At 49.9% G+C, this 64,815-nt stretch overlaps 4 protein-coding genes and 1 long non-coding RNA gene across 7 annotated transcripts in view; 1 reads left to right on the top strand and 4 right to left on the bottom strand.

Moving 5' to 3' along the window:
• Window positions 1-4,907: 4,907 nt before the first annotated feature.
• dbpa (D site albumin promoter binding protein a) lies at window positions 4,908-21,536 on the bottom strand. Its single transcript, XM_078081346.1, has 5 exons — window positions 20,562-21,536; window positions 16,154-16,440; window positions 15,734-15,959; window positions 5,944-6,197; window positions 4,908-5,154 (listed from the first exon to the last, which is right to left on the bottom strand). Exons 1-5 carry the CDS (start codon window positions 20,755-20,757, stop codon window positions 4,939-4,941), a joined length of 1,179 nt encoding a protein of 392 aa, XP_077937472.1. The 5' UTR covers window positions 20,758-21,536; the 3' UTR covers window positions 4,908-4,938.
• LOC144383540 (uncharacterized) lies at window positions 21,524-24,037 on the top strand. The gene is made up of 2 exons (XR_013450979.1): window positions 21,524-21,728; window positions 23,175-24,037. It is a non-coding gene; the product is annotated as an uncharacterized LOC144383540 (long non-coding RNA).
• A 417-nt stretch (window positions 24,038-24,454) lies between these two features.
• LOC144383538 (uncharacterized) lies at window positions 24,455-34,485 on the bottom strand. Of its 2 annotated transcripts, none has more exons than XM_078081342.1 (2): window positions 33,782-34,485; window positions 24,455-30,122 (listed from the first exon to the last, which is right to left on the bottom strand). In XM_078081342.1, the coding sequence occupies exon 2, from the start codon at window positions 29,679-29,681 to the stop codon at window positions 25,524-25,526; it is 4,158 nt and encodes a 1,385-aa protein (XP_077937468.1). In that variant the 5' UTR covers window positions 29,682-30,122; window positions 33,782-34,485; the 3' UTR covers window positions 24,455-25,523. The 2 variants fall into 2 exon arrangements, with proteins under 2 accessions (XP_077937468.1, XP_077937469.1); XM_078081343.1 differs by having other exon boundaries at window positions 33,277-33,786.
• A 3,305-nt stretch (window positions 34,486-37,790) lies between these two features.
• Window positions 37,791-49,725, bottom strand: shisa7b (shisa family member 7). 2 transcript variants are annotated; one of them, XM_078081344.1, is made up of 8 exons: window positions 48,162-48,951; window positions 46,945-47,187; window positions 46,610-46,726; window positions 46,279-46,409; window positions 44,778-44,846; window positions 42,382-42,603; window positions 39,507-39,879; window positions 37,791-39,219 (listed from the first exon to the last, which is right to left on the bottom strand). In XM_078081344.1, exons 1-8 carry the CDS (start codon window positions 48,545-48,547, stop codon window positions 38,769-38,771), a joined length of 1,992 nt encoding a protein of 663 aa, XP_077937470.1. In that variant the 5' UTR covers window positions 48,548-48,951; the 3' UTR covers window positions 37,791-38,768. The 2 variants fall into 2 exon arrangements, with proteins under 2 accessions (XP_077937470.1, XP_077937471.1); XM_078081345.1 differs by lacking the exon at window positions 44,778-44,846 and having other exon boundaries at window positions 48,162-49,725.
• Window positions 49,726-63,630: 13,905 nt separating this feature from the next.
• The window catches only part of LOC120826800 (CCR4-NOT transcription complex subunit 3-like), a 14,895-nt gene continuing 13,710 nt past the window's right edge, over window positions 63,631-64,815 (bottom strand). The window contains 1 exon segment of the mRNA XM_078081340.1: window positions 63,631-64,815. This exon segment is cut by the window's right edge and continues 1,114 nt beyond it. The gene's annotated coding sequence lies outside the window, so the exon portion shown is untranslated.

The raw sequence follows: 64,815 nt of genomic DNA, 5'->3' as shown, positions 1-64,815 counted from the left end.
ATCATATTGTCTTAGTGTTGCATCTATGAAATGCCCCAAAACGACCAGCCTTACCAGTGTGTCCAGCCGTGATGATGGTTTTATTATAGGAAACACAACCAACTTATAACCATTGTCAGTGTGGACGTTATATTTGTAATAATCAGGATCGTCGGGGTGCAGAGACGCCCACTGAACCCCATGCAGACACATGGAGGGTCTACAGGCCCAGTGTGTGTGTGTGTGTGTGTGTGTGTGTGTGTGTGTGCGTGCGTGTGTGTGTGTGTGTGTGTGTGTGTGTGGCTGAACGGTCTCTTGATCAGAAAGTTAAACGTTCACTCATCCGTGTAAAACTCTTTTCGTGCTGCCTGATCAATATTTAAAGCTCGACGCTTCAGTGCCGCACGAGAAATGTGACTCTCGGCCAATTATGTCGCTTGTTGAAAGTTGGCTGACTTTTGACCCAGTTTAAATCACCATGGTAACCTGTGCTGTGCGGCGGCTCGGGGGGGGATCACGCGTGCGCTGGTGTTGGAATCAAAGGATCACACAACGCGCACGGCGGGATTCTTAGACCTGATTTTCGGTGTTGAAGTGGAAATCTCACGGGCAAAAGGTTCGTCTGTGACTGAGTCAATGGTGCAAAAGAGCGGGAGTCACCATCCCAGTCCTTGACGCTCAAGGACTCATTTAACACTGAGCAGATTCATTTGTGACACTCTGAAATGTAACTACACCGCTGACACACTGGTTTATTAAAACACTTATTCTGGGTTAAATTATTAACACTTGGTTGAGTGTGGATTTAAAACACGACGGGGACGATAAAAACAGCAGCCAGGTTCACTTTGAATCTGACAGAGTCAATTTAACTCGCTGTGTGCAGACGCAGAAACGACTGCAGACGAGTTCGGACTTTAATCAGACAACTTATTTATATCCCTCAACCTTCAGTTTAAAGCATAAAATGTGTTTTCTTCTTTCTTTAGGCAGTTCTGACCAAGCAAATGAAGAAATATTATAGTGTAGAATGTTGAATCGTCACAGTACAGAAGGTAGAAGTATAGTACACAGTATGGTGTAAATACCAGTGTGTCTGAATAGTTTGTCGGGTCAATAACATTAATAGTAGGAAGGTCAAAAAAACTCATAAAAGTTATTTGTCAGAATATTTCAGGAAAGATCATATAATCTAAAAAAAATAGTATGTTGCAATGTGGTCTACACGTGTGAAACACAAGGACAACACAGGAGTTGCATTCCTGCTTTATTTTGTATTTTCCTGCCTCTTGTGTTCACTTCACTCTGCCGTCGTGTGTTTTTATGACACACGCTATTAAAACCACCCTACAAAAAGTAATGATACCGTGAAGTCATCTAATAAAATGTCAAAATAATAAGTCATTTGTCTTCCATGCTAAATCCTCCCCCGAATTAAAGTGACAGCCGTGGACATAAGAAGGTACATTTGGCTCGTTGTGCGATGTGAGGATGAACGTTAGCAGCTGTCGTCCAACCGAGTTCACAGAAAGTTCTCGGATTTCAGAAGCGGAATAAATAAAGACTTGTTGGTTTTTGTTTCTTTATCTCTCTAGTCATTCATGTTGGAACACCCCCCCCGTCCCCCCCAAACCGCCCCGCCTCTGTGATTGACAGCTGTTCGGGATCAGGTGGAGCCCTGCTGAAGGTTTTTTGAGGGCAAACGGAGGGAAGAGGGACGTCCTCCGTCCTCCAACAGTGACCTGCTGTCTGCCGCACACACACACACACACACACAGACACACACAGACACACACACACACACACACACACACACGTACTATGGATACATGATGGAGTTTGTGCTCAAAAGCCATTAATGATTCAGGAGTCCTGAGGGACGACGTTCCCCTCAGAGAGGAACCTTCTCTAAAGTGTAAAAAGGGAAAAAGGGAAAAACAGAACGTGAGCAGGAACATTTAATCCACTTTAGGGGTTTCGGGTGGAGCCTTTAGTTTACTGACGTATTACTTACTAGCAGTTGAGCTCTTAAGCATCCAATTTGTCCTACAATGTCCTACGTAGTTAATATTCATTCCTCTGTTTCCTCTGGGTCCGTCCTGCAGGGCGGCGTCTCCGGCCACCAGGGGGCGCTGCAGCTCTCAGACGGGGACGCGGAAGTGGTAATCGGTGGAAATCGGAGGGGCATTTCTTAGAACTGTAGGGAGCCACAGACACACACACACTCACACACACACACGCACACGCACACGCACAGTGTGGTTGTCATGGCGACGGGTGCAGGACGTGTTTTCCTTCAGCTTTGATTGTCCAACCTGTGAATTGAGGTCGGGTCAAAGTGTCCTCGCATTGAACGAAGCAGGGAAATTGTTACCAGTGCACACAGAGGTGAACCCCCCCCCCCCCCCCCCCCCCTCCGCGGGGTCGGCCATCTGGTCCCCATCGGAGCCGGAGGTCACCGCGGCGACGCGTTAACCTGTTTGACTCCATGTCCCACGCTGGTCGCAGCTCCTCTCACGCGTTGAATCGAACCCTTCACATACGTGTGCTCCGTCATGCAATGTGTGAAGTGAAGGCGTTACAGGATGCAGCTTCGCTTCAACGTGAATCATTCACACTCTCACAAGGATGAAAATGTGTTGATCAATGAACCAAGCAGCTTCATCGTGTGTGTGTGTGTGTACATGTATGTGTACGTCAGGAGTGTGTGTCTTTGTGTCCGGGGAATTATGTCTGTTGGGTGAAAGAGAAGAGGAGCCCGATGGGAACGTCGATGCAGCTGTTTGTGTTGTGAACCGCTGGAACCGGAGAGAGAACCGGATCACATGACGTCACATCAGCGCGCGTGAGCGCTAAACGCCGCCTGGTGAAACATCCCCCAAAGCTTTTGTGTTTCCTGCACAGTTTGAAATGACTTTTTGTCCTGTTTGGTCTGGGGCAGATGGGTCCTGGGGGGGGGGGGGCTGAAACAACCCACCAGATACAGGTGGTGAGAGCGTCCACTCCCACGCGCGCAGACCGCCGCCGCATTACATCACCAGGTTGGGGGGGGGGGGGGGGGGGCACATCGCGGTAGTAATGGAAACACACACGAAAGAAGAAGAACACAAATACGGCCACAAAATCTGTGATCCAATCAAATACTTCTTTTAATGTGTATTTAATAACTCAGACAAAAACACCTGAGAAAAAACTGACAAAATGATTCCAAGGGGATTTTCCGTAAAATATTCAGTTATGTATATTACAGCTATTATCACAATAATTCAAGCATATATCATATACATATATATATATATATTTATTTATTCATCTAGTGAGAGAATAGTTTAATATTCAATAGTACAGTTGTATGGTACAGTAGCAGTAGGGTGCATTTCTCGTTTTCTCGGGTAACGTTTGAGGAGAGGTATAGATACGTGTGTGTGTGTCAATCTATATACGATTTATCGATACAATATGCAACAAAAGAAAGAAAAAACTGAGAGGAAGGAATAAAAGACAAAGAAAGCGTGTAGGCAGTTCAGTCCCGTGTTTGAGACGGTGGACGTGTTTGCATGTGTGGCTTCTGTCGGTGTGTGTGTGTGTGTGTGTGTGCGTGTGTGTGTGCGTGTGTGTGTGTGCGTCAGGTGAAGGATCAGATTTGATCAGCACCATAGCAACATAATAACAACATCAACGACAACAATAAGGGTTGAAACCGGGGTGAGGACTGTGTGCGTTGTGTGCGTTGTGTGTCTGCATGCTGTCACTGTTCGATCTGAGCAAATCAACTCTAAACCAGTTAGCATTTCATCTTTGCACCAACGACGGAGTAAACAGAGAGAAAGAAACCACGTTGTGTTACTGTCATCCAATTGTGTGCGTGTGTGTGTGTGAGCGAGACGCATTCCATATAAATGCAAACCACGTGTACATTTACCAACATCTGCTCACATCCAGCTGTTCTGATGGCTAACTCTCTCTCTCTCTCTCTCTCTCTCTCTCTCTCTCTCTCTTTTTCTCCTTCAACCTTACAATTAAAAATAAAAGCCCTGCGATTATTTCAAAATCAAACACAGAATCAAGGAGAAGAGAACGAGCCCACAAAGAAAACAAAACCAACACAAGTATTTCTTAAACTATACAGTTTTTGTTACACGCCCCCCCCCCCCCCCGCCGTCCCGCCTCGAGTGAAATACCTGATTCAGCCGTCATACATTCCCCGTGGCGCCCTGCGGCCTCCGGCCTGCTCGGTGGGGGGGGACAGCGTTTAGTGTGGCCCCCCGTTGACTGTCCGCCCCCCCCAATATATAAAATATACAAAAGGTCACCGGCAAAATCCTCCTCCTCACTACGTCTGCTAATAGAAAAATATACAAGAATCATCTGTCAAAATCTCTCTGCGTTATGGAGGAAAACCTCCCGCTGCTCCTCTTTGCTGGACTTACTCCCCCCCCCCACTTCAAAAATATACATGTTTTAGTTGTTAGAAAAGAACCACACGCGTGACCCCCCCTGGCTTGAATCCGTGCCCTTGAGCTTATAAAGTGAGACTTCACTGGCATAACGTGAACTCCACACCCTGTTCCGACCGGCCGGCCTGGTGGACGCACTACCCGCGGGGACGCCGTGCGACCACAGGGGGGAGAGAGGGGGGGGGGGGGGGGCGTGTGAGCTGGTGAGGTGAAGCGTAAGACAGCCAAACTGGGGGAGGGGCCAAAGGAGAAAAGATGGCGTCGTGTGCTTTCCTGTCGGGGGGGGAACCTAAAGCACGGCGCGTCGCACGGCGCTCACTGCAGGTCTACGCCCCCCCGCCCCTCCCGCCCCCCCTGCCCCCGCCCTCAACTAAAGTGCTGCTGTTGATGGGTTTGCCTTGTACCCTTTTCTTCTCATTTCCACCTCCTCCTCCTTCCTCCTCCTCCTCCTCCTCCTCCTCCTCCTCCTCCTCCTCCTCCTCCTCCTCCTCCTCCTCCGTCCTCACAAGTCTCCGTGCCGACTCTCGTACTTGTTGATGATGTTCCGGCAGCGGCCCAGCTCCTTCCTCATGTCGGCCACCTCCTGCCGCAGGGCGCCGTTCTCCCGCTCCAGGAAGGCGGCGCGCACCGAGATCTGGTTCTCCTTCAGGCGCCGGGCGTCCCGCGAGCGCTTCGCCGCCTCGTTGTTCTTCACGCGCCGGCACCAGTACTTGTCGTCCTGTCGCGGGGCGAGAGGGGGGGGGGAGAGCGGCGGGTCAGATGCGTGATGTTAGTAGCGATTCTTTATCTGAGAAGATTTATGCTTTAAACTCTATTATTCAGTATTTCATTTGTCATTTGTTTATGAAAATAACCAAACTCGTTGATGTTGTGATCTGGATCTCAGGCATGTTTCCCTGCTCCTCAGTGGGGGGTTGGTATCGAACAGACAGATTAATCTACAACCCCCCCCCATAAATAACAGAAGCTTCCGGAGCTGCAGCTGCTCCGCACTGAACCGTGAAAGCAGGAGCCATCGATCAGCGGTGCTCTTATTGTGAAATGAGGCGAGCGCGGAGACGCCAGCGGGCTGCGTGGCGTCCTCTTTCTCTCTAAGGCCACTTTAAATACGGCTTTATTTGTGATGATTAAAGAATCCGAGCCAATGTGACAACATTGGAATCTGTGTCTGAACGACGCTTTTCTGTTAATAATTGGGTATTTTGAGAAGTGAGGCAGGTCGCTGTCATTTAATAAAATCCTATATCATATAAAAATATTACAAATATCAAATATTTCCACTTATTTTAAGGAAATCCCAGAGAATAACGACATCCTCAGAGGGCTGTTTTTGCAGCATTTGTGCAAAAATCAACTTTACAATTTCAGTTTTTTTCAGAATCATTCATAAATAATATGGTAAAGAAACAAAAGTCTGAACATTCATCGATGCGTCATCAAACAAAGGACAATACATGTTTTAGCCTGTCAGGATCCTTATTACAAAGGATTGTGGGAGGTGTAGTACCTTCTGCTCATTGGGGACCAGCATCTTTCGGGCCTTCTTGATCATCGGCTGAGGCTTCAGCTCCTCGTCGGAGAAGCGGTGCCGCCGCGGGTCGAACGCCTCCTGGCCCGGCACGCTGGACAGCGCCAGGTCCGCCGGGTCAGGGTCAAAGTTCACCGTTACGTCGCTGGTGCCGTTGACGGCCGCCGGAGGCCCAGGGGGCCCCGGAGGACAGGTAGAAGTGGGAGCCTCGTCCTGAGGCGCCGCCCGTCCACCTGGGGGGGGAAGAGAGAGAGCGTTTAAAGAGGCTCTTTATTTAAAGTCAACGGCGTTCAAATCTGGCGGCTTTGTGAGCGATAGTCAGATGAATATAACCAGAAGGGAGCCGGAATGAGAGAGGACAGCGTGATCAGCGCTTATCGTCTTTAAATAATCTGCTCCATTCCTCATTTAGCTGTTCAATCAGCACCATCATCTGGTTCCATCTGCAGATTAGAACCCGTCTGCCCCTGCCAGGGCGGGTCACGTGTCAGAGGGCGGCGGACAAGCTAACGGCTAACATGCTAACAACGATGATCTCGTTTTAACTTTTCCTCTGAATGCGTCTCGAGCTGCAGGGTGTGATGTGACGACTGAGGGTCCATAAGACAAAAAAACACTCCAAATATAAATATATTCTCAGAATATTTGGAAATGCACTATTTTAAAACCGTTACACTTTTCCTTACACATTAGATTATTAGTACAATATACAACATTTTTATACATAATAATATATTTTTCTAATTATTGTTCACTACTTTTCCACGTGTTGTTGGTTAATGGTGACAGCAGCAATTATTAGCAATTTTTACCATTTTATGGCCTGAAAGGATTCTACCAAAACTACACAAACATCAAATAAACTGTGTGTGTCATCAACTCATCAAGTCAATTAAATGAACATTTCCTTTGAGAAATTTGTGAGACTACACCACCCGGACCACTCCACCCGAATCACTCCACCCGGACCACACCACCCGGACCACTCCACCCGAATCACTCCATCCGAATCACTCCACCCGAATCACTCCACCCGGACCACTCCATCCGGACCACTCCACCCGAATCACTCCACCCGAATCACTCCACCCGGACCACTCCACCCGAATCACTCCACCCGAATCACTCCACCCGAATCACTCCACCCGGACCACACCACCCGGACCACTCCACCCGAATCACTCCACCCGAATCACTCCACCCGGACCACTCCACCCGAATCACTCCACCCGAATCACTCCACCCGGACCACTCCACCCGAATCACTCCATCCGAATCACTCCACCCGGACCACACCACCTAGACCACTCCACCCGAATCACTCCACCCAAATCACTCCACCCGTACCACTCCACCCGAACCACTCCACCCGAACCACTCCACCCGAACCACTCCACCCGAATCACTCCACCCGGACCACTCCACCCGAATCACTCCACCCGGACCACTCCACCCGAATCACTCCACCCGAATCACTCCACCCGCACTACTCCCAACATCACGTTCCAAACCAATTCAAAATGGCTGAGGGGAGTCGTTTCCCTGCACGTTGAAACGCTCGACGCCGGAGTGACGCGGAGCCGCCAGCGGGGGGCGGCGGCGAGCCGGAGAGGAAGCGAGCGGGGCAGCGAGTTCACGTCATGCAGGATTTACAGTGCAGCCAGCCGGGGAGAGCAGGAGTGTGTTTAACCCTTCGGGCGCAGCGCAGGAGAAGCTCTTTAATATCAGCGGATGCAGAGACGCAGGGATGAAACCCGAGGGATCTTGTGTCTGTCGCGTGTTTCCATGAAGGTCTGTGGGGAGACCACACAGGACGTATGTTGGTGAAAATCAACGTTGTGGAATTAAATAATCTAATAAATCACATGTTACAGGACAGGGGATTGAAGAAGGATTCAGTGGAGTCGGGTCCGGATATTCTGGGATGCTTCTCCTAAATCTGCAGCAGATGAGAACTTCCTCCTCGCTGCTTCCGCCCTGCAGCTCCGCTGCATTACTTCATCTCTGTTCACACTCACGTCTCCACGCCGGGTGCTCATCGCACAATTTCTTTCCATTTTGTATATTTCCGATGATGTTATTATTCTTTCTGTTTTGAGCCGTCAGTCATTTTATTACATGGCGGGTGGAGGGCGAGAGCAATGCATTGTGGGAGTGTAGACGCTGTGAGTTCTAGTTCAGACTTGTGTCAAAATCAACCTTCTCGTTATAAAAAGCGGCTACACTCTCCGTATGTTCCGTCCACGATCTGTACATTTTGTGAGCATAAATCCATCTACGATAAAGAATCCGAGTGTTCGGAGCTTGGATTTACAAACCATGAATGCGTCATGCATTTATAATCCATGTAAAGTCTTTCTCTTTCGGTCGAGCCAAAGAGTGGAAAACCTTTTTCAGGTGTATACAGTTATTTTGGGCTTGATGGACAGATACAGCCTGTTGATTGACCTGTCGTCCTGCAGCGTTTGACATTTTGGCAGAGGAGTCCAAACCCCGATTGTTCTTCGGTTTTCCGGGCATCCCGTTGTCGTTAACGTTGAAGTTTGCTCCCGGATTAAACGACTCAACTTGGCAACGCGCAAACAAATGACTCCGCGGAGCCGACGCAAGAAGGCGAATATCCTCTCCAGTCAGAGCTCAAGCTGAACACCACCAGGAAAGCCCACCAGCGACCACAAAAGAGACCCCTAATAAAGGGTCAATGACACACTATACAGTGTGGTTCTGAGCAGATATAACGCAAAAAAGAGACAAAATACTGGATTTAAATCCGCTGAATGTGTTAATAAGCAACTTTCTGCTCAACTTCATGAGTTACGAATGTGGCCAAAACAAAAACTGCTACTGCATCTTACTTTCATATAATCATTCGTTACGTATCTTTGCGTTTTACGTTTCTGGACCGATGTTCGAATATTGCGCAATTGCGTCTAATTCATCAAATGATCCCCTCAAAAGTGCTGATGATCATGGATCATCCTTCCATAGATGAACCCCTTTAGATGCCGGTCCTTTTCACAGCCCACAATGCAGTGCAGCAGATGCGGTCCTCCTCATCCGCCTTCAGGCCCTCTGGTCCATCTGTTTGTCCGACTTTCATCAGATGAGCTGCTCCCGGGTGATCTGACTCTCTGGCAGCTGGACACAGCTCATCCTGCATAAGTCGGCCCAAAGCCGCGTCCTAATAACAACCGTTTGGGGTAAAAAGTTGAAACTGGTCCAGGAACACGGGTCTCTGGCCGGTACCGGGTGAGGTTCATGTCTCTGCCCCCCCCCTCCCTTCCATCAGGCCTTGCATATTTAAAAAACAACCACTGCTCGATGTTTTTTTTTAATTCAAAGTGGCCCCTGTTTCCAGCACAGAGAGCGCGACGCGAACGCTCCCCGGATGACCTTCAGAAGGTCGCGCCTCCGAGCTTTCATTTCTTATTCATATTCCTGTCAAGTCAAGCAATCCTGCTTGAAATCCTTCATTTTAAAAAAGAAACAGCTGCCGCATTATCCAGGATGTCAATCACAGGAAGCGCTGCAGGAGGTGGAGCGCTGATCCTCGGACGCATTCTGATGAATACGAGCGATGCGTTTGTAACTTCGGGACGAGGAGAGCTGCTCTCTTTTGGGGGAGAAAAACCCGACTTTTTTCGAAAGAGCTCCAACCGAGAGAAAAAAGATGAAAAGAAGTCAGCCGCCATTTTGCTGCAGTGTTCAGGGAGCGCAGGAATCATCGGCCGTGGGCGGAGACGCCCACATGAGCAGAGAATAGAGAGGTGGAGGTTTGAGAGGCAGGTGAGCAACGCTTCCTCCTGAATAATCGCCTCGCTTGATCTAAGTATACTTTGACTTGATGCACGTACGGTCCACCTGAAACCAACCAACTCAATGCAGGAACACCCAAAAACGTCCACCTGAAGACGTAACAAAAGCACAAAAACCTCATTAAAAACACCCTGAACTTCAGGGGCTCTTCCTCGTAGTCATTGACATCATCGTCATACAGCAGAGGATTTACCTTCAAATGAATGATTTCTTCAATTATACTCATGATGTATGAATATGAAAGTAACAATTCACTCCTCTCGTGAGGCGTGGTGACAGGAGACAGGTGACAGGAGACAGATAACGATAGGAGACAGGCTGACGCCTATCTCTACCATGGCAACAGACAATAACCGGCGGTTTATCTCGTACAGTCGAAACAATCACGCAAAGCAGTTCAAGGTCCGCTCGGCGACGCCTTTTGCAGCGCTAACATAACTACTACAAGTCCTTGAAGCAGTGGCCTCAGAAGTAGAAGTAGGAGTACTTTTTAGCAACAGAACCTTTGTGGAAGTATCAGCACAAGCAGTACCATTAAGTAGCAGTACCGGTATTAATTTTCAGAACCCTCAGTAGCCCGAGAAGTGCTCTCTCTGATATCAGCAAACGCAGCACCGGTGGTATTAGCAATGTTAACAGTGTTAGCAATATTAGCAGTGTTATTAGTATTAACAATGTTAGCAACATCAGCAGTGTTAGCAAAGTTAGCAGTATTAGCAGTCTATTGGCAGTGTTAGCAGTATTGGCAGTATTCGCAGTGTTAGCTGTGTTAGCAGTGTTAGCAGCATTGGCAGTGTTAGCAGTGTTAGCAGTATTGGCAGTATTCGCAGTGTTAGCTGTGTTAGCAGTGTTAGCAGTATTGGCAGTATTCACAGTGTTAGCAGTATTGGCAGTGTTAGCAGTATTGGTAGTGTTAGCAGTATTCGCAGTGTTAGCAGTATTGGCACTGTTAGCAGTGTTAGCAGTATTGGCAGTGTTAGCAGTATTGGCAGTGTTAGCAGTGTTAGCAGTATTCGCAGTATTCACAGTGTTAGCTGTGTTATGAGTGTTAGCAGTATTGGCAGTGTTAGCAGTATTGGCAGTGTTAGCAGTATTGGCAGTGTTAGCAGTGTTAGCAGTATTGGCAGTGTTAGCAGTATTCGCAGTATTCGCAGTGTTAGCAGTATTGGCAGTGTTAGCAGTATTCGCAGTATTCGCAGTGTTAGCAGTATTGGCAGTGTTAGCAGTATTCGCAGTGTTAGCTGTGTTAGCAGTGTTAGCAGTATTCACAGTGTTCGCAGTGTTAGCTGTGTTAGCAGGGTTAGCAGTATTCACAGTATTCACAGTGTTAGCAGTGTTAGCTGTGTTAGCAGTGTTAGCAGTATTCACAGTGTTAGCAGTGTTAGCTGTGTTAGCAGTGTTAGCAGTATTCACAGTGTTAGCTGTGTTAGCAGTGTAGAACAGCAGCATCAGGTAAAGACCGGCGCTGGATTTACCGGCTCAGAGTTGCGGACTGTGAGCCAGCAGCTGTTTGGTCCAAACACAGAGACTCAGGGTGGAATGTGATATAGGAAGTGAGTTACATAAGGAGGACTGTAACGTAAACACACACTGTGTTTGGCCTCTTCCACTACTCCTCGAACGCATCGGATCCCTCCGGGGAAGTTAACGATGGCCGCTCTCTCAGGGCCCAACAATCACTTCGGTCTGTTTTGTGATTCATTCATTGTTTGGTCCGTGTACTTAATTAACGTCCACATTGGGGCATCGCTTGTAAAAAACAAATCCCCAAATCTGCCCATTTACAATCGGAGAAAGGAAACATATATTCACAGATTGAAGTAGGTGAAAATAACTAATAACAGAAATGTGTTTTGGTTCACAAACACACACACACACACACACACACACACACACATGCAACTGGACACACAAGTTTAGTTTTACTACTTTAGTACTTTATTTGTTACTATTGTTTGTGTTTTAATGTAGTTTGTTAGAAATCTTAAAGAAAAATAATTTAGTTTTGGAATTAAATTAAATTATCTTTTAGTACAAAAAATAAAAAAAGAATGTAATCAGTGTTGGATAAAAATCTGCCTCCAAGTCATTTCTGTACAAACACGGTGACCGTTTTATTATAATTTCATTATCTCAGCTCACATCTGAAACATCTGGTCCTGGGCTCGGTCCACGGTTTCACTGACACAGACACAGGGGCACGCGCACACACACACACACACACAGACAAACACGTCCGTGTGCACACACCCGAGCAGCAGGCCGGGACTCGCCTCTGCACACGCAAACAAACACAAAGCCAGGCACGTGCACGTTGACACAAGTGTGCAAGGACGCCAGTGGACACACAAAGAAAAACACACACACACACACACACAGACACAAGAATCAGAAAAGACTCCAGGTGACACACCCCAGGAGTCTTGTTCCTCAACACAACGAGTGGGAGTTATGTCACCACGCGTTGTCAAATCAGGGCTCGGGCAATAGTGAGAGCCGATTGTGAGACACTAAAACACATTTTAGAGACGTGCAGAGACGCTGCGCGGTGCAGAGACGTGCAGAGACGCTCCGCGTGCCGCAGCCAAACGTTGTTTTATGAGCGTGACATTAAAGGGAGACCCACCGTGACTTCATGCATAACACAGCAGCTGGCACATGGCACAATCTGGGAGGCAAATATGATTTTAAATAAATTCCAAAAGCATGCACGTGGTCTCTGAGCGGAGAGGACGGTGGTGGTGCGTACGCGTTGGTGCACATTGGCATAGTTTCTTGCTTTGAATGATAAAGGTAGCATCAACGGGAAAAGGTCATGTTTTGAAAAGGTCGCATTAGGAAGCAAACTAGGAACTATTCGTTCGTTTGTTTCAATTTGTGGAAGTCAGGGGCAGAATGGAAGAGATTGCTGCCGCTGTGCGAATGTCTGCACTTATCAGGGAATAACTAGCAGTATATGATCCCGCTACGCAGACACCTGCTTAAAATTCAATTGAGAATATCCTCCCTCGCTCTGTTAACTCGGCCATCCTACAGTGTTTATGCTCTCCGTAATCTCCACTGTTTCCTCTCCCTCTCCTTTCCTCCCCCACCCCTCCCTTCCCCCTTTTCTCTTCCTCTCTCGCACGCGGGCTCTCTCGCCCTGATGATTTCTGCAGCGGCACGTGACGTGGCGGCTGCACATGGCCCGATCGTGTGAGAGACAGCGAGAGGGGAGGGAGGGAGGGAGGGAGGGAGAGACTCTTGACTCCCTCCCTCCCTCCCTCCCTCTGTGCAGAGTCGGTATCTTGTTTAACCCCTCCTCTGCCAGCACCAATCAGAGGCTTGGATGCACTGTGCACAATGCTCCGGTCCCTCTGCGGACGCACGGCGGGCCGAATGGACCTTTGAGTGCACGTGTCGTGTCACTGATGGATCGCTGAAGGGTTCGTCTAGACGCTGGTGTTGGAAATGTTTGTCTGCGGCGGCGTGGCCCCCTTTTCACGTACTAACGGCTAAAGGTGCGTTTTAAAACACTTCTGAATCCAGTGTTTCTATATCGTTGAGTATTCAGCTTAACGTCCGTGCATTAAAGCAGTGGTTCTCAACAGGTCCGGCTCCGGGACCCAACATCACCCCTTAATGACAAGCGACCCAAATACTACCTGAGACAGTACGGAGACAGAATACGTCTGCCAACACAAAAACAAGCTTAATGAAAAAAACAAAAGAGCCAGCTGGTAGCGATGCTAGAGAGGGAACTATTCCCTTTTACAGTCAATTAGCTAAAAACCCCAAAGTGTACCTTACACTTTGTATTACAACATACAAAACAATTAAGAATCTTTAGACATTTCAAACAAACTCGAAGAAAAAAGTCGAAAAAAGAGACAGATGACCTTTGAACTTTACAGATCTATGACAAACACTATGAGGAGCAGCTTTTGCACAAATTCAAAATAATTTAAATAAACCTGGCACACGCTGCTGAAAACATAACACAAAACAACGAGCCGGCAAAAAACAACAACACTCCGCTGCATTAAAAAAGTCCCTTCAAAATAAAATCACAGGATGAATTTTTTTTTTTTAATTCTAATTTTTATTTTCCCAGGCAAACGGGTCCCACTAGTGGGTCGCAACCCACCAGTTGAGAATCACTGCATTAAAGTGCACGTGAAGCCTGAAGCCAGATTTAGACCCCCGTATGGGACGCAGGTGCACGGATCAAATTCTCTCTCAAGGTGCCGTCAACGTGAGATGAAAAGTCGACGCTGCACACGTCAGATCGGACAAACGGCGCCGTGGCTATCGGTCCGAAGCCGGGAGGAACTTTCTTTCCGCGCCGCTGAGTCCTTCGCGCAGCGACACGGATTCATGCAGAAAGAGAAACTGTGGTTTTTAAATCAGCACCGAACGAACCAAATCCAAACCCACCAAGTGCATCAGACTATTACAACCAGTTTATTTTATTTTCCATCTGCCCCCCCCCCCCCCCCAACCCCCCCTCTGCAGCTCTGTAGTAACACTCGAGCTCCACGGGGACCTGAGGGATTTCTGGATGGATGCATCATGCTCAGCTCAGTCACGTGTTTAGAACTCAGGATGAAGAGAGCGCGCACACACACACACACACACACACACACGCACACACACGCACACACACGCACACACAGACACGCACACACAGACACGCACACACGCAGGAGCACGTTCACATTAAACAGTCGCATGCAAATGCCGAAACAAAGAGGACACTCGTGTGCAAGTGTGAAGCTCAGCGAACTGCACACAAACACACACAGATGGCGTGTTCATGGAGAAGCACTCAGTACACACACACATACACACACGTACACACACGTACACACACACACACGCACACACACGTACACACACACCAGAGGTATTCACTCCTCTGCCTCCTTTCATCTCATTTTGTAAATTTCTTTTCTCATTTTTTCTCGCTCGGAGCGACTCTGCAGCTCGTTGTCACGGAGGAAAACGTCTCCCGTCTTTTTCTTTATAAGTCGGAATGAAAAGACAACGTTCACGAATGTTCCATTCGGATTTCTGAAAATCGGATCCTACTGGGCAGACTCTCCCTTTCCCTCTCTCCCTTTCCCTCTCTCCCTTTCCCTCTCTCCCTTTCCCTCTCTCTCCCTTTCCCTCTCTCTCCCTTTCCCTCTCTCTCCCTTCCCATCCTCTCCGTCTGTTGCTGTGCACAAGCTCATCGTAGAACACATTGTGTATTAAATTCAATGCGAGCCCAGAATGACTGCACAGCGGAGGCACGTGACACCTGTCAGCGATCAATCATCATGACGTTGGCTGTGACGGGTCCTACAAGGCTCTGAGAGTTCAAAATGAAAACATCATCAGCATCATAACGAATGGCTTTGTGGTTTAAATTCGCCGTAACTGTAATTTCTCACACTAATGGAAAAATAAAAAATAAAAGGCAAACCAACAGATGTTCCTTTCGTTCTGGTTCACATGACAAAAGCATCAGAATGTATAACTGATGAAAACAGGCTGCTGGGGAGAGGAGAGCTGCCGTTTATCACACGGGGATATAATTAGATCAAATCCTGCTCTGGGTATTTCTGAAGGAGAGCGTGAGTTAATGCAATGCATCATCAGGGGTCATCGGGGGTCACATCACTTCACTGCAGCTTCTGCATCCGACTGCAGCAGCCGCGTGAAGCGTGACCCAGCAGGGTCTGGACTACGGTTTGAAGACCTGAGTTTGGCCAATAAACCATCCAACGCTTGAAATATAAGAACTGTGAAAAGGTCAAATGTGGACTAAAGCGTCCCCCGCTTTATGGTCTGTTTGACGCTAAATGGGCCAGAGGAGTCGCCCCCTGCTGGTCACTACAGAGAATGCAGCTGGGCAGTAAGAAAGTTCCTCTTATCACCTGTTTCTGTTTTAAAATATTCCATTCTCCTCCCTAATTCCTCCCTTACTCACCGTGATGACACTCCGGTCCTCCCATCATGCCTTGCTGCGGCTGCTGCTGCGGCTGTTGAGGTGGGGGCGGCGGCGGCGGCGGCGGCGGTTGTGGCTGGACAGTCTCCAGTCCCAGCAGCGAGGAAGAGGAGGATGAAGAGGACATGGAGGAGGAAGAGGAGGAGCAGGGTGGAGGAGAAGAGGGAGGGCACTGGGAGCTCTGGTTGGGCACCGCCGACTGGGAGCTCTGGGACCAGACAAAATGTATCATCAGCGCTAAAGTATCTGGGCGTAACAACCCACGTAAACACGGCTAACCCTGGGAAGATAGCAAGCTAACGAGCTAATAGGCCAACTAGCTAACAGGCTAACGAGCACTTGTCACTTGCTACGATGCGTCTGACTTCTGTTTGGGTGAATTAACGTCGCGTCAGCGGTTACCTGGGAGGGGATCTGGGCGCTGGTGGAGCTGGGCCCGTTGCCGTGCATCCCCATGCCGTTCTCCGTCAGGAACTCCTCCAGGTCCATGTACTGCAGCTGGAACAGGCCTCCGTCACACGGCAAGGTCCTCTCCCACAGCAGGGGGCCCAGGAACGCCGACTGGGAGTTGGGCCGCAACGCGGCGGACCCGGGGGCCCCTCCGGCCCCCGCCGCTGCCCCGGCCCCGGCTCCGCCCCCGCCGCTGTTGCTCTGCGATTCTTCCTCAGAGTCCGGGGGCTTGTCTTTGTCTGGAGAGAAGCAGAAGCGCGTTGGATTCGTTCATCCTGAAGGCGGCAGTGAAGCGTCCCTCGAGATGTGTCCTCAGAGTCCTTTTGATTTTACATGTACGACGTAAGTAAAGAAAGCAAGTTCGCCGTTTGATGTTACCAATCCCCCAAAGACAAAAACACATACAACAATCTGATACAATTCCAGACACCGAATGATTAGTTCACATCATTCCATCACACAATGTGCACCAGGACCAGGATCAGGACCCTGGTGGCCAGATGCAGGACTCTCAGGTGTCGCTCATTGAGCGCGACAGTCACTCATTTCGGTCTCTAGTCACGCACTCCCGCCACACGTCCATTCCCCCCTCCGTCGACCGTAGCGTCCAGCGTCCACCCCCGACAAGATGTCCCTCCAAGGTTTTTTGAAATGTTGAGAGCCCTGCAGGCCACAAGTTTGTGTGACAGGAGGTCACAGCTCAACAAAGGTCAACACACACACACACACACACTCACAAATCAGCCATGTAAACGCTGCTAATGCAGCCTCACTGCGTATGACCATTAGCTTATGCTGGCTAATGCTAACTTCAGCTGTCAATGAGTCGGTTTGCTGACTTTGAGTCTCCTGTTTCATCTTTAAATGACACATGTAACTATATAGTTGATCAAAAGGACTTAATTTAGTTTAAATGTCTCGTCACTTTTTAAAGGGACACATCTGTGGTCATTTCTGATGGACAGATAGCGTTGATGGTGATGGGGGGGGGGCTGAGGACCTGTCCATTGCTTTCTGCACAGCACTTAGTTGTGATCATTAAAAGGCAACTATAAATAAAGTTGACTGACTGAACTCTGACCTCCAGCACGAGGCGGGGGGGGGGGGGGGAGCAATGGAAAGATAGATGTCCACATCTATGAAGCATCACGAGAAATAAATAAATGCAGCAAGTAACGCGACGACCAAACTTCACCTGCACGCAGAGTGATAGAACCAAATAAAAATAAATAGTCATAAACAAGGGTATTGGACCCGGGCCGGGACGTAATGAGACAGAGAGCGGGAGGACACAGGGAGACAGGGAGAGCGTTGGGAAGTTTTAATTTAAAGGGATTAAAGGACATTGAGTGCTGGGAGATTACAACGTGGGACGAGCAGAGGGAGAGAGAGAGAGACTCTGACCGCTGGTCCATCTGCTATCGTCATCATCATCCTCTTCCTCTACCCGACAGATTCTTTTCAAATGGACCTGCTCAATCTCAGAGGACCTGAAGGATTCAAGGTGACGTTGTTCACAGTGGTCTCCATTTCTACACGAATAGATGTTTTAAACTTGGCCCTCACGGCCTCTTTGTGCAGAACCACCGTCATGTGACCGCTGCGTAGCCCGTTAGCACGTTAGCATTTTCCCTTTGAGGAGCATAGAAGTCGGCTCCCCTCTGACTGATCCTCAAACTACTCCAGCATTCTCATTAGATGAGGCAACGCGTCGGTGGACTTTTAAGTCACATAGTTTCTCTTTTCCACTAATAAAAAAAAAAAAAGCATTTTGCAAAAACGTTTGGGTTTTTGTTTCGCTTTAGATACTTTTACATATTTAGGCACAACCTTACAGGAGCGAATCAAGCATCGCTGCTTATTGTGCACTGCATGAAGCTGCCAACAGCCGCCACACCGTGCAGCTTCACAAACATGGCTGCAGCAGCAGGCCGATATGAGCGAAAAGCAGCAGCATAAAAAGGCCACTTCAGGGGAAAGAAGGAAATCCCTGTAGGAGCAGCAAAGAAAAGAACAGCAGGAGGGGACGTGAAACAAAGAAGAAATGAAAAGAGAGCGTGCGGGAAAAGATGAGGGCGAAGAAGAAAAAAATGTAAATCAGCAGAGGGACCAAAGGAGAAGAAGAAGAGGAGGAGGAGGAGGAGCTGAGCGAGACCATGTGAGCGAGGAGAGATGAGCTGGATGGAGTGGGTGTCTGTGAAGGCGTCAAACAAAGCAGAGCAGCGAAAACATTGTCTCTGGAAAGAGGAGAAAAAAACATCACAGAGCGCCCCCCCCTCACCCCTCCTCCCCCCCCCCCCCCCCCACCGAGCATCAGCCATCAGGAGAGCGAGGAGGGGAGCTTTGAGGAGGCTGCAGCCGAGGCCTCCGAGCTGCTCCCGGCTCCATGGAGAGCCCGTCAGCCGCGCTCACCATCACCTCCCCCCCTCCCCCTCCCCCCCTCCCCACCCTCCTTCCTCCCCCTGCTCCTGCAGCGGCACCGCGCGACCACCAGGTGGCGTCCGACCACCCGGGAGGAGAATTAGAACAGTTTGTTCTATCTGTACTTGAGAGGGTCGACTCTGCGTCCTCACGAGACAAAACAACAGAAGGTGGATCTTTGCATCGTCCGTTTCGTGCCCAACGAAGACCAGCGTGTGAGCGCAGCTCGCTGGGAGTTATGAAAGGGGGGGGGGGGGGGGGGGCTGGTTAATATGTGTCATGGCAGCTGGTGGATGGGAAACGATTCAATCCCACTCACTAACCTTTATTTATTTAAACAGAGCAGAGGAGCAGAAACAAACTGCTGCATTTTTGCAGAATTCACTCCAGATTGCAATTCTTTTTTTAAACCCTCCTCCTCCTCCTCCTCTTCATCATCATTTCATTCCTCCGCAGAATGCATAAAGGAAGCATTTCATGTGCAAATCCAACAGGAGAGAGTTGAAGTGAAAACTGTGTTTGTGTGTGTGTGTGTTTGTGTGTGTGTGTGTGTGTGTGTGTGTGTGTGTGTGTGTGTGTGTGTGTGTGTGTGTGTGTGTGTGTGCAACCAGGGCCTCTGCAGTTTACAATCACACCTACTACACACACACACACACACTTTTCTTGTGGTATTCCTGCACAGACGTGTGGCGATAGATAAAGGCTCTGAAATGAATACATATGATTTAATTATGTTTATTGTAAAAAGCAAATATGATCACAAGATTTAAACGCCATAGAAATAATAACATTTAAAGCCCACAACACAAATGAATTACACATAAAATTGCAATAACATTTCTGCAGGGCCTTCAAATGTTTCTAATAAGATGATTATGTACTTTATTTTGAAGCACTTACTATAATACAAAGTACAGCACTTGTACATTAACAGGTACTGTATTATATTGTAGTGCACTTGTAGTACATTAACAGGTACTGTATTATATTGTAGTGCACTTGTAGTATATTAACATGTACTCTAGTATATGTGAATGCCCTTGTAGTATATTAACATGTACTGTATTATATTGTAGTGCACTTGTAGTACATTAACATGTACTGTATTATATTGTAGTGCACTTGTAGTACATTAACATGTACTCTAGCATATGTGAATGCACTTGTAGTACATTAACATGTACTGTATTATATTGTAGTGCACTTGTAATACATTAACATGTACTCTAGTATATGTGAATGCCCTTGTAGTACATTAACATGTACTGTATTATATTGTAGTGCACTTGTAATACATTAACATGTACTCTAGTATATGTGAATGCACTTGTAGTACATTAACATGTACTGTATTATATTGTAGTGCACTTGTAATACATTAACATGTACTCTAGTATATGTGAATGCACTTGTAGTACATTAACATGTACTGTATTATATTGTAGTGCACTTGTAGTACATTAACATGTACTGTATTATATTGTAGTGCACTTGTAGTACATTCACATGTACTGTATTATATTGTAGTGCACTTGTAGTACATGAACATGTACTCTAGTATATGTGAATACACTTGTAGTACATTAACAGGTACTGTATTATATTGTAGTGCACTTGTAGTACATTAACATGTACTGTATTATATTGTAGTGCACTTGTAGTACATTAACATGTACTGTATTATATTGTAGTGCACTTGTAGTACATTAACATGTACTGTATTATATTGTAGTGCACTTGTAGTACATTAACATGTACTGTATTATATTGTAGTGCACTTGTTGAACATTAACGGGAGTTTTCTCTTTATGATCCTGCAATGACTTGTTGGTATTTTCCGTACTGTCCCTTTAAGACGTTTCTCCTGTATAGGAACCCTCGAACATAAGAGACACGCACGGACACGCGCGCACACGCACACAGACGTGCACGCACTCACCTTTCATCTCGCAGCAGTCCTTGGCGGCTCTCTGGTCGGCCTTGATTGGCAGCTGGAGCAGGGTCTTCAGGTTGGTCATGGAGGTCAGGTGTCCGCCTTGGGGGGCACTTCCGGTCGGGCTGCTGGCCTCAAACTGGGGGCTCGCGGCCCCAGCAGGGAGATCCGGCGGTAGGAGCTGAGTGAGAGGCCTGGACATAACTTCAAGCGAGGAAGAGGAGGAGGTGGAGGTGGGAGTTTAGGGGGGTGGGGGGGGGGGGGACTTGAACCTGATCAAAATAATCCAATTAGCGACACTAATTGACAGCCGCGACGTCAAAAAGTGCGCGCGTTCAAGATCTCCACCTGATATCCCGCTTTCCCTCTTGTCCCATGGAGAAAAAAAAAGAAGAAAGACGGGGGGCTTATCTCCAAAATGGCACCATGTCCGCGGAGTCTAACGCATCCCTGCGACGCGGCTTCTTTTCATTTATTGCAATAGCTCGATAATAAACGCGCACAGGAAGAAAGATTGAATCTTGGAACTCTGCAGCGACAGAAGTCTCCCCCCCCCCCTCCCTCCTCCTCCTCCCCCTCCTCCGGCCGTCCTCCTGATTCGAGTTTGTTACGATTAAATAAAAATAAAAACTCTCAGACTCACCCCCGGGTCCGGCTAATCGATCGATGGATCGATCGATCGAAGACTCTTAGTCCGGAGGTGGGAGAGCGAAAATAAAGAATGGAAGCGGAGAGACGCGGCGGTGGAGTCCCATGCAGAGCGCAGAGAGAGAGGAACCCAACTAAAAACAACTTGGGATTAAATATGAGCGAGAAAATATAAAATGAAGCAAATAAAGAGAATCCCCCCCAAAAATAATAATATCCAGTAGTAGGAGAGTCAGAGAGAAGAGACCGATGGCTCTTATTTTCCTCCCTCTCTCTCCCTCCCTTTCTCCCCCCCCCCCCCCCCCCCCTCCTCCGCCCCCTCTTCTCCCCCTCCTCCCCTGTCCTCTCTCTCCCTCCCAAGTCAGCTGGAACCAACACGGGCCGCTCGTGTGACGTCACCGCTCGCGGGGGGGGGGGGGGAGGGTCTTGGGGGCGTGGGTCGTTTGCATAGAGTGGCCACGCCCCCACCCGCCCACAAATGTCCTCCATAACGCGGTCTGCGTTCAAGAGCGCCTGGAAAAGCTGGTAAATCTCACCGTTTTGTTCTTTCAATGTGTTAAAGGTGCTGTTCTGACTTAAAACAGTGAACTGTGAAAAGGTTTCTCCGACATACACAATATGCACGTGTCCTCTCGCTTGCACTGCTATTCATCACTATAGTTGCTTTGATATGAGCTGCCTGGTTTTTTGGAGATGTTGGCAGTAAATCACTGATGTAATGTGGCACTGAATCATCGGGGAATAAAATGTAAATGCATTTTTAGAAACTACAAAAAAAGGCAGGTCATTTTTAGTTAACTAAACGGTTTGCTGCGCTCTGATTCAACGGGCAGCTCGTATTTGTTGTTCTTCTGGTCGCACCTGGACGCAACACGTATTTGCGTAAGAACACGACGCCTCCCCGGGATCTCAGCCAATGGCAGAGCGCAGCCGCGCACAAAGTCCCGCCCACCCGAGCTGTGCTCCTTCCTGGATGGACCGTGAATGCACCCCGCCCCACTCTTCTGCTCTCACGCTGTCATTTACCCCCCCCCCCCCTCCTCCCCCCTTCCCTCCCCACCGGCGATGACCACTGGCTGAGTAGTAAACCCCTAAAATACAGAGCCTCGAGACGTCATGATGTTTAAATGTCTGCATCTGACAGATGTGTTATTAAGGCGAACGCTTTGATGCCTGCGGGCGGATGTGAGCGCAACATCTGGAACGTTCTGTATCCGGAATGTATCTCAAATGAAACCGTTTGATTTGTGTCCATGATGTGTGTTTTTACTCGAGAAATGCTTCCATCTAAAGCTCCTTTGTCTTTAATCCCACTGAAACGACTCGCGGGTCACGTTCGCCTGTTTTTCTCCTTCCTAAACGTCACAATGTGCCTCTCGCGCAAGGAACACCGGAGAAGCACGTGGCCTCGGCACGCGCCGACTGTTGCCTAGCGGCGGACCCGCCGCGTCGCGATTGGCTGAATCTGGGTCACTCGCTGCCTCTGCCGCCGCCCCATTGGCCAGAACTAGGTCACAGTCTCCGCCCACAGGTTTCCCCAATGCAACTGCCGCGTGACGGGCCGCTAAAGCGGGGCGGGGGGGGGCGGGGGGGGGGGATTAGTGTTTGGAAGAAGGGAAGAAAATCCAATTGGTTCTTTATAGCAGATTCATTAAAAATGTACGATGGTAAATACAAAAAGTAACACGTACAGAAGAATAGAAGTACAAAAATACAGGAATAAAAATAGTTAAATGAAACTCAATATTATTAATAGTTAATACATTTGGTTGATTCTGTGTGGTATTGTGCAATAGATTAATTTTCGTTTTTATTTTTATCTTAACTAATTTAAAAAGTACACTTTTCATTTAATTAGGTTGTTTTTTGTCCAGAATCAACCCCCTGAAAAATATGCTTTGGATAAAGAAAGAATAACAACGTAAGTAAAAAACCTTAAAATAACCGTCATGTGTTTGCTTTTCTGTGCAGAGTCAAAGCTGCAGAAATAAATCCACAACTTCAACAACGGGGAAGCAAAGGCGTAAATCACCCTTGAACGCACCACATCGAGCGTTTCCTGTTGGTTCATTACTGAGACGCAGCAGCTGCATTGTGGGAACAACAGTTCTTGGAAAGGACCTGGACAAGCCTGCACGTCCTCTCTGGGTGACAGAGGGCTGTCAAGTGTACGGCACCGGAATGCGCCAGTAGTAGGAGTCCAAAATAACCCTCTGTGCGTGTGCGCGCGCACGCTGGCACGCGTTAGTGAAAGTGAGGTGCAGCTGGACTCCACTGATGTGCGATCCGAGTTCCATGAACCATTTCGACATTTGGAGCCGCCAACCCCCTTCGTCCTTCTCCTGCGGCCCGTTTAAAATGTTTAGATGGCGCCATCTAGTGGCCGTTTAACAGCGATGCCCAGATTGACGGTGACGGGATGAGCGCAAAGTCCTGCTACGTTGGTTGTTTAGGGTTCAATCCAAAAAACAAAGGTGAACATTTAGCGGACTCTTTAAACTGCTAAAACGGAAGAGGAAAAACTGCTGTACTTGCTTTTAAAAGTGGTCAAGCGTTTGTTGCAACCAAGTACGTTTACTTGGTTGCATTTCGCAATGTGTCAGAAAGGGAAACGGAATACAGAAATATTTTCGTGAACGTTTCAAGTTTTACTTCATATTTTAGTTTTACTGTGTTCAGACTGACGATTAACTGTACTTCTTACTGGGATTTAAAGGTTATTAAAAAAGGATGCCCAACAGTTTAATGTTCTTTGTATCATAATTAATGTAATATCTAACCAGATGTTCAAAAGTCACCGAGAGAAAACTTTTCATAAAATTGGCATAATTATACATCAGCAGCAAAAGTGTTTTTTTCATCGGAAACTGAATAATCAACTTAATTATTGAACTGGATGACCTCATGGTGGAATTTATTTTAGGTTTAAGTTTATCAAATGTTTAAACCAAATGTCTGAACTAATAAAAACATGGCGTTCAGAACTAACTATTTTATTGGTAAAATATCAAAACCTGCAATTTGTTTTAAAATTATGTTAAATACTTTCCAATGAATACATTTGAAACAGGACAATTACAATACAAATACAATATTCACATTGGACAGCTTTAAATTATTTGTTTTGAAAATTCAAATGCGTATTTCGGATTCATAAAATAAAAATTTACTGTAATTTGCAACCAAATTCAAAAAGATGAAATCATTTATTACGCATCACCGCTGGAACATACACCAACAGCACCATCTCAGACTTTTATTTTTTTATTTGAGGGTTTAACAACTCACTTTTAGGCAAAGAAAAGGATAGTATTTTAGTAATAATATTACATGTTTTAGTTTTACAGAGAAAAAAAGACACGTCTGGACAGGACCTAAATAATAAACTATGTGTACACGCTTTTGTTACAAAACTTGGGCATAAGTGTGGCAATGAGGGAGCAGATAAAAGGGAAACAGTGTCACATCGATACATATACTCATCCCCCACCCTTACAATACCAACCAAGAGAAGAAATGATACTTGGAGTAAAAAACAGCAAAAAAAATTAATATATATAATAAAATATAATACCAATTGTACAGTACACAGTTTTTTTCTGTCGTCCTTTTTAAATCCTGAACACGTTAACAGCTCGAGTCGCGTGTTTCTCTCCGTCCGCGCCTCCTTAGAAACATGACTAAAAGTAGTGTACATTTAAAAACGAGGTCACCAACACTTTTCCCGTCTTCCTCCTACGCTTTAGTCACTCGGGACTCCTGTGACCGATTAGACGCCGACACCTTCCATGAGGACTTGTAGCTTTCTCTTGAGGAAACGGAACAAAGTAAGCGAGGGATCAACACGCAGCGCGAGAGACGCAGACTATTCGCTGTGAACGATGGGAGACAGTTTGGAAAAATACACTGGTACTAAAAAAAAAAAAGGTACCTCACTTCCATACGTATGCGCAAACACTGCTAACGGGAAAACGTGAAGACAAAATAAACTGGATTAATGCGTTTGCTACTAAAATGGTCATGTGGTCTGAAGCTCCTCCCCCTCAGGGAGACAGTGGTTCTGGTCTCGGGCTCGATTGAAGTCCGATCTAATTGATCATCCACCTGTTTCTCTGGTAAGTTAAGTGGATACGCTTATTTTTTGGGGGGGGAGAGGGGGGAGCGTTACCATGGTTACGCTAAACCCTCCTCAGTTCTCATGTCTCGTTCTGTTAAAAACTTACTAGTTATCATTCTGGATTATGAAAAAAACTTTTTTTAAAACATCAAAAACAATCTAGTCTAGAAAACTTTTTTTTTTTTTTTCTTCAAATGTTGTTTCTACTGAATGAACTCAGTCAGAACCGTTGATCTCTCCGGCTGGACCAGAACCGGGACCGTGATCAGGACTGGTGAATTGTCACTCTCTGACGGGCCGTGTGGCGGCAGCTTCCTCTTCATCAGGCCCCAGTTCACCGCGGCGGTCGCCCCCCGGCAGCAGAACTTGTGGCGGTCCAGGAGGCCGGGGTTCCAGAACCGGTGTCGGCACCGGCGGCACTGGAACGCCGCCTGTTTCAGATGCTGGCCCCGGTGCTTCAAGGCTTTGTGCAGCGAGCCGGTGCGCCTGCCGCACACCTGGCAGCGCAGGCGGGCGTGGCGGCCCCAGTTCCGAGGCGGGTGGCGGACGGCGTGGTGGATCAGCAGGGAGCCCTGCTTGGCGTACGTGGCGCTGGGGCAGATGGGGCAGGGGAAGCGCTTGATGGGGACTTCCATGGAGGTGAGGCCCGTGACCCTGACGGCGCCGCCGCTCCACCACTTCACCTTCGTCAGGCCGCCCTTCGCCCTCAGCTGGGCCAGGACCTTCTTCTTGTTGAGCTGCGCCTGCAGCCGGCCCCGCCTCCTCCTCAGAACCAGCAGCTTCTTGCGGGTGTCTTTACTCAGCGGGACCCCCACCAGCTTTCCGTCTCTCATGATGCTGTGGATCAGCACCCGCCTTTTTTTTTTCCTTTGCTTTCTTGTTTGTCCGTGCCGCTTTTGGTAGTTTTTGGAGCGGTAGTGAAAAGGGTGCTGCAGCTGCTGATGTGGGTGTGGTGGTGGTGGTGGTGGTGGTGGTTGTTGTTGTTGTGGCTGCTGTTGTGGCTGCTGTTGTTGTTGTTGCTGCTGCCCAGAGTTCCCTTGCTGCATGTGGGACGACCCTGCGTAGCTCGAGCCCGACCCGGACTCGTAGAAGAGCGGCGAGTAGCCCGTGGGGGGGGTCTGGTTGACGCGCTGGCCGCTGCGGTCGATGCCGTGCTGAGACAGCTTGTGGCGCACCAAGCTGTTGGAGTAGGCGAAGGCTTTACCGCACACGTCGCAGCGAAAGGACTTCTCCAGCCCGACCCCGCCGCCGTGCACCGTCTGCTGGTGCGCCGTGAGGTGGAAGTAGTGGCGGAATGATTTCCAGCACACGGTGCAGGTGTAAAGCCTCTGCGAGGGGGTGCCGGAGGTCGGGGACTTCTCGCCTTGGGAGCAGGCGGTGAAGTAGTCGGGGTTTCCGGCGGCGGCCACCTGACTGATGGCGGCGGCGGCGGCGGCGGCGGCTGCAGCGGCGCCCTTGACTCTCCGGCCCTGGCTGTCGATCTCGCCCTTCCTGTGCAGCTTTCCGTGCCTCACCAAGCTCTGCGCGTAGGCGAACATCTTCCCGCACAGGTTGCATTTGTAGTTCTTCTGGCCCGAGTGCACGGTCAGATGCTTGGTGAGGTGGAAAGGCTCCCGGAACATTTTGCCGCACACGTCGCAGGCGTGGGGCTTCTCCCCCGTGTGCACGCGGTTGTGGCGGCGCAGGGTCTCCGCCCGTCTGAAGCGCTTGCAGCAGATCTGGCAGCTGTAGGGCCGCTCCGTCCCGTCGCCGGGCGGAGCGGGGCTCCTCCGCCTACGGACCAGGCTGTTGGGGTCCCTCTTCTCCCTGGGCTTCCTGGGCCTGCGGGGCTTTGCGTGGGGCTGGCTTGGGTGGGTCAAAGGCATGGTGGACCCGTTGAGGCCCGACGTGGACGACGGCCCGCCCAGGTTACCAAACCCCAACCCCCCCAGCAGGCCCCCGATGATGTCCCTCCTCTCCCCCTCTCGGCCTTCTGTGTTTATGTCACAGGAGGCGGCGGCGGCGGCAGCGATGGCTGACATGGCGCTGCTGGTGACCTCGTCCTCCGAATCATCCAGTAGGGAGGAGAGGGGGAGGTGTGGCTGCTGCTGCGTGGGTGGCGGTTGGTGATGGTGGTGGTGGTGGTGGTGGTGATGCTGCTGCTGCTGCTGCTGCTGCTGTGGGTGGGGGTGGGGGTGCAGCGTTGGAGCTAAAGGGGCCTTACGCAGAGTTTGGCTGCTCATGTCACCAGCTAGCGTACTCTCGGAGGAGTACAGAGACGACGACTGCGACCGCCTGTAGTCGTCGACCCCGCCGCTGTAGGACGACTGACTCTGGTAGCGGTTTCTGGAATAATCCGCCGCGTACTTGTCATTCGTCATTGCTGCCCCATCGTTTGGGATCCCCACTCCGTCCCCCATCTTGCTGCTGCTGCTGCTGCTCGGGTTGGAGGAGCCCCCCCCGCTGTTGGCCCGGTTCTTGGAACTGCGGGGGGGTTTGCCGCAGGCGCCCGAGGCGGCGTGGTTGAGGAGAGAGGTGCTCTCGCGGAAGCAGCGGCCGCACGCCGGGCAGCGGAAAGGCTTCTCGTCGTGGATCTTCTCGTGTCTGGTGAGCGACTCCCGGCGGTTGAAGGACTTTTGGCAGATGTTGCAGACAAAAGGCCGGTTTTCCGAGTGGGTGACGCTGTGCTGGATGAGGTGACCCCTCTTCTTAAACCTCTTCCCACACTCGCCACAGCAGAATATCCTCTCCGGGCTCGGGGAGTTACAGTCGGACTTCCTGCTCTGGCTCTCCGGCGTCAAGCCGTGGCTGCGGAGATGCCGCCGCAGGCTGGAGAGGTGGGTGAAGGTTTTGCCACATTCGCCGCAGTGGTACAGGGGCTCTGGTTCAGGGCGGCCCGACGAACCGCTACTGTGGCCGTCCTGGGATTTGGTCAGCTGTTGGTTGCCGTTGGCTACGAGCACAGAGGTGGAGGAGGGGGGGGCGGACGAAGAGGAGGACACGGTGGAGGGCGACTGCTGGGAGGACGAGGAGAGGAGGGACGCGTGCGGCGGCTCGCCTCCGATGCCACTCATCCCGACGCCCCCGGACGCTCCTCCCACGAGGCCCGACGAGGAGCTCTGGCTGTGCCCACTCGAGCTGCTGTTGTGGCAGTTGCTGCCGCTGCCATGGCTGTGACTCTGGCTGGCGCTCTCAGATTTCCTCTGCGGCAGGTAGCCCGCCATCGCCTTCTTTCTCCGGCTCCCTCCGCTGGAGGCGGACGACGACGAGCTGTCGCCCGTCTTGGCGTCGTCTTTAGAGAGGGACAGGTGCAGAGGCAGCGGGAGGGGAAGGCCGGCCTCCTGCTGCATTAGCGACGCGATCTGGTTCGAGGAAAGGACCGGAATGCCTTGGAAATCAAAGCCCCCCAGCGGGGCGGGCTGGGGAGCCGGGTGGAGCGGGTGGGGGTGGTGAGCGTGGCTGTGTGGGTGAGATAAGGCATGGGGGGTCAGCTGCTGTTGCTGCTGCTGAGGCGGCGGCGGCGCGTGGCTGTGGCTGTGCGAGGAGTGGAGGGCGGGGGGCGGGGCCAGGGTGGAGTTGGACTCGGAGCCTTGGCCCAGCCCCAGGCCCAGGTGGTTGTGAGTGCCCTGCTGAACGAGGAACTGCTCCAGGCTGCTGTTGGTGGGGACGCCGGACAGGAAGTACTGGTTGGCGGCGAGCATGCAGCTGAACTGCTGGTGGAGGCTGCGGGGGTCCGACTGGCCGACCAAGGGGACCGCGGTGCTGGCGGATGGGTTGTTGGAGGCGGAGGAGGTGGAGGGAGAGGACGAGGACGAGGGGGGACCGGGGGAGGGCTGGGGCACGGAGAGACCCGGGTGCAGCGGCGGAGGCTGGGGCGCGGGCGTGACGACCCCGCCGATGACCCCGGCGCCGCCCCCGCTGCCGCCGCCAAAGTCAAAGCGCCCCATCCCCGAGTGGAGCTGCTCCTGGGCCAGCGCCGCCTCGGCGGGGTGGAAGGGCCGCAGGAACTGGGGGTACGCCGAGCTCCCGCTGCTGCTGCTGCCGCCGCTCATCTTGCTGGACTTCCTGGAGCTGTGGGACGACGACTGGCTCTGGTGGGAGATGGACGGGGGCGGGGCGCCCATTTTGGCGAACAGCGACGAGGAGTCGGCGAAGGCGTTGCTCCGCGAGCTCTGGAGGGACCCGAGGCCGAGGCCGGACAGGAGGCCCCCGGAGCCGTCGGCGGAGGGCTGGTGCTGCTGCTGGAGCTGCTGCTGATGCTGCAGCTGCACCTGCTGCTGGTGGCTCAGCTGGCGCTCCAGTCCCAGGCCTTTGAACTGGTGGGCCTGGTGCCCACTCAGCATCTCCAGAATGTCCATGGGGTACTTGCTGAACTGGAACATCTTCCAATACGGCCGTGGCAACGTGCAGCGTGGCCACAGCTGCCACGTGCACTCAGCCTGTGGTTGCTGGAACCAGCAGTGGCCCCTTGTCTAGAGGGGGGGGGGGGGGAAATCAGAGGTAGTCCGGACCAAGGAGGACCGCTATAATCCAACAGAAGCCGATGCTTTGATCTTCTCACTTAAATGTATCAAAGTTTTCTTTGTCTTCCGTTCAAGAGTGAAGCCTCCCAAGTGCTTCGGTGGGACGTTGTATATAAAAAGGGTCATAAATAGGCAAAAAATAAATCATACTCCAAAAAAAAGCAAGTGTCTGTAGTGTTTCTTTAGAGTGTTCCATAACCATAAGCGGATGTCTTTAGGCCAGCAGTGGGTCCGTTTCTCCGGTGGAGAATGGCGGCCTGCTCCGCGGCGCCGGTCCCCTCATGGAGCGATCGGGACAGCCTGAAGAGGGAGGAGCAGGAAGAGAGAACAACCACGTCAGTAAGTGATTCGGCGACTTCACAGCACGGCAGTTCAACAACACCGGGTCGCTCGTTCCGGATGCTCAACGTCTCAAGAGAACCGAATAAACAAGTCAAGCACCCGATTCAGCTGCAGATACACAGCGTTTGGAATGTTATCATCTAACCAGACACTTGCACTTTGCCAGGAACTGTAACGTTCACTTCCTGTTGAGACTGCCGCTGGGGCCGGACGCACTCCTGCACATGGGAAAAGGTTATCGTTCCAAAAAGGGGTTATGAAAGGTTTTATGCATCTCATCATTTTGTACGCTGGGTCATCGCCTCTTTTCGGCGCCAAGAACCGTTTTGGGCGTTTGTTCAACCTGGTGAAATGTTGTTCTTCTGCTGCTCAATGTTGAACTTACAAGTGTCTCCTTTAAATACGCAGAAAGTACAGATAGCCTGGTGCCTCTTTGTGGGGCGCTTTAATCACGTCAGCGTTACGTAGAAAATATTAAACGGGTTCTTCCTCTTAACAGCTGGTGAATGCCGTTAAAACTGGTATTCGTATCCTCACGCTGTCGACAGTCCAGAGAGTCTGGAGGGGGAAAGAAATGAGAGCGGTGGCTCCAAATGCCACACGACTCCCGCTGGTCAACATGGCCGCCCCTCCCTCCCTCTCACTCCCTCCCTCCCTCCCTCCCTCCCACGTCAGATTTAAAAGGTGCTCTGGTGGGCGGCGTCTTTGTGAGAGACCAAAAACAAGCTGCTGAGGAGCAACTTTGAAAATCTGTCCCGTGGTAAACGGATATTTTGTTCCTGTTGTGATTAAAATGTTTCCATAACCAATCGGGGTGACGATGTCTTTCCTATCGATTCCCAATCAGATGCCGTCAAATATTGTCTTCCTAAACGCAGTAAGAGTCACATTCTGCTCATAAGTCATCCAGAGTTTCTACGGCGGCAATTTTGAGGCAAAACTAGATTCTATGCAACACAACATGAAACTGACGAGTAAAAGCAGCGTTGCTGCAAACAGGAAGGACCACTCGTTCAAGTCCGAGCCAAACAAACCCGGCGACTTCCTTAATGTCCTTCGCCGTGGACATTGGCGACGCGGGACTCCTGCCGGTGTGCGTCTGCCTTGCCTCAGCGACGTGTCGTTTTTTTTTTTTTTTAAAAGACAGCGTTTGACCGAGTAGGACTCCGCTGTGACCGTCCTCCGGCGTCTCGCCCCCCCCCCCCCCGAGACAGAAACCAGAGACGCCAAACATCCTCGCGCGAGCGGCCGCAGTCAGAAGCTCGGCAGAGCGGCGCTCAGGCTGATCCTGGATCGGAAGAATACTTCATGAATGAAAGCTGGTTTCCGTCTGAATCAACTAAAAGCTGCTTGCGTGTGTGTGAAACGTTCTCTGTGAACGTCAGAAACGGCCAAACAAACGCATGGCGACGGCGTTAAGAGGAGAGAGGCTTCAGTCCCCCACGCAGACACATCGCCATCGCTCACGGATCAGACGCCCGAGACACAGATGAAACATGAACGCTTACATTAGATACGCCTGTGAATTCTACTTAACAGCAGTTTGTTCAATACTGGGACGGACTCAAACGAATGGCATCGGGTTCAGGACTCGCCAACAACCAGCGTGTCACGGGCCGAGGACACACCGCGCTGTCCGTCAGTTTCCCTCCGCAGACCGCTGTGTTCGATGGGGAACTTTGTAGCGACGCCGTTGTTGTCCACGGAGTGTTTCCTCCGAACGAGGCGCGGTTCTCGCCGGTTGGCGTCGCCGGGAAAACAGGACGAGGAAAAAAAACAAAAAAACAAGGAGAAATGAAAACGCAACGAGATGTTAAAAAAAAAAAAAAACAGACACTGTGAGGATCCCATGTAGGTTTTATATATTTATATATATTATGTTATAAAGCGCTGAATGTGACCCTGCAAACAAACAACGGGGGACGACGATGGACATGATGCATTTAATCAAGTGTATTATATTTACAGGAGTTTTAAGGTCATAACACTTTTAATTCCAGGTCATTTAGCTGACGCTTTTATCCAAAGTGACTTGCATTGTATTTTTAACCCATGACTTTCTACATTTCTGCTCGGAGAGCAATGAGGGGTTAGATGTCTTGCTCAGGGGCGCCGGGGCTCGAACCGCCAACCTTGCGGTCCCCGGCTCACCACCATCGACCCCGGTTCATTTTTAAGAGTTTGCTGGTGTCTGAATTACTAACGTAATAACGGTTTTGCCCAGTAAGTAAAGCAATGTTTAAGTGGAGTCTGACGCCGTCTCTTCCAGCTTATTTAAACATTTACGTCACATCGGCCGATACCCAGAAGCACCGGTTGGTTCTGTGCATCCCAACAGAAAAAAAAATCATGGACAGATCAACTGAACATTACGGTTTGGATAATATGTAATATTCAATAACGGGAGTCTGTATTATGATTGTATGTGGCGCTACATCTGGCATCGAAAAATCACACATTATTTTACAACGTACATCGTAATAAAGAGACGATGAAAAGCGGGTTAGAAGCATTATGGGGGAAACTTTTAGGGCCAAATGACCACAGCATCAGCTGCTGCAGCACCGCGTTAAACAGCCGCCATCCGTTTTGGAAACACGGGACACTGTGAGGAAATAAGTCTGTCCGACTCTGATCCAGCATGCACAAAAAAGTATCAGCGTATCAAATAAATATGACAAAATAACACACGCGCACTACTCCGAGGCAGACATGCACCCAGACGCTGATCGCAGTGCCACAGACATCCAGATGTTGACTTTAATCATAAATATAAGCACTGATCAGAGTGATGCTCCTACGGCAAAACAACGTCACGTGTCTTTCATTTAAAACTCTCCCTCCCACAAAAAGTAGAGTACAACTTTTCCGAGTTGAGGACAAGACGTCTGCAAAGATTAATTTAAATAAATAACTTTTAAACACACACACACACACACACACACATCTGAGCGTCTGCAGCGTCCACTCACAACTAGAGGTTAAGATCATCCGTCTCCACAACTTCTCCTGCGGGAGGTTTGGGAGCAGAGATGAACGAACTAATCAAGCTAAACAGTTAGTTTGACTCGCGGAGGAGCGGGAAGGCGTGTTGTTTTTATCCGCATCTTACCGGCTGATCCGCAGGTCTGAGGCTCCCCGCCGCACCGCAGCTGTTCGTAAGGGGGGGGACGGGGACGGGGAGAGGGGGGGCGACACGGTCCATGGACCACCGGGTGCGCTTAGCACCGACAGACTGAAGCAGACGTGCCGATGAGCGATAAGGTTAGACGGACACTGACTGCTGCTATCGCTCGCTGCCCAGCGCCTGCTAGCATCCATTGCTAGCTCGGCTAGCTAACCGACTAGCGAAACACTGCACCAACGGTCGCGGAGCCGCGTGCTCTTTTGCCCAATTTAATAAAACGCCAAGCCACAAAAGGGGGTTTGAATTAAACTGCAATGCGTATTATCACTGATCACTGAGCATCATTAGACTGAATAACAAAAGGTTGCACGGCACAACGTTAGCACCGCCAGCAACTTAGCCGAGCGGCTAGCTGCTCGGCTAGCTCGGCGGCTAGCAGCCGTTAGCCAACTGCCGTGAAGGGCTTTTGTTGTTATTGTGTTTTTCTTACCTTGTGGCGGCGGCGAGGCGCGAAACCCGCTCAGAAACATGGAGGAGCGGAGGCATCAAGCGGGGGGGGGACTGCCCGTCCGCGGGGCCCCTTTCTCCATCCGTGGAAAAACACCGCGGAAGAAGGCCCGGCTCTCCATCGGCCCGGGGGAGGGCTGCTTTTCACTCGCTGACAAAAACTAGTTCCGCTGTTCGTGGCCCCCCCGACACGTCCATTGTCTGCCGCCCGCCGGCCTCGCCGCTGCGCCGGCTCTACGCTCCCCTCCGCCGGGGGGGGAAACACCAGACCTAACGGCGCCTTTGTTTTGTTTCCGTCGTGTTTTTTCCCTCTTTTCTCTGCTCTCGCTCGGCTGTTTTCCGCCCCGTGTCAGATTTAGGTTCCCCCCCGCACACACACACACACACACACACACACACGCTCACACACATACACACACCTCCTCCTCCTCCTCTGTACGGACGGCTCCTCCGCCGCTGCTCGCCTGGTGCTGGTTTCCTGTCCGCACGATGGTTCCGGCAGAGCCGCTGCTCGGGTCGGTCCGTCCGGCCGCGAACCTCCGGACTCGACCGCGAAAACAAACAACAACAACAACCTCCTCCTGCGTGAATAAACAAGCCGCGTGCGTGTTGTAATTCCATTGTAACGGAGGTTGTGACGCTGAGGTGTGCGCGCGTGCGTTCTCACCAGATGTGTGAAATGTCAATTAAGGGGCATCACGGCGTGCGCGTGCTGCATAACATCACAAAGCGTGCGCGTGTGATTGGGCACGTGTGTGTGTGTGTGTGTGTGTCGTGCACGTGCTGCAGCTTGCACAGCGTGTTCTCGTCGGTTCGGTGTGTTTTAATGTGGGAATCCGGCTGTTTACTTTGAGGGCGCGCGTGCGTGCGACTGTAGTAGACCGCACTTCTGCACGCAGGTATTTCTGCGCACGCACACGTGCCCCAAGGAGTACACCTGTTGTGTTGAACATCAACACTTTGTATCAGATAAATAAAAGCTGTGAGCATGAATTGATCGGTTGTGTCCACACGTCAATCATAGTATTGATTGTGTCTTCACGTCACGTTATTTGTCACTTAGCCGACGCTTTTATCCAAAGAGACTTAAGATAAGTGCATTTCAACCATAAAAGAAGCGCCCGGGAGCAGGTGTCTCGCTCAGGGACACTTCGACATGGGGCAGCCGGGGTTTGAACCGCCAACCCTGAGACAGTGACTTAAAGAGTAATAACAAAGGCTGATTAAAGGCCTTAATAACGACGCTCCCTCTGCTGGGATTTCCTCCACTTGTTTAATATAGAGGCGGTGGATGGATGGCTTTAATGAATTGGGTGGAGAGCTCATAATTCTACGCCCTCGGGTGGCTCCGTCGGTGTAGAAACAGGTGCAGGGGGTCGCGTCCTCACTGTTCCAGGACATTAAATATGGTTTCAGTTTTTGTATTGAACTCTTTGCTGTCCTGCTCCTAAATGGTGGAACAACATCTCTGAAGACATCAGGACCAACGTCGTGAAACGTGTTTGATAAAATCAAATTGGTGGAACATTTTCATTCTGGTACAAGGCTCCTGATGGAAGGGCGCGTGTTGTGGTTCAAATGAACAAGAAGATGTTACAGCGTTTTAATACAATAGTCTTCATCATATCAACGCCAAATGCTCAGTTTCTTCCTCCAATGCGAGAATTGTATTTGCTTGTTCCAAGTTCCAACATGAGCTTTGGGCTTTGGGAATGTTCGATGGCTGAAGTCAAACATCTCTGACATAATATCAAACTGCAAACCGTGTAAAAGCTGCAGCACCAACAGGGTTGATTTCATTATCAATTCGAGAATGAAATGAGAGCATTTCACCAAACCCAAGAAGGTTTACTTCACAATGTTCTGAAACCCAAAAAATCAATAATCTCAAACGTCACACACACAAGACACAAACGAGGCTCAGTGGGATTTTTGTTTTAATTGTTATTATGAATAAACAGAATGCACCGATAACGAAGAGGGTTTGAAGTCTGTGAGGCCTTTGTTTGGATAAACATTGAGGGGGGATGAAGTAAATAAATGCATCGTACAGTTTGAGGTATGCGGAGTAGCTTTGAGAATACAAAGAAAAAACGCCCGAGCCGCTCGCGCGCACGTCGACTGAACGTGCACAACAACATCCGATTCAGACCTTTGGAGGTTTGATGAGATGTGAGACACTAAGAATACAAACTAATGTTCAGCCCCCCCCCCCCCCCCCCCGGTCTCTAAACGTTGGCTGGTCAACAAACATTCTCCTCCACGGCGCACTTCAGCAGCCGCTCCAAAAGTAAACAACAACAACAACAACAACCAGGCGGCAATGGAACTCTGGAGATGCCTTAAAGTTCTGTCCCAAATGAGCAGGTTGTTGGTGGGAAACGAAACCATCGGCGACACAAACTCATCCGACTCACTCAAACACGCCGTCAATCTACACGCTGAAATGTTTCACGCTTTGGTCGCTCGACAAGAAAAACGCCCCTTTTGTTTGTTATTCGTCTTCAACTAACCACCGTTTCATCACGACAACGTTCCAAAGTTTGGTCAAAAAGAAAACGAGGTTCTGCATTCCTAAGAAGAAGAAGAAGAAGAAGAAGACGACAACACAGAGTTACAAACACACAAATTAAAACGGACGCACTGACACACACGCGCGGCGTGACATCATAAGTCGGCGCGGTGACATCACCGTCGCCAGCTTCGTCTTTTCGGCTCTGGTTGTTTCCTGGAGAATACTTTGTTTTTACCTCTCATTCCTTTTGGATTCCACTAGTATGTTTCAATATTGAAAATCCAGGATTATATATTAAAGTTCAGACATTAAAGAAAGAAATACACGGTTTGAGTAAAAGAAAAAAAAAAACTGCGATGCGTGCGTTCGGCGCCCAATCGCTGGTGGTGAGCGACATGCGTACACGTGACGTAGTTCTAGACTAAAAATGGCCGCCAGGAAGCTGCGCTCGGTCATCGGTGACCTCCGTCTTCATCGAAGAGGAGCTGAAAACCTCCAAAAGGCCTCACAGGTAGCTTAAAGCCCGAAAAGGAGAGATCCGGTCTGAGAGGCAAGAAGGTCCATCTCACAGCCAGAAGAAAGACAAAGGTACAAAATATGACATCATCACGGCAGCACTGTCTTCGAAAAGTAACGTTCCCACGCAAAGAACCTGTATAGTGAATTACATTTCAGAAGGAAAACTCTGTTTTCACCTTTTCTAGTTGCCCAGACTTAACCGCCGAGTACTTTTGTTGAAGAACAAACCGTGAGGTCGTTTTTAGTGGCGTCAAAGCTTCATGTGTGAAAGCTGCATTCTCTGTAGTGACCAGCAGGGGGCGACTCCTCTGCTCCCATAGACGTCTATGAGAAAACGACTTCTCTGTTGATTTATTCTCTCAGCAAACATTGTAAGCATGAGTTTGTGGTCTTCTTCCACCCATGACTTATGGCCATTTAGAGTCAAACCGACCATAGAGCAGGGGACGCTTCAGGGCGGGCCTTACTGTGATTGACAGGTCTCTACGTTGCTCCTCCTCAGTCGCCGGTTGGATTAATTACTTCCCGTTTTCAAAACGTGTTTTCCCTACAAAACGTAACCGCGATGCCGGCGCAGCTGTACGGGAACATCTTTGCCAGAGACGGCGTTGCATCGTGCTTAAAAAAAGTAATCGTGGTCGTGTGTTTATTTTCCTTGCGCGTTTTTCACGTTCTCTCTGCACAAGGTTGAAAATGAAAGGACAAACATTCGCATGCCTCCCGACGCGGACGGGCAGAGGAAATGAGAATCAAGAAGCAGACGCTGTACAGAGACACACAAAGATACTTCATTATATATAGCCCTTGGTGTATAGTGTCCATCGCCCCCCCCCCCCCTTCGTCAAGGTGAGCGGCTGGACGTGCAGGTGAAGACGTGGGACGCTTCGATCGGAGTCTGCGTGAGGTTTACGAATTCTTTTTTTCTTTCTTTTTTAACTCAATGGGTCACAGCACAATGTTTCATAGATATACGCCCACTAGAGGTCACTGTACAAAGGTAAGCTGAAATCAGACCACACAGGGGACTTTTATTTTGAAGGCCCGGTCACTCCAGAAGGCGGCTGCAAGTCTGCAGCTCGGATTTGTTTTTGGTCACCACACAAAATCAGCGTGTTCAGTCGCCGCGAGCATGTTGAACTTCCTTGAGAAGAAAGGGATCCAGCCACGCGATCTTGCCGTGTAGACGCTGGTGTGACGGCCTCGGCGACAGCAGCTCGTCCCCCCGCAGCTTCCCTCTTTTTACCCCCGAAAATGGTTCATAATCTAATTTCTATCCAGTAAATCAAGTTATTTTTTGCAGAGTAAGACGCGTCCAATCACAGCTAGAGAAGGTCAAGCTGGTCAGACAGCCAGCTGGCTGAAGGATAAATACGTTTTAAACTAACTGTACACAACGTCTGACAGGGCTCATCATCATCATCATCATCATCATCAGGTTAGTTTCATACAAAAGCAACTCGTTTGGTGTTAAATACCTTTTTTCAGAAATACAAAGACAAGCGGACCCGAATCCGTCGGCCGCTGTCGAGGACTCGAGAGGACGCCGCAATAAAACGCCGCACTATCTTGACGGATTTGATTGAGCGGGTTTCCTTTCGAATAAAAGTCACAGCGAAAACCCGGCAGCCTTCAAACTCGCGCGCGCTTCTGGTTGTTGCTTCTTTTTGCTATTTTTTAAAGTGGACATTTCTGTCTTCCCTTTTTCAAAGAATGGCTGAATATTCTCTTTTTCAACACAGCAGGACATCAGTTGGCTTTACTCACGATGGACGAAAGTCGTCCACCGCTTTGTGTTGTGTGAAGGGGGGACGGGGACGGGGACGGGGGGGCAGACAGGACTTCCTCCTCCTTTTTTTCTCTTCCTGCTCATCTCTCCACTTCATCTTCCCACTAAAAGCCTCCCTCACAGCCCTCTTCCTCTTCCTCTTCCTCTCTCTTACACCGTCACCTCGTTCTTACTCCCAGTCCGCAGTCCCTGCACTCCTCCGCCCCCGGGGATGAAGTGCAGCTGTTCGATGGTGTTCTGCCTCTTGCTGGCGAAGGCCATGCGCCGCGCGTTGGGGTGGCCGGCTCCGCCTCCTCCGCCGTGGCCCCCCGCCGCCCCGTGGGGGTCCCAGCCGCCGTGCGCGCCCCCGCCGGAGCCGTGGTCGTGGCCCGGCGTCGGGTGGGAGTTCATCTTGATCATGTGGTGGCGCTCCATGGACGGCGTGACGCAGATGTTGGACTGCGACTGGGCCTTCTGGTGGTGGCTGAGGCGGCCCATGGTGGGCACCATGCCGCCCCCCCCGACGCCTCTGTCGACCCGGTCCCCTCCGCCGCCGGCCATCAGGCCCATCATCAGCCGGTCCTCCAGGCGGTCCGGGGAGACCAGCAGCCTCTCGTGGGACCTGGAGACCAGACGTGGGTTTGTCCCATGAGTGTTCGGATATCTGCTCATCGATATCGTACGAGCAAATCAAGACGCCGCTAAACTAAAATGTGTTTTCCCTTTAAATTCAGAATCTCTCCCTGCGCAAAGTTTGTAAAACACATCCGATCAGAAGTCATGTTGTGATTTCTATCGATATGAAAAGTATTGTTTAAAGTGCAGCACGCCGAGTACTGCTAGTAGGACTGTGTGTAGTAGTACTGCGTTCTCATAGACACCTATATGTTAATGGTGTTATTGGCTCACCTGCGCAGCGACGGCGGGTTCCCCCCCCGGCCGCCGCCCGTCATGGCTTTGTAGTACTGGTGCTGCTGGTTCTTGGAGAGGCGGGACAGCGTGCCGCCCTCCCCCAGCAGCTGGTCCTGGGAGCGGACGCGCCGCGGCGGCCGGTCGAAGGAGGAGCCGGCGTACTGCGTCTGCGGGGGCAGCGGGTAGGGGTTGGGGGTGGAGGGGATGTGGAGGCGGGGCCGGGAGCCGTGGAGGGGCAGCGTGCCCCGGGAGCCCAGCGTGTAGTCGCCCCCCCACGGCAGGTGGTGCTGCGAGGAGTAGAAGGAGGGCGGCGCGTTGTTGGGGCGGCGCTTGGAGCCGTAGTAGTTGGAGTACTCGTCCAGTTCTTTCTCTGGTCGGAGGAGAAAAAAAAAAAAAAAAAAAAGACGCATTACTGATTCACGTCCACTTACATAAGCAGGATGAAGCGTTCCGGCTTCACGGCGTAGGTCTGACGCCCGTGTCCTCAGGGACAGGAAGGGAGCGAAGACGACGGGGCGGGAGTGTGACGGAGGACCTCCAGAGGAAGCGGGAGCCAATTTAAACATGACCTTCACCCAGCAGCCTCTGTTTGCTCCTCGGCCTTTCCTCCTCACCTCTGAAGATTATTTTTCACCCCCATCTTTTGTCTCTGATGGTCTCATGTCCCGTCCCTCTGTGTGTTTACCCCCCACCCCCACCTGTAAGGTGAAGCTGTCTGACGGAGGAGAAAGAAGACCTTCATTGGAGGACAGGTCTCACATTTCATAACCGGTTTCATTATTGGAGATAAAGTACAGCCTCAAGTACCTTGTTGCTGTTATAATACGGTTACCAGCGGAATGATCATCAGTAAGTAAATGGTCGCCTTTCAGCACCAAACGTTGCGTGTCTCCGTTCAGTAGTCAGAGAAAATAGTCCCTGTACGTGCACGTAAACGGCACCATCTCACGTGAGATGACGTCCACCGTGATGGTCCGCTGGTGAAAAGCTCGCATTGCCTGAAAACCATCATTTGTAGGAATTCAGGGCTTTTTTTTTTAGCTAAAACGCGCAAAAATCGAACCCGTTACTTTGAGGGCGCAGTGATACATTGTCGCCCGACGACGTACCCCGCGTGACTCACTCTCAACCAATCAGAACGCTGGATTTCACCTGCCCGTATTATAGTACTAAATACAACTTTGTCGTGGCGCAGGGGTAGAAAAGGTCCACCGGGAACCGGAAGGTTGGTGGTTCGAGCCCCGGCTGCCCCAAGTCCATGTGTCCCTGAGCAAGACACCTGACCCCTAATTGCTCCCCGGGCAAAAAATGTAAAACAGCCACGGGTTAAAAATGTAATGTAAGTCGCTTTGGATAAAAGCGTCCGCTAAATGGGAACGGGTCGTCGTGGCGCAGGGGTTAGAGAAGGTGTGCTGGGAAGCACAAGGTTGGTGGTTCGATTCCAGGCTGCCCCTTGTTCCATGTCGAAGTGTCCCTGAGCAAGACACCTAACCCCTAATTGCTCCCCGGGCAAAAAAAATGTGAAAAAAAAAGCCGTGGGTTTAAAGTGTAATGTAAGTCGCTTTGGATAAAAGCGTCTGCTAAATGACACGTAATGTAATGTAATGTAATGTAAATGACCTGCGATGTGGCATAAGTGCTCCTCGCCGTCAGATGCAAACACTTCACATCAGCAGTGACATCATTAAACTCCTGCAGAGGAGAAGTCGACCGTATTGTTCTGTAGTTCACTCCCTCCCCTCTGATGGCGGCGCGGAGGAAGAAGAGACTCTCAGAGATTAGAGGAGCGTCTGCGAGGAGCAGAGAGGTTCTCCTCCTCGTGGCGCTCTGTCCAATAATCACCTCGTGTCATTGCGCTTTGTTGATTTAGACTGATGCAAAAAAATAAATAAAAATGAACCATGACGTCCATAAAAAAAATGCTGCGAAGAAGTTCACCTCTGGAAAGGTGTGAGGAGCAACGGGTGGTCTCTCTCTCTCCCTCCCCGGGCGTGTTAGTAAAAGATGCAACGTTGTGTGTGTGTGTGTGTGTTTTCTCCTTTGAATGGAATCACACACACACACACACTTCCCCATGCAGTAACCATCCATCACGCAGCCTGCAGAGGAGACTCTTCCCCCTGCAGCCTGGATCAGGGCGAGAGAGGTAACAGCAGACACAGAGAGAGAGAGAGAGAGAAGTGGCTGCTGCCTCTCAAACCCCTTCGAAGGAAGCCGGTTCCCTGCGGACCCTCCAGCCAACGCCCCTCCCCCTCCCCCCCCCCCCCCCTATCTCCACATCTCCCTCACCCCTCTCCTCCTCTCCGTTTCCTTCTCCCTCCTCTTCCTGCCGTGTCCTTATTTGGCCAATCGGCTTGCTGATCCTTTTTATTCTGGTCAGCTCTTTTTCTCCACATTGATATTCTCCCACGTTCCTCCTCTTACGAGACATGGGGGGGGGACAAAGAGATGGAGGTAGAGTCCTTTCATGCCTTCCTCCTCCTCCATTTTCTCCTTCTTGACTCTCTCGTTCTGCTCCCATCCCTCCGTTATTTCTTCCACCTTCCTGCTGTGACGTTTTACACACATTCTCACACAGGTGATTATTATTTGTTTTTTTGGGCGGCCATGATGTTTGAGTTTAACAACCTGACCACAAAAAAAAAAAAGACAAATACCCGGAAGGAAAGACTGGTAGAGAAGAGTTGCATTGTGGGAAGCGTGGAGACGGGACACCTGGATGCCCACAGCATTCTCCTCACCGCTGCCAAGCTCTACAACAATCCACTGTTTTATATCAGCTTAAAAAGTCACAGTGCTGATGCGACGGAGGGGAAACACCTTCCTGTGGTCCTGATCAAGCCCCCCCCCCTCCGGCCCCCCCGGCTCTCACCCAGCCTCTTCAGCGAGCTGTAGCGGTTGATCTCCGGCTTCACGGCCGTCTCGTAGGACGGGGGCAGCTGGGCCAGGTTGTGGAAGGAGTGGGAGAAGGACGGGTGGCTGCTGTTGTGTCTCATTCCTCCGCCGAGGACGATGCCGCCGCCTTTACCGCTACCTGAGAGGAGGGGGGGTCCGGAGGACAGCTGGGAGGTGTTGTTCATACGGGCGCCTCGCTCTGGGAGGAGGGAGGGAATGATGATGGAGGGAGGAAAACCAAAAAGGGAAAAGGAGCGAGAAGGCGGGTGAGGAGGGAGGAGACAAAGAGGGAAAGGAAGCAGAGAGAAGGAGACACAAGCTAGTTAGTGATCAGTAAATACAGGAAGTGTCTCCGATCTCCATGGCGACCATCTATAAATACAACTATGTGCTGATAATCTGAGGCTCCAAATGAAAACATCAGCAACACGTAAATACACAGATACAGTGACAGCATGGGGGGGGGGGGGGGGGGGGGGGGGGGGGGGGGGGCTACAAACACACATTCACATGGATGCAAAGTACAAAAGCAGCAGATCGATACACATAGATTTAAAGATGTGTCATGTAAGAGCGGCAGCAGGGAGGGGGTGCGTATATGTATATAACATGTATGTGGACATATATATATATGTGTGTCCACATACATGTATATATATCATATATATGTCCACATACATGTATATATCAGTTAGATCAGTGGTCCCCAACCACCGGGCAGCGGACCGCACCACAGAAAGCTTATATTATTATTTTTTTCTGAAAAATGTTTTATTTTGAAAATTGAGCGGATTTTCTCCTAATAATCTGCGCTCGTCCGTCTGACAGATTCCTCACGCGTCAGCAGGCGTTTTTCTTCTTCACGTTTACAATTGTCCTCTTACCGTCTTACAGTTACGCCCACCAGCGGACACAGAGCGCGACTACTACACCCCCCCCCCCCCCGCCCCCCCCCCCCCCCCGTCGGACCTTCTCGACCGGTCCGCGAAATATTGTCTGACATGAAAACGGTCCGTGAGGTAAAAAAGGTTGAGGACCACTGAGTCAGAACATTCGTTCCCAAACAGTGTTCGTGACTCGAGAACATGCAGGTTCCCTCACCCTGCCCCCCCCCCACCCCCCCCCCTTTAAAGAGAGATCCAGTGGCTTCCCCGAGATCCTTAAATACACCACCCTCCCCCACAGAGGAGAGGGGGGGGGGACACACCACACAGTTTAGATAAAGCAGCTGTTGTTTCCTCTGGTGGGGACAGAATCTGGGGTCGGGGGGGGGACTCACACTGGTCATTCACCAGACAGTAATGGGCAGTAATGGTCGATGATATATGTGTATATACACACACACACACACATATACACATATATATACCGTGGGGGGGTTGGGGGGTAAAAGCAATGCCGGCTGTGAGGTCTCGCTTCTTAAAGCACAAGGAAGAACATAAAAGCAGAATATTGAGGCTTTTTTTGTCGTGTCATGATAAGAGAATTAGCACGGCGATAGATCTATTTATTTATTCTTAAACACCAACAACGACGCTGTGGTTACAGAATGAATCGGGATCGGGCCGGCGAGTCGGGTGGCCGAGGGGACATTCGCTTTTCGGACCGTAACTACAAAACCCGTTTACAGGTCCTCTGTTAGCGCACTGAGAAGGACTATTTCTGCTACGAAACGAGGACATGAGGATTCACATCTTCCGTTTGCCAGCGGAGCAGTTGAACATCTTTTCTTACAGCACAGTTTGAAGTGACCTTTTTTTGTTTAAATCTGAGCTCCGACTGGGTTTCGTTGTGTAATCCGTCCCCCGGGGGACACGTGTAGGTGTAACGGTTTGGAATAAGTGGCACCGAAACTACTTTAAAAACACACTCAGGAAGCGCTATCCACGTTGGAGGCCTCAAATGGATGACTTCTACTTATTTTACCGCGAGCACAACAACGACAACAACAACAACAACAAGAGGAAACACTGGCGCTAGCATTGCTTTCCTGTTTTCCCCCGTACACATCCTGGGAAAACAGACTGACGGCGACCTCGCTGGAGACGTGCAGCGGCACATCACTGCTCCCCGAGAGGAAGACGAAGAGGAAGAAGAGGGGGCAGGCCGGTGGGGGGGGGGGGGGGGGGTGGTGGTGGTGTTTAGCGGGTGGTGCGTTCTAGCGCAGGCAGGCCGAGCGGCTTTCACGCGCGCACTCTTGCGAAAGCCGCGGCGGGCTCCGACACCGCGAACGCGCCGCCGGCTGTTCCAAGAGTGCGGGGAGGCAGGCCGTCGCCATGACAACAAGGACAGACAGACAGCGCGGCATGACAGCGGGGCCCCCGGGGTTTCCCGCCGCCTCGCGCCTCGCGCCCGCCGAACCACGAGGCTTACCGATGGTGGCCGAGTGTTTGGGGCTGGAGGCGGAGGCCTGCTGGGTAAAATGGCGTTGCAGGGTCCCAGCTGCAAAGAGAGCAGAGCCGACAAACTGAAGGACGACGGCGCCAGAGACACGAGGCCGAGTGTCCAGTAAGCACATGGGGACAGAGGGGGACAGAGAGAGACAGAGAGGGACAGAGAGACAGAGAGAGACAGAGGGGGACAGAGAGAGACAGAGGGGGAAAGAGAGGGACAGAGAGAGACAGAGGGGGACAGAGAGGGACAGAGAGGGACAGAGGGGGACAGAGAGAGACAGAGGGGGACAGAGAGAGACAGAGGGGGACAGAGAGGGACAGAGAGAGACAGAAGGGGACAGAGAGAGACAGAGAGGGACAGAGAGAGACAGAGGGGGACAGAGAGGGACAGAGGGGGACAGAGAGAGTCGGGCGGTCCCTCCAGGAGTCGGCTTTTTTGCCGTCACACGTTGGACGAGATCGATTGCAGTCGAGACAAAAGCAGCGCGTCTTTTTAAAGTTCTGGTGCTGAAGTTCATCCGTACAATAGTCAATGACAAAATTTACTTTTAACTACGGATCTGCTGTCCTCTTACACAGAAAAAGAATACGCAACTTTCTGCGAGGCTGGACAGCTGCCATTGGTGACCGCTTTGAGAAAAAAAAATGAAATTGACAGCAAAATAAATATTTAGTAAATATGACAATCAGTGATAATGAAATGTTGCCGTGTAATAAAGCTTTTGTTCATTTGTGCATCCGAATGGGTCAAATTGAAAGGTCTCTGCGACATCTTCATTTCTACATTTCTACCCTAAAAGTTCCTCCCTTCCGCTAAATCCTGGAGAGACTGAGGGAGCAAAGAGGGAGACGGGGGAGACGGAGCAGACGGGTGAGCCGCTCAGAACGCAGGAAACAGACCAGCGGTTCAGTCGCGTCACGATCAACACGAAGCTGAGTGAGAGACGCAGGTGAGCAGCGACGGCAGAATCAAAGTAATTCAGCGGGAAAAAAAAAAATAATCACACTTGTCCCACAAATTGTCACAGATTTGTCTCCGTTTGACTCACCCCAGAAAAACCAACGACAGGAAACACAGTAATTCAGAAACAATGGAAGAGTGTAAGAAGTTCATTATTGCATTCATCAGAATTCTTCCAGAGGTTAGAGAGCGTTTTCTGGGAAGGAGTTCCAATTAAATCACATTGACAACCATTTTTTATGTTAAAGTTTCAAACCAATATTCCATAACTGGAAAAAACACCAGTTTACATTCATTCATCAAGCAAATACAAATCAACCAGATTTTATTATTTCCTCATTTCTAAATTGTCCCTGATGGTAAAACGAAGGTATCGGGCTCGTCCTTAAAAAAGCAGCGTCTCACAACTCCTGGTGTCCGGTTTGTATTAACAGATTTCCATCAAACCGTTACCATGCGGCGCGGATGCCTCACCCTTAATGCCTTAATCTAACCAGTCCCCCCCCCCCCCACGACTTACTGCGGTTGTCTTTGCTCTGCAGGGCGGGGGGGTAGTGGTTCTTGGATGCGGTGCCCGTCAGCAGAGCGCTGTTGTTCCTCTCGCCCTGCTGCACCGGGCTCGACTGATGGCGCAAGATGTCCACCAGCGACCTGCGGGGGGGGGGCACAAATGCACAAAATACTAAATCTGCCTCTTAAGCACCAACTTCAGCCTTTACTGCATCCCACCACTGCTTCAGAGGATCCTGCGTGTCGCCGTGGTGACGAGGTGAGACTCAGTACAGAGAAGTTATACTTACTTATAACACACGCAGAGTCTCACAGCTCTCATTTAACTACCATTTAACTACCTGGGCATGTTGATGTCCCGGTTGCGGGGTCGACGCGCCACTTTGCTGAAGGCGATCCGGACGCCCACGGCGACCACCAGCGTGAAGGAGATCACGCCTCCGATCACGTAGGCCGTGCTGCGAGAGGAAGCACAGGGTTTAAAAGGTCATCTTGCTCCATTTGCTCCTCAGTGGGTTATTTTTACTTAATCGTTTTGTTGTTTTAATACTAAAGAATATCGTTAACAGCTTGAGATCCAAATTGTATGACTAGGATTTTTGGGATCCACACAAAAGTAGAAGGTAAAGTGTCCTCGTGTACCGACGCCCGCCGTCCTGTCCCTTTATTCACCGACCTGCTGTTCTGCTGCTCCAGCGACAACAAGTCCGGGTCGGGCTTGTTGCCCTCGATCACGCTGACGGGGGTCAGCGGATCCGCCCACACGGGGGAGATGTAGTTGTTGCAGGACTCCTGGTCCAGCCGGCTCCTCTGGTGCTCGCAGCAGAAGCGGTAGTGGCACGTGCCGCAGCAGTAGATGTAGCTGCCCTTGGAGCAGTTGAAGGTGGTGTCGAAGTGGCCCATCACGTCGTAGTAACCCCTGTGGGGGGGGGCGGAGGGGGTTAACAAGGAGGTGTCGTCGCCGTGGGTTACCAGCGGTAAAACGTGGCATTTGAGCATCACCGGTTGATTTGAGTTTGGAGGCGGTTTGCCGCCGCGCTCAGGCCCGTTACGAGCGGACCTTCAAGCCCCCATCGGGGTCCAAACCCTCCACAGGAACATCTGGACCGCTGCTTTTGCTTTGCTTTTGCTTCTGCGCTATTTGTATTTGTAAAACCATCAGAGTCATCCAGTTGAAATAAAAGCCACTGTGTGTTTGAGGAGCTGCGAGAGATTTACTGTTCTAGTTTATCTTGATATCATCAAAGCGTCGGAGATCTCATCGTTGTCTAGTGAACAAAAGGTTGCAGACATTATTTTTCTTCTACATCTTTGCTCACATTCTCCGACCGGAGGAGTGCGAGGTCAAGAGGTCAAACTAAAAAGGGCAACGCTAACGGTCCTCGTTCAGTATGATGTAACCGGGGAGACGGAGACGACTTCAAAAGAGACATCGAGTGTAACCGAAGCCGCTGTGTGTCACCTTCAACTGTGGCTCAGCTTTTACTGTTGCTGCTGCTTCTCCTGAACATGCTGATAGTTGTGTTAGAGTGTGTGTGTGTGTGTGTGTGTGTGTTCGCGGCTCGCCAGCGCAACAGATTCAGAGCTGATTACACGTCGCCTAGCAACAGCCAGACGCCTCTCAGTGCAGAAGTAGAAGCTCGGTTGAGATGGAGATCAGAGGGAGAGAATCATGGTGCGCCTCGTTGTTTTATGGCTTCCAGCGTGGTGGAGGTGCAGCCTCCCATCATGCATCACACCTACGGCCACTCTCTCCACGCTCACACAGCCTCTCGTTTGCACCCAGAGGCATTTCTGTCCCTCTCCAAACATTATGGTTAAAATCACATTTTTATAATGTTTCAATATTCAAAACAAACACTGATTGACACACACACACACACACACACACACCTGCACACGTCCACGTCCACCAGCTGTCTGGGAGGCGGAGCCACCTGGGCCGCACCCAGCGGCGGCTTCAGGGCGTCGGCCGTCATGTTCCTCGGCAACATGGTCTGAGGGAGGGGCCTCGGCGGCAGCTCGGCCATCGGCGGCGGCTTGTCGTCGTCGTCGCCGTCCTCCAGCTCGGCCGCTTTCGGCGCCACTTTGGGCCCGCCGGGCGGCCGCGCCTTGTAGCCGGTCAGCAGGAACAAGGCGGCGCTCCTTTTACCGGGCGCAGCGGGGCCGCCGCCGTCGCGCCGCAGCGTGGCAATGGTTACCGTGGAGACGGCGAGGCAGGAGGAGAGCAGGAGAACGAGGGACGAGCAGAACATCCCTCGCAGCGCGAAAGGTTTCATTGTTTTCTTTCAAGTGTTTTCGGAGCCGTGAAAAAAAGTCACTAAACAGCTGCTAGTATGAAAGCTGTGACGGAGTCGCTGTGGCGGAGCCGCTGTGATGGAGCCGCTGTGCCGCTGTGGCGGAGCCGCTGTGATGGAGCCGCTGTGCCGCTGTGGCGGAGCCGCTGTGATGGAGCCGCTGTGTCGCTGTGGCGGAGCCGCTGTGATGGAGCTGCTGTGTCGCTGTGACGGAGCCGCTGTGATGGAGCCGCTGCCGTCTCGCCGCCCGAGCAGCTCCTGTAAACATCGAGGTCTTTCGGAGGCGTTTCAGGTCCTTTTGTGAAACGTCCGTAGCTGTGGAATCATCAGCTGGGATCAGATGGTTTGTTTTGTGGCTGCAGGTGTCGGATACTGGATTCTGATCCGTAATCAGTAATGTTTGTTCTCTTTTACATGTTCTGTAAACAAGATGAGCAAAATGTAAACTGGGTCCTCAGCGGGCTTCCGGTCTCACCCCCAACAGCGATGGAGAAAGTGATCTGTAAACCTTTAGCGTTGCATGTAAACTTGACTTGCTCCACGTTGGATGAGCCGTAACAGACGTCGGAGGCGTTTGGCACTTCTGTTGTCCTGCGGACCACTCACGGTGAAATCATACGTAAAGAATGCGGTTTCAAATCAAACCGCGTGGCGCCTGTAAACAACAGTCTGGCAGCGTCCGGGGGTCTCGGCTTCGTTCAGCACAGAGGAAGCCGGTCCGACTTTGGCACAAGCTGTGATTCTGAAAGGTGGATTTCATCCGCGTTCATCTTACATCGCGCTCACAGTTTGCCGTTAAACAAACTCTTTAAGCGAGAGAGAATCGGTAAAAGTCGAAGTTTGATGAATAAAGCTGCTGAAAAACCGGAGGAAAAGTCAACAATATGAAGGCATTCACGCAGAGTGATCAGAAGCAGAGAGACGCCAGGTCGATGCCCTTGTGCGAGTGTCTCTGCTCTGAATTCAGCTTGGCCCAACAGAAGAGGACGAAGGAGGGCTTGGGCCCGGTTCTAGCAGGGCAGCGAGGTTCTGCCCACAGAACAGACATGAAAATGTCCGGATTCATCCGTCAACGCAGAGGAGGCGGCGGGTGGGGGGGGGGGGGGTGTCACCCGACTAGCAGGAATCTTAGATGGAGGGTTCTGCTGCTCATCGGCTCCCTGAGGACGGAGACGGGGGGACGAACGGAGCTTCCAGGTGCAGCGTTGAGGGGGGGGGGTCTCCTGTTAGTTTGTCCTCCGGTTCCCGCTCTGAAAGACAAGAACACAACATTCAGAAGGATTTCAGTGGCGCATTGAGGACACACTTCTACCACAACGTGGGAACGTTGGACTACGTTACCCAGAAGCCCCACGATGCCACGTCATTAAACACCACAGCTGCTCCACGGAAAACCCAGCAGGTGGATTTAATTTACTCAGACAATTAGCTGGATTACTTCCTGTGTTGATAAGCGTGCACACACACACACACACGTATGTATGCAGTGTACACACACACACACACACACACACACACCACCAGAATGTAAGGAAATTGGTACATGAACGTCCGAGTGAGGTGAGCTTTTATATGAAGGCTTTGGCCCCGAGCAGCTTCTTTAATGCTTAATTAAACCTGAAATTCTGCTTCAGCTGAAGGACGCATGCGAGTGCCTACAACACGCACACACACACACACGCACACTTATGTATAATTATATATATACATAGACATCAGCTGACAGACGAGACGGTAGCAGCCGTGATGTGACTTGGATGAACAGAGAGCGGGAGACGTGACAGCTGCCTCATGGACTCATCTGACAGCAGCACAGAGGAAGAGGAGACCACACGCTGTGTGTGTGTGTGTGTGTGTGTGTGTGTGTGTGTGTGTGTGTGTGTGTCCTCTGTTCACGAGGCCTGCTGTGTGAGGATGAACATCTCATAACCTCAGTGTTAATGTTCTCTACTTTTACCCCATTTATGTACTCCTACCATAGTATGGACACACACACACACACACACGTATGTATGTATGCAGTGTACACGCACACACAGGTTCCCAGTAGTATTGTCTTTTGTTATCGTAACATTTAGATTTATTTGGATTGAAACGTTGGTTAAAAATAAGAGGGCGAGTAATAAATTCACAAATGTCGATTTTGAGGGTGAATTATTCCTTTAATCCGCTCACCGCTTTACAAAGTAAAGCGCTCCGCAGCAGAAGACGTGATCAGAGTAATAAAACGCTACGGCAGAGTTGCGTTGCATATGACGTGTAATCCACATCCCAACGCGTTTTAAAAACGTGGGACTGGTGTCTGAAAAAACGAAAGAGTAATCTTTCTTTATTACATTTAATCAGGAGCGTTTGTTGAGGGTATTCCTGCCTGTGTGTGTCCGAGTCAAAACATTCCTCACTCGATGTTTCCTGTCGGATAATTGCCAAATATCACCATCACCAAATATCACCATCCGGTCGAGGGATCCGTTAATGCAGAACTGGTTCCTCCTGCAGAGCCCACGCGGAGGTTTGAATTAAACGCTTCACCACGTCTCTCAGGACCTTCACGTCGTCCTCCGGAGGTCCGCCTGGTTCCTAGTTGTGTGTGTGTGTGTGTGCGTGTGTGTGTGTGTGTGTGTGTGTGTGTGTGATTTAAATTGTTGTAGCAGTGCAGATTTATTCTCTGTGTCAACATTGCATTCTGTTCTCTTGTCTGATTTAAATGTATTTGGACTTTTCTTTGTGTTAACTGATCCTTTATGGACCTGACGGCTCATCAAAAAGATCAAAGTAACTGACGAGTTAATCGATGATGAAGAGAAAAAGACTTGCAGGCATAAAAGTATGTGAAATGGATTGTTTTAAACACGGTAATGTTTGCGTGTTCAGTTTGCGTCGTGCAGTCGATACAGAGAATTATTATTATTATTATTATTACATGTGAAGAAGGATTATTAATACTGGTCCACACACCAGCCATGTACTGTTCATCATGCTACCAGTGTGCCATGGCACGGAATTCCGACCTGGACCGTGACCTCTGACCTCTGAGGTGGCCGCTGTGCCCTTGGTGCCGACACAGTGATGCGTGCGGCAGCGCAAAGAATCCGGTTTGAAAACAACGATCCATTAACGCGGCCTAGTTTTTGGTGGACAATGGTGAGCGAGGGGTATCGGGGGGGCTTCCATTAACTCCCATCACCGCCGCCACGTAACGTCCTAACGATTCATTTCAGCCCGAGTTGATGCAGAGTTCAACTAAACGTATTAAAGCCTTGCGAGGGGAGGAGGAGGGGGGGGGGGGGGCTCACACTTTAATGACACTCTCCAAAATCACACAAAAAACCCGAATAAAGGACAGTAGAATTAAACTGATATCCGATTTCTGTTGATATGAAAACAAAGACAGACAGAAATAGTTAATCTGCCAGTTTTTTCTTCTGTTCCTCCATCCACTTCAATTAACATCCATCCACATCCATCCACGTCCATCCACTTCAATTAACATCCATCCACGTCCATCCACTTCAATTAACATCCATCCACATCCATCCACTTCAATTAACATCCATCTACATCCATCCACTTCAATTAACATCCATCCACGTCCATCCACTTCAATTAACATCCATCCACGTCCATCCACTTCAATTAACATCCATCCACTTCAATTAACCGCCATCCACATCCATCCACGTCCATCCACATCCATCCACTTCAATTAACATTTATCCACGTCCATCCACTTCAATTAACATCCATCCACATCCATCCACGTCCATCCACTTCAATTAACATCCATCCACATGCATCCACGTCCATCCATTTCATTTAACATCCATCCACTTCAATTAACATCCATCCACTTCAATTAACATCCATCCACGTCCATCCACTTCAATTAACATCCATCCACTTCAATTAACGTCCATCCACATCCATCCACTTCAATTAACATCCATCCACATCCATCCACTTCATTTAACATCCATCCACTTCAATTAACATCCATTAACATCCATCCACTTCAATTAACATCCATCCACATCCATCCACTTCAATTAACATCCATCCACATCCATCCACTTCAGTTAACGTCCATCCACATCCACCCACTTCAATTAACGTCTATCCATCCACTTCAATTAACATCCATCCACATCGATGCATGTCCATCCAGGTCTTTCAAACTGAAACTGAAGGACGACTCGCTCTTTTGTTGAGAAGAGAAATCGAAAGAATGCAACAAATAAAACGCTTGCTTGCAAAAAGCTGATTCTGTTCTGCATAAATCTTCTCAAAAATACAATGAGATTTCAGCGCACGATAAAACAAACACTCTCAAGCTAACGAGTTGATTAAGTTCATCATCATCATCATCATCATCACCATCTGCTCTCGTATCCGCTGCGCTTTTTAAATGCACATCAATGGGAGACGTTTTTCCCGGGAAGTGAGGTCTGACATGAACGGCGGTGCTTTCTGGACTCAGCGTGGCGTCACCTGCTCCACGGGCTTCACTTGTCATTACCCACAAAGCCCTGCGGTCACTGTGTGATCTAGGCTGAGCCCCCTGCTGTTACGTAATAAAAAGGTGTTCATCTTACATCACGATGCAGCTCGACTCCAGACCCGATGACCTCCACACAAGTGGCCGTGCTTTCACTATTAAGTGGTACTGCAGGTGTATTAAACGTGATTAGACGTGACTCTTCTCCTGCACAGGTACCACTCTAAACACAGACTCACACCAACACAACATCTTTAAATAAACAGCTAGAGGTCAATGCAGCAGGCGGGGATCAACACTTAACTCCTGCATCCCAATATCCCATGATGCAACTGTTGGAAAAACCTTCCTGTCTCGGAAACCAGTGTTTTTCACGCCATTTCCTCCAACTTCGACAAAAGTAGGACATGGCGTCTTCATGGGAAACCCCACTGGCCAGTTCGTCTGAATAATAATAATTACGGGCAGTAGCGGGAACCAAACGGAACGACTCGCTTTGGATAAAAGCGTCAGGTAAATGGTGACGTGACACTCACAGAGTGCGCCCCCAAGTGGACATTTTAGGAATAGCAGCTACTTTAATATTGTAATTCTCACAATAGCAAAGTCATACGGCGGGCCGCACTTAACCCCCCCCCGGACCGTAAAGCAGGGGACGCTTTAGGGCGGGGCTATACGCCGCCTCTGGATGATGTCGAGGCTTTGAGGCGACGACAACGTCCATTAAGTCCACTTTGTATACAATATGTACTATGTGACGCAGGGTCCAACACTAGAACATGCTGATGAAAATTCCCTTAATGCATCAGGTGGTTTCAAAGCCTTTGAGCCAGGAGCGGAAAGCCTTTAAAAACTCTGCACGATCGCCAGAGGTTGAACGGACGGCGACAACGTGTGACATGTAAAAGGTTATTGATTACATCATCCGCCCCAACTTCACTGCAGCATACGCGCTCATCACAACTGTGAAGGGAGCCGGTGACAGACATGACGCGCACGTGTTCTCAGCCAGTCCGCCAAACCGCTCGCAATATTTCATTAAAAAAAAAAAACAGATTATCAACGGTATAATTAGCGAGTCTGATCCGGGCGATAATTATTCCCCTCGCGTGGAAACAGTGGTGTAATTCGTTTTTTCTCTGCGACGGCTTCAGGAGGCGTTGATTAAACATAACGTTTGGCCGTCAGAGAGGTTGGGGGGGGGGTTCCATCTCTTGGAGGAGGTTAATGTGGCGGAAGGGGGGGGGGGGGGGGGTTTAAGGCATAAGACTTTGGGCTGGCAAACGTAGAGTCGACAAAACGGGTCAGCAGCAATAACAACAACAACGTCCGTCGGAACGCCGGCGAGGCCTGGCAGCACGCAGGCGAGACCAGGTGGTGGAGAGACACCAGAGAGGCCGCTGCACTTCCTGTCCTAAAGAATTCACAATAAAAGTCCCCCGTTGTTTCGTTTTACCGATGGGAAAAAGGAAGAGTTGGTGCCTCCGTGGGCTTTTTGAGCCTCCTCGCTCGCGGTCTGCGTGCGCGGCGCGTTCCCGGCTCCCAGAGCCGGACTTCCACCTCTCGCATTCATCACCGCTGACTCACGAAGCCACCGTGACGGAGAGGTGAGGGTGAAGCAGCAGACGATCGCCTCCTCCGCCGCGCCGTGGGAGGAGAAACCATCGGAGAAGTCTTCAAAACCGACTGCAGCGAGGTACCACCAGAAACACCGGCCCAGCGCCCTGATGCTCGTCATCAACTCGCTGCAGACGGTCAGCGGTTCCTAGAATGCAGTTCGCCCCCCCCCCCCCCCCCCCCCCCGAGAGAGTGGAGCGAACTTGAATTTCCCAAAACGAGATGGGCGTTCGATGACCCTCACTCCAACGCGTCCTGTGGCTGCACTGCATTCTGGTCCACCGAGGCCACTGTGGGTCTCTCTCCTCCGTTCTGGACTTCCTGAAGCTTCTGCTCCGTGATTTCGAGAAAGCGAGCTCCACATTTATAACTCAGGATTGGTTTGCTCTGTAACATCGGGACACGTGCAGCTTCTCAGAAGTCAGGATTTGCTGCCTTGTCTCGGTTTCACGTCACTTTCTGATGGATTAACCACGGGATTCAAATTAGTGTTTTATGGTTTCTTTTAGGCTAAAACTATGAAACATCAGAAATACAATTACAAGCTCACTTAACAATGAAAGCGAGCTTGCATCTAAATGCGTCTGTGTTTAGGAGTGTTAGTGTGATAGAACGAACCATTATGCAACATTAATATCTACACAAGTATTTTCGGCCTGTTTAAAATTCCTCCTCTCGGAGGGGAGGCGCCTCTTCACTGTGGCACAAACAGGTGTAGGTGTGCAGCAGCTCCAAGAACCACATCCTCGACCGCACATGGCTCTGCCAGCCACACGCACGGTGATATCATCCACGAACACGCGCCCACACCCACACCCACACGCATGCGCGCACAAACACGCGCCGCGTTAGGTAAGGCTAACCTGAGCCCCGCGAGTCAGCGCTGCAGAGGCAGTTGGTTTGCAGTGTTCCTCTGCATCGGCATTAAGACATTAGCATTCACGAGGCGGCTGCGGTCACACTCGCTGGGGCCGTGAGCGCGCGCGCGCACGCACGCACGCACGCACGCATTGTTTTGAGCCGCCGGGCGCACGTCCGGAGGCTGCTGGTGCCTTCAGGGCGCCGCGGTGACACGCGGGACGGGAGCGTTGTGGCGTTACCGTGTGCCGCACGTAAATGTCCATGTCGCCTCCGCGGCACAACGCCGACAGAACCGAGCCCGCAAACACCACAACAACAACAACAACAACAACAACCACAACCACCACCACACTGGATTCACGGTGTTTTACGCAGCAGAGGATGCCGGTTCTACGGCTGCAGACAAAGACGGCAGTGCCTCGTATGACTTGATAAACCAATGGAGGCGCAAACAATGCCGCGCCACACATGCGCCCTGGCGCCATTGACGCCTTTAAGTTGACATTACGCGTCAGGTACGAGAAGACGGTGATGATGTCATGGTGGGCAAACGACACGTCAGGGCCGCTCTTTCCTTCGTGCTCGTCAACGAACGTGACATGTTTGAAGTTACCGCACGGTAACTGACAACGTGTGCGGCGCTCAGAGGAGGGTGTGATGGAGGGATGGAGGGGGGGGGGGGGGGGGGTACCTGCTTTCGTCTTCGGCCGTCTTCGCTATGGTGATCCCTGGATTGTGAGGGGAAACGTGTCACCTTCATCTTTCATTGTAATTCCCAGGTCTGGAAGAGGAGAATCGATTAGCCGCAGTGAAGCCTCTCTCCACCCCCTCTCTCCCCCTCTCGCTCTCTCTCCCTCTCCTCTATCTTCCCTCCCTCCCTCTGGTGGAAACACAAAGGAAGAGACGCGTGTATCGGCGGGAGGAAGGAGGCAGTCTTTGCGTGTCGTCCCGGTCCCGCGGTGCGGTTGCGGGGTGAGAAAAGTCCGCGTCCGCCGCTGTTGCTTCCTCTCCGACGCGCTCTGCTGTGCGCGCGCCGCTCCGCGCCGCGTTACTCGAGCACCAGTAGAGGGGGGCGGGGCGGGAGGAGGGCGATGGACCAATCACGGCGCGGGGCCGCGGATCGGTGCGCTGTGATTGGCCGCGTTATCCCCCCCCCTCCCCCCTCCCCCCCTCCAAAAAAAAAAAACACGCACCTGTAACTGCTGACCGCTAGCGCGGCAGAATATCAGCGCGCGGGCCGCTGAATGTTAATCCGCGTTGTTAGCTGATGATTTACGTCGCTTATACTTCATTACATGTGTGTATTTGACGTATGTTTTCATGTTGTATAACGTTAGTATACAGTCTTATTAACAACACCGAACCCTTTCATTACACTCGCTGCAAAGGCCACCATGTTTAGCTAGCTGCCACGCTAATTAGCGTTACGTTTGCTAATACATTACACTTTTACGCTTTTATGCCTATAAAACAAAAGCTTTTCAATCTTTATTAACTACGGATTCTTGATTAAAAATCAGAGATAACGTTATTTTCTGAATATTGTTCAGAAGAAGTTGACGCAGCTAACGTTAATGGTGTCCAATCGTTTATAGTTAACTTTTAATTTAAAAGTTACATTTTATGCTGTTAAATTACAGAAGGAATATTTAACATGTTGAGCCGTTAAAAGCCAAAAAACAGTATGCTGAAAATGAGATATGATTGCAGGATTTGATGACATTTAAAACATTTAGCAGCATCATTGGAACTATTTTCTATGTGGGGAGAATGAATGGGTGTTTTATTGAAATATTCAAATGTAGCTTCCTAATTCTTGGAACACCACAAACATTACTCATCTCACAACATTCCACCTGAACAGATAGCAGAGGCAAATTAATTATTAATTTAAAAAAATATATAATTTGTGTGAACTGAGCCCCTTTCAAGAAAATACGGTGCAGCCATATGGTTTATGCAATAACTTGTGATTTCCCTCGCCCACCACTCTGCATTGTAATGTGTAATCATCCCATTATGGTAATTGACTTTCCGTGATTAATACCAGACTAATAAGGTGTGCAAACTCTCCCCTGTGAATAAATAGGAGTTTAATATGAGTCTTGGTGGGGTCGCCCTTCCCCTTCCTGCCCGCCCAATGGCCCGCTTGATGAATGGGAGGAGAGAGGGTGGAGGAGAGAGGAAGGAGGGTGGAGGACGCAGAAGCGGCAAGTGATAAAGCGGTGTCATCAGTTACCTTGACAACCGCAGCCTGCACATCTAACATGTTAATTGGGATTTTCTTCTTCTTCTTCTTCTTCTGCCAGGAAATTAGTGGAGGCTTGTTCCCCGTTCTTGGCCCCATGTTATGCTCCCCGGCACTGAAGTCGGTACTGATGCGGCGCCAACTTGGCGCTTCAAAGAAAGCACAAGGGATACAAACGCAGGCCACAATCCCGCTTTGTTTATAAGTATGTATTGTCAAAGGAAAGCAACAGAGCTTGGGAGTCTGCAGGAAGTGTTTAAAGTGCTGACGGTGTTTCAGACACGTGACGCCTGGAAGCAAACAGGAAGTCCTTCACCTGCATAAAAAACAACCTCTTGTATTGCACCAATTCACCAGGTCAAACTCCTCTGTGTGTAACATATGTGGCAATAAATGGCTTCCGATTCTGATTCTGATTAAAAATAATCCCACTGTCTTTTAACATGCGTCGCATTCATGTGTTTCAGTACTCTGATTCCGCTTCTTTTGTGTTGCATTGTGACCGACGCTTCAGTCGGTAGCGACCCCGGGTGTTGCCCCTTCGCCGTTTCGGCCGTCCTCCAAACTCTGCAGCCGGATCCTGGGTATTTCGGTCGGTGTGGTTTCGGCGTGCTGACCTGGATTCGGGAGATCGCAGATGGAGAAGCTACATGTTGAGCCTCTGCAGAAATGGCCAGAGGAGTTGGCACACAACTGCCCAGCTGCTCCCTCGCCGAAGGAAACTCTGACCGTCCTTTAACATTTACGCCTTCGTGTCGCGCGCACAGCGAGAGTGCACGTGACGTTGAATATTAGATGTCACTTCACTTTCATGCCGAGAGTGACACCAGGAGGCCTTTAGCTTAGCTTAGCTTAGCTCAGCGTAACGCTTGGGAGTCTTTGAAAAAACGATACAAATATAAAAACGGCAACGGTCATGTCATACTTTTTTTTTTGATTTTTGACTAGTCTGGCCTTAACAGCCTCGTCTTGTATTGCATTTCTCTCACAGCCTACCGTTAGCTTCCGTTAGCTACCGTTAGCTACCGTTAACTTCAGCCGACTGAAATTACGTGAAAATATAAAAAAGTTAGTCCCTCTTTTTCATTGCGACATCAACTTCAATGGGAAGCCAGAAGGTCCCCAGCAGGTGTTACCATGGCGATTCAGCTGTTACCACAACGAGAGCTTCGGATATCAATACGTCAATATCTCCACTAAACGTGCAATCAATGCGCAGCAAGACATCGAATCTGTGCAGCAAACTAAATTAAAAATGAGTGGGTTTCAGTGCGTGTGTGAGTCCTTCACTCGCCAAAGTGCTCTTAATGACATTTCATTTACCAAAAGAAGATGAAAGCAGGAAGATTTTGTTTCACTTTGTCACGGTAAATATTTAATGGTAATGATGATGGAAACAAAGCCCAAACCACGGTGCGACTGGAAGCCTCATGATGAAAAAGCAATTGGAAATCTTTGCCGGTTCATCACTACCGGAGGGAATGAAGCGACGGCGATACCAGCAAACAGCTCGCGGAGTCGATTAGCGAATCCATCCGCGCGAAAGGTGCCGAGGAAACGAGGACCCGGCGGATCCTTGAAGAGCCCATCGGAGAGCACGTGAACGCCGAGCGTGACAGTCAGAACTCGGGGAGGACACTTTGGTTTATTCAGTCATCGGGGTCACTGATCTTTCATTGAGTCCAGGAGTTTGTTTGTCTCGTCTCAGCAGAGAACTGGAAGAGGAAAAAAGGGAGAGATAGAGCGAGAGCGTGTGGAGGAGGAAGATGAGGCCGAGCAGATATGACTCAGAGGAAGCGGCGCGATACCAGGTACTCGTTGAAGAAACGGACCTTTAATGATGCCCTCGGGGATTCTGTCCGTCAGCAGGAGGATGATTCTGATTGGCCGGGAGGGGGCGGGGGGGGGGGGGGGGGGCGGTCCTTCGTGGACACCTGATTTGTTCTCTCTCTGAGAATCTGTGAGATCTGCCCAGAGGATTTATCCTGCTGATGAGTGTAGATCTGTGATCTGGAACCAAATGAGCTTATTAAATACTAGATGTCACTTCACTTTTATGCCGAGAGTGACACCAAGAGGCCTTTAGCTTAGCTTAGCTTAGCGTAACGCCTTGGAGTCTTTGAACAAACGATACAAATATAAAAACAGCAGCGGTCATGTCATACTTTTTTTTTTAAATTTTTGACTAGTCTGGCCTTAACAGCCTACCGTTAGCTTCCGTTAGCTACCGTTAGCTACCGTTAACTTCAGCCGACTGAAATTACGTGAAAATATAAAAAAGTTAGTCCCTCCTTTTCATTTTCTCCAATCAGCCAAAATCGTTTTTTATAACCTCCCGTTAGCCTAAAAACGAAATCGCCCCGTGACCTCGTGACCCTACGACGTTGAGCTTTACGTCCCCCCCCCCCAGGCTGCTGGGAGGATTCTCCGCGGCGGTTTTGGTCTTTTTCGTCCTTCGCACTAAGCGGCGGCGTGGAGGCTTCGGGCAGGTAAACTTTCTCAGGGCGACACCCGGCGTCTGCTGCTGCGGCGGCAGCCCCACCGCCTCCTCCACCTCCTCCACCACCTCCTCCCCCATCGCCCGTCTCTATAGTAACACGTATGATCGGATGAGCGTCAAGCCGGGAAGAATGTAGGTCAAAGCCAAGATGGCGTCCTTTAGCACGCAGTGAGGTGTGCGCGAGGGGAATGTTCCTGAAAACGAGGAGTCAAAAGGTTTCTTTGTACGCGCGTTTGATATCAGAGGGAAATAAAGCAGCCAATTGAATCCGTTCTGTTCTCCCGTGTTGAGATTAAGGACGTTCTAGAATGTATTTTATAAAGTATTCAGAGGAAACGGAAAAAAAACTGTTGTTTTCTCCTTTTTTGTCTCGTTGTGTTTATCCTTCACGTCACTTCCTCCAGGGCAGGATGGAGCACGGTGTGTGTGCACGGTGTGTGTGCACGGTGTGCGTGCACGGTGTGCGTGCACGGTGTGCGTTTGTGCGTGTTTGATGCTGCCCTGCTCTCAGTGGTGGACCTGCCAGACCTCAGCAGAGTCAGTAGATGAGTCAAAGTGTCCTCTGGCCAGCAGCGAGTGCGTCACTCATGCACACAGACACGCACACGCATGAGCCCATGCGGGCAAAGGTACACGCCGAGGGAAAACGCAAAAACGTCAAACGTGAGAAACCAAAGTGAGTCTGCCGGTTTTTATGACTTTCGTCCTCCTCGATAACAGCAAATAGTTATCAACTTGAAATCAACGTGGAGACAAATCACTTCTCAAACTCTTTTCTTGCAAACAAAAGCTCCTGCGCGGGGAGCAAAAGAAGCTTTAATGTGTGCCTTTAAGACCAGGGGCCTCTTCTTTAAAACCTTGCGTAGGATTTGCGCCAGAAGTGGCGTACGGATGAAACGCACAGAAACATTCAGACGTCCTACGCAGTTTTCCCTCAACAAATCACCATCACTTCTAAACGCAGCGCAGCTTTTGCAGTTGCCCATATATAGTCTGTGGAACGGCCACAAATTAATATTCATCGATGGCGAAATCATGACAAACACTGAGAGGAAAACGAAGAAACGTAACTTCACTCAGTGTGAAGTGGAGATGATCATTGGGAGGCGGGAAGGAGACGTAAGATGCTCTTTGGAGGACACGGTGTGGACGTCACTGATGCCAACAAGGCACCTGAGGGGCAAAAGGCTGCAGAGAGAGACATCAAAGTGGATGCAAAAAAGCGTTTAGCGCGTCATCGCCAAGGTGTGTCTGCCCCGGGGATCGGGGACGGGGTCTGGGCCAACATCGGCGTCAGGGGGGGTCGAGGCGCGTTCAGCCATCAGCGCCATTACGCACCGTGACGGCATCATGGCGTTTTATCACCGTCCGTCTGACGAGCAACAGCTGTGTTTAGAGGATGAATTTAATAACATGCCGATATTATTGCAGAACATATTTCACTTTTCTTTTTGAAAATGTGTTGATTAGTATTTGTTTGTTTTACGCTGCAGATCGATCAGACGGGTGTTTGTGTTATTTATGAGCGGCAGTATTGGCATTTCTTTTACGACAGTCTAGTTTTACACACTTTCACACACGTTTGCGTGTTTCTTGCGTTTGCCGACGGTTTTGTTGTTTTGTGCGTACGCGTGGGTCCGAGCTCGCGTACGCACATTTCTCCGTCACGTTTGCTTTTTATAAATCCCAAATTATTGCGTAGAGAGCGGCGTACGCAACGTTTATAAATGAGGCCCCAAGAGTCCACAGCCCCACTCCGTGCTACATGCTAACATGCTCACAATGCTAACATGCTTTTCTCTTGCAGGTAACAAACCGAGTAGTAAAGTAGTAAATTAATTCATTTAACGATGGGGGAGAAGTCAGAGGGGTTCATCCTCTGGGGATCAGGAGCACGCGTGTAGATGTTCACGGTGACCCGTCGCGGGCGACTCAAGGAGCTTCACGAAATGTGCTTTTGATGATTTGCTGAGATTTAAAATAAAGTTATGCACAGCTTGGGAAAAAAGAGCCTTTGAGCTGATTAAAGAGGCTTCTTTCCATCAATGTGACAAATTAAGGTCACTTAACGCATCACAGGAAGTACGACTCCACCGCCGTCTACACCCGGTGAGGTGACGTCATCGGGTTTATCTTCGCTCGGGCTACACGTTTTTTTTTTTCACCACGAACTGGAGGTGACGAGTTTGGAAAAGGATTTGAGGCGCGGGCTGTCAAGCAAAACCCCCGTGCATTGTGGGAAATGTTGGATCCAGTGTTTTTGGCCCTTAAAGCCGAGACAACGCAAAGCTTCACATGTCAGTGTTGACGCCTCAGCAGCAGAAACAGAAGGAGCAGCAGAACACGAACATATGGAGGCAACGTCTCCGTATGTCACCGCTACCGAGCCGCGAGGGGGTAAACACGCGGGGGGGGGGGGGGGTAAACACGGCACCGACTCAGCTGCAACATGGGATTAGAAACGTGTGTAATATATATAGAATTTGATATACATATATATATATATAAATTTGAAAAAAATATATATATATATAAATTAAATATAATATATATTTGATATACACACGTATATAATATATATTTTTTGATATACACACGTATATCAAATATATATATATATATATATTTTATATACACACGTATATAGGCATTTCATTTACACTTTAGGTAGCGTATATACATATAAATATATACATTTATCAAAGTATTTCCTGATGTTTAATTCGGTCTCTTTTTCAATGTTCCACTTGATTCATTAATAGTTCTTTATTAAAAGCTAACAAACGTATAATTAGATTTTTGAAATTCTACGCGCGTAGTGCTTTAACTAAAATAACGCACAACATTTAAAAGTAAAAGCAGTCAGTGTGCAAAATGGGCTTTAATGGTCGCATTAATTTTCATAGCAAACTTTTTAAGTACCTCTACTGTATATGTAAATATTGTAGCCAGTGTAGAATTTTAGCGTCTAATCCTACAATCCTACAATAAATAAATCCTGCAATAAATACATCAAACAAAAGAAACGGACTAAATAGACAAATAAAAAAACGTTTTGTTCACACCGCTGGAAACTAGCAGGATATTAACCACACACGCACACACACAGGCGCACACACACACACACGCACTTTCATCTTGAAAGGTGCAGAGGAAGCGACGGATTAATGAATGAGAGACTTCGCCTCGAAGGACGTTGCTCAAACTTAAGTAGGATTAAGGAAAAAGGTTTTTAACTGCTGCTTTGTACTCTGCTACATTTGAGTAGGAATATTGTACTTTATTTACTACCCGATTAACCAAAAACACTTTAAAATAAAGAGGATGGGAAAGCGCAGTTTTCTGAAAAGTACTTCTTTTATTAATATTTTACAATCCTTTATTCATGGTTATGTCATTATTTACTTTTTCAGCGCCACTTTGCAAGTGTCATTATTCCATGCTGTCTGACGACAACAACAACAACAACAAAAAATAACCAAAGGAGGCTTTTTTAAAGAGAGAGTCTATACAACGCTGTCGTCAAGGGGCAGAGAGAGATTCACATTTGGGCTCTGGGCTCGACGTCTCATCTCTTCCGCTTGTCAAAAAACAAAAACAAGTTAAAAGCAGGACCGTCAGTCAGATGAATCAGTGTTGAGTTGGCCAGCCGTGACCCCCCCCCCCCCCCCCCCCCTCCCCCGGAGAGGTTAGTGCTCTTTAAAAGGGAGAACAGGGCCCCCCCCCCCCCTCTCTGTACCACGGTGAACCGACAGAGGTTCACTCGCTTTCTCTCTCCGGTGCGGCTCCAAACATTGGAGGATAATAGTTTGTGATTTTAAAAAAAGAAGAAAAAAGAAAAGAAGAAGAAGCCTGTTGACGACGTTCCCAAAGCATTGATACAAATTATTCAGAAGTTGGGTTGCAAAATGTGTCGGGGGAGATTATCTAGTTGTTTGTTGTGCTGCTGGCGGATACATTTCCTCGTAAAAATGATCTATCAAATACTTCCTGAGAAATAAAGGAAATATCTACCTGGCATGAAAAGAGGAGGAGGAGGAGGAGGATGAGGAGGAGGAGGCGTGAGAGAGAAGTGGAGTGATGGAGATAACGGGAGTGAAACATCTAATTAAAGATTAGAAAAGTAAAGACTGAATATAGAAAACGATGAGCTGCTGTGTGATGTGGAATGACTGGGTGGTGAGAGCCAGGAAGCGTGTGTGTGTCTGTGTGTGTGTGTCTATTGTGTGCGCCCAGGTCGAAAAGAAACAACAACCCTCCAGTGTGGAAGGGCGAAGCGGAGAGCTGCAGGACGGAGGTGTGGGCAGCAGCGCTGGTGTTTGTGCTCTTCAGCACAGAGGGGGGGGGGGGGGGGGCGTCCATCCAGCATCCATCGCCCACAGTGATCACTGCTGGAGCAGTTTGTGTGAGACGAGTAGGAATATTGATGTATTGGGAGATTAATCCGCTTTTAACCAGTGAGGGTAACTGTAGGCTAACGAGTATTTATGCTAAGCTAACTGGCCGCGGTGCTTCATATTGAACGTGCA

The sequence above is a fragment of the Gasterosteus aculeatus genome, chromosome 10, assembly GCF_964276395.1.
Source record: "Gasterosteus aculeatus chromosome 10, fGasAcu3.hap1.1, whole genome shotgun sequence".
Taxonomy (NCBI): Eukaryota; Metazoa; Chordata; class Actinopteri; order Perciformes; family Gasterosteidae; genus Gasterosteus; species Gasterosteus aculeatus.
Note: the sequence above shows the minus strand (reverse complement) of the source record. Positions and strands in the feature narration are given on the sequence as shown.

What these genes read in the sequence shown, in the direction of transcription:
- dbpa (XM_078081346.1), bottom strand. Translation starts at nt 20,757, where the DNA reads ATGTCCAGGCCTCTCACTCAGCTCCTACCGCCGGATCTCCCTGCTGGG. An exon ending in AGGACCGGAGTGTCATCACG is followed by an intron (nt 6,198 to 15,733) that starts GTGAGTAAGGGA and finishes TTCCCCCCCCAG; the next exon opens with GTGGACGGGCGGCGCCTCAG. An exon ending in TGGTCCCCAATGAGCAGAAG is followed by an intron (nt 5,155 to 5,943) that starts GTACTACACCTC and finishes GCCCCGCGACAG; the next exon opens with GACGACAAGTACTGGTGCCG.
- LOC144383538 (XM_078081342.1), bottom strand. Translation starts at nt 29,681, where the DNA reads ATGTTCCAGTTCAGCAAGTACCCCATGGACATTCTGGAGATGCTGAGT.
- shisa7b (XM_078081344.1), bottom strand. Translation starts at nt 48,547, where the DNA reads ATGAAACCTTTCGCGCTGCGAGGGATGTTCTGCTCGTCCCTCGTTCTC. An exon ending in CAAACACTCGGCCACCATCG is followed by an intron (nt 42,604 to 44,777) that starts GTAAGCCTCGTG and finishes CCCTCCTCCCAG; the next exon opens with AGCGAGGCGCCCGTATGAAC. An exon ending in CAGCTCGCTGAAGAGGCTGG is followed by an intron (nt 39,880 to 42,381) that starts GTGAGAGCCGGG and finishes TCCTCCGACCAG; the next exon opens with AGAAAGAACTGGACGAGTAC.